Here is a 60948-nt window from a genome sequence, read left to right as displayed (position 1 = left end):
GAGAGATCGTTTTAGTTGCAACACTCACCAAAGCCAACGTATCCGTAAAACGTATGTAATGCCAAAAGCAAGCGCACATGTCATTGCTGATCGCACGATTCTGTTGCGACCGGAACTGGCTAAGGGCAGATTTAAATAATCTAAGTTTCTTTAAAGCAAAACCATTTAGTGAACAAACTGCCTGATGCATTTTTGTCTATATATCCATTCACGTTTAGCTCGATGCATAGAAAATTTAGTTAAAATTTTGACGCTGTGGACTCAAGTTTGACTCATTTTTCAACGAGCACTTCTCGCGATCTGACGACAGCTGAGATACTTCCCTTGTTTCATACGCATGCCGCCTTAGCCAGCGTTCACCGTAGCCACCAGCCCAGCCGAGACGACAGTTTCCTTCTGCCCCCGTCAAACCTGACTCACCCATCCGACTCCCGCCCTCCTTTCATCTCGCCGCGCGTCACTGCCGCGCGTCTTGCCGTTTCACGAGCGCCTCATTGATTTCCCCACCGTCCGGCGCGCCGTCGCCGCCCGCGGCTCGTTCGGCGGCGCGGGTCCCGCGGGGTTCGTGGCCGCGCCACAATCACCGGGGCTCGGCTGCCGGCCGCCGCGCTAGGCTCGTTCATTCCCCCCTCCATCTGTAGCCGATATGGATTGTCTGTAACGATCGGGGACCCATATGCGGGGATAAGGTGGATGCGTGCCGGGCTTCGGCCGGCGGGCGGGGAGGCCGCCTCGCGCGCGGCCAAACAGCCCCGGCTCCTCAAAACGAAGCTGGGGTAACGACGGCACGGAGCTCACTACACCGGTTCGTCCTGCAAAATAGATACCGCAATTTCGGATTGTGGGCTTTGTGTGGGCGTTTGACTAGACCTGACCGGGCTGATGGGCTACCAAAGCACGGACTTTCTGTTCTGCAGACGGCTTGCAGGTCACTTTATCAGCCCCAATCGAAGCCTATTGCGCAAGTAAGTGGGTTCAGCCATTCCCACTTTGGACACAGACAGGAATACTGTTCCTACCTGTTAACTTCATAGAAACAAATGGAGCACCTCATACGCGCCATCTTAAATGAGGCGGCAACAGCTGGCTGGGGTAGGCTGTCATGGAAACCCGGAAATTAAGCTCACATCCTAACATGCATGTTCTTAATCGTTTTCCAATTGTTGTCCTTCGGTGCGGTGTTCAGACGATTCGTCGGTTTCAGCATCATTTACAAAGGGCATACTGCACGGGCGCCTCTCAAGTACCATTATGAATGAGACAGCATAAGCTGGCTGCGATATTACGGGATGGCGTAGCATGACATGGCTATAAATTTATTCACGTATCAAATATACTGCGGATGACACTTAATGTGCGCGGTGTGTAAGTGCCCACAAGCCAGAAATGCGCATGAATGTATGAAGTAAATAGCTGATGTTTGGGGATTATTTGCAGCTACATCCCTTTTTACTTAGCACATTCCATCACCTCACTGTCATGGAAATGCCATGATGATTCTGCGGACTGGCTGCCCTCAGTCATTCAGTCCAGCCGGGCTGGTCTCATCTGCCCCCGACAACGTGCAATACCCGCCATCTTCCACAGCAGCCGTCATCTCACCACAGCAGCCGTGATGTCATCAACGCAGCCGTCATCTCATCAAAACATCCGCCATTTCACCCTAGCAGCCGTTATCGCCCCACAGCAGCCGTCATCTCGTCAGAAGATCCGCCATCTCACCCTAACAGCCGTCATCGCAACACAACAGCCGTCATCTCATTAACGCAGCCGTCATCTCATCACAACAGCCGTCATTGCACCACAGCAGCCGTCATCACATCCCAACAGCCGCTATCTCACCACAACAGCTGGCATCTCACCACAGCAGCCGTCACCTCACCACAACAGCCGTCATCTCATCACGACAGTCGCTATTTTATCACATCAACTGTCATCTCACCACGGCAGCCTTCAACTCGCCACAGCAGGCATCATCTCATCAGAAGATCCGCCATCTCACCCTAACAGCTTTCATCGCAACACAACAGCCGTTATCTAATTAACGCAGCCGTCATCCCATCACAACAGCCGTCATTGCACCACAGCTGCTGTCATCACATCCAAACAGCCGCTATCCCACCACAACAGCTGACATCTCACCACAGCAGCCGCTATCTAACCACAACAGTCGTCATCTCACCACAGCAGGCGTCATCTCACCACAGCAGCTGTCATCTCATCACAACAGCCGCTATTTTATCACATCTGTCATCTCACCACGGCAGTCGTCAGCTGGCCACAGCAGGCGTCATCTCATCACAACAGCCGTCATTTCATCGCAACAGCCGTCATTGCACCACAGCAGCCGTCATAACATCCCAACAGCCGCTCTCTCGCCACAACAGCTGACATCTCACCACAACAGCCGTCATCTCACCACAGCAGCCGTCCCCCCCCCCCCCCCCCCCCGGGCGGCAGCTGGCCGTCGCCGCGTGACTGTTGGCGCAGCCCAGCAGAGGGCGAACGCAGTCAGCGGAGCGAGGAGGATGGAGGACGGGGGGTCACGGTCGGCGGCGGCAGACGGCACCGGTCTCAGGCTCCGCTCGGCTGGGGTGCGTGTGCGTGGCTGGGTGTGCGTGTGGCGTGCGAGGGCCGGGACGCACCGTGACCGGGGAAGGGGAGAAGGACCGCGGGACTGCCCCGCACAGCCAACCGGCGACAATCGTTCCACAATGGAACGCTTGCCATGCGCTCTGCGCTCACGGGGTTCTCAAGTCATCGCGCAACGCCTCGATACCGGCCCCAGAAACTGAACCCCGAATGTCAGGAACAGAGACAGAGTTATGGCCGTGCACATACTGGAACTGATCTTTAGACGCTGCATCAATCAGTGTCTATCGCGCGTAAACCCGCCCATGATTGCACAGGCAACTTTTTAACCTGAGGATGACACTGGGATCCACCACCCCGTTGCGTTCAAGAGTCTAGGAAATGCAGTGCGATAGTAATCGGAGGGCATGCACACTCTAAGCAGTACTGCAGCTGCCTTCTCGGGGATTAATTAATGGAGCTGAGAGGTAAATGCCGAGGGCGCGTCAATGTCAAAGAGGAATGATGGAGTGCGGTGACGGCGTCAGTACATTATTGCGAGCTTCTTTTCTAAAATTGGCAAATGAAGAATAGGGAAACTTTTATGCGATGACGTGACTGATCCTGAAAGTGGAAAGTTTTCTAATGCATTTCCATTTTCATTGCTGTCTAAGAAAAAGGTACCGGCTAGTTCTAAAGAGTTGCCCCGATCGAAGGATATATGACCCATGATATGTCACGGCCCACAGGCGCGCATCAAGGCTTATATCCACGAAATATGACCGTCGTAATATCACGATGATGCCCCTGTTTTTTTCGCGATTAACTGACCATTGCACCTTAATTCACGAATATTGTGCGACATGTGGAGCGTTGCAAACTTCGGTAGAAAAACTGACAATAATATAACTAATAGCTACATTATATAAATAGCGACACGCGCGGATTTTTACACATAAAGATCTACATAGATATATAAATAGCGAGACAGTGCAAACTGTGATGTGTAGACAAAACGGCGACGAAGCATCAAGGATGATGGGTTTACGACTGGTACTTGTTTAAATGACCGTATAGCCAGGCTGCGCTTGTGGTGCGACTGGATGTAGGCACGGGTTGTTTCTATGTAGACCAAAGTAAGGGGCAGCTGACAGCCTTTTGCCTCATGTCAAACGCTACGCTACGGATTGCTCAAAAGCATGTGAGGTGTGTACGTGTTCATAGACCAGAAATGTGTGCTTGGGGGGTGAATGGTATCAGAGATAATTTGCAAACTGCCCAGCTATTACACAAATGAGGCTTCCTAGCTGATGACGCGACACACAGCCTTTCAAGCGTGCCGAAATAATCAGGATGGCATTGCTGTTCGGCAAAGACTGTTCAAGACAACACAATTTCCATTTTCAATATATATGCTTTTCAATTCGCCATTGCTTAATTGCACGATGTAACGTTTGTGTGACCGTGCAGTGCCGCCAAATTAGCCGTGCGAAATTGCTATCCTAGCACACCCATGAAATGCTTCAAATTCGCCGAGAGATGCCAGTGGTGGTGCTTGTAGTGTTCGCTGAGCCATACATCGTCATGTGCTCTTGTTTTGGCCCTTTTTAGGGGCACTCTTGCATATTTATCCGTGAGTTGAAGACGTTTACTTGCGTTCATTTACTCGGTTATGGCGCTTTCTGAAGCTGTTCTATTACAAGCCTGATTTCCGTGAGAAGTAACAATTATGCTTAACTATTCATATTATGTAGCACAAGGTGTGATTCGTGATTAAACATCCAACCCCCCTATTCTCTCTATTGCTTCACGCCACACCCTCGCGACGCCCCACTCGTCCGGGGTAGGCTACATGCGCCAGCCACGAGTCGGCCGAGAAGACCCCTAGAGTGAGACCCTGGCCGGCGCCCAGCGCATACCCCGCGCGGGGGGGGTCCCTGGGCGGGCTAAGGTTCGGTGGTTAAACCTGCAGGCGCGTGTTGTCCTGTCCCAATTATTCCCAATCCCAATCCCAATCCCAATCCCAAAAATCCCAATGCCCCAATTATCTATTCCCCGCCATCCCATTTCACTAAAATAATCGTTTCTGGTCGAGAGGGCTCTAATTCAAATATCCAATACACAATCGTGATTGGAATTGTACATATTGCTCTACACTGATTGAGAGCCAATTGGCGTCCACTTCATTTGGAAGCCGTGTTCACGAACGCCAGATCTGAAGGGCTCGACGACGATATTCCTTCCGGCCTTGAACGTCGCATAACCTATGGGGTGGCGGGATTTTAATGGCGTTGCTATTACGTCATGCATGACTGAATGGCCTTGAAATAGTCTGCACGAAATAGTCCGCATGGCTTCGCGGGCGTGTAGTTTGGAAGCCAGAGGATTTTAAGTCTTGAGAAGGGCGGGCTGTGAACTGCACCGAATGATCCTCAAAATGGCCATTTTGGCTCTAATGTACAAAGGTGTGGAACACTCCCTCCCCATACGAATGTGCGAAACACTTCCTTTAACTTGAACTGGAGACCCCAGGCCTTTTTGATGCGTCCATAATCGGGCAAAAACAGACATTAATGTGAAAAGCTTACTGTTGTGATGATAGTTTGAAATTTTGCACTAAACTCATCCAGCCAAAACGGAGAAAGTGTTACCGTTACTTGCCATACATTCAAACCAGAGTTTGGACTTGGCTGAGCTCTCTGCTATATGCGGTCAAGCCCGCGCAACCACACAGCTAGGAATGCCCGTGCATGTGTTTTCAGTTCAGGCCGGGCATCACCTACTTCAGCCGTGTCCGCTCTTATAAAAGCTCAAGTCGTACCACGGCTCAGTGCAGCTCGCCGCTGACTGGACAACTCCGTTCGCCTCGTCCGCCGACTTTGAACACCGCTTCCACTAAGCCCGGGCTCGTTTCAACAGTAAAACCACCGCGTCATCGGCCGCGCAGAAAACCTGATGTCATCTGCTGTGTTCCTGCCTCACGATCTCCCCGCCCTCGGGCAGAGGGCCGGGACCGAGCACGACCTGCACCCCTCCCTCTTGGAGCCCCCTCCCCCACGCTCTGCCGCCGTGCGCGCGACGCCCGCTCCGGGGACGGCGAGGCGGCAGCGCCAGACCTCGGGATGGTGATCGGCGCTCTGACAATGCCCCGTCACGGCCCAGATGGCGCCGCGTGACGCGCTGTCCGGCCGTCACGGCGGCGCGTGACCCTACCGACACGGCGTCACACGGCGACCTGGATTATCTGGCTGTGCGCGCACAATGCCCGCGTCTCCACCGTTATGGTGTTCAGAGGTGAACTCAGGGGCATTGCGAAGATTTTCAGGTGCCGACTGATTTCCAAAACATTGCAAGTACCACCTGGAAGTTGGACAGCGAAGGGAAGTTGTTTTGGGGGAAGAGGGAATGTCGGACAAGCGATGCAGTTTTGTCGTGTTCCGGATCGATAAGCATCTCAACTTATTTAATGCAGGCCATTTTCAGGATGATTTGATTGTTTAACATGGCAAGTCCTGGATAAAACACACCACGAAATATTATTTTTGAAACGTGGGATAAAAACCCTCATCGCGCACACTTCCACTTCTTCCTTAGACTGTGAGACTTATGAATTGTGATAGAATTGAGAACAGCAATTTCCCAACATTTACAGTTTTGACAAGTTTTGGAGGCCCGTTATACGGTTGCCACGTTTGTAAGAAGAAATACTAATTTTGCCAAGTTGAAATTTTTTGGACAACCTGATTTTGTTTGCACAGTTTCTATGAACAGCTGGTCCATCCTTGGACTTCGGAATGAAAAAGGACAAGGTCTTCTAGAAATGGCACATCTGGTGAGGATAGGTCTCCGTTTCTAGCTGTGTTTCAAATTTCTTTAATAGGTATTTTTCATTCGTTCCATCGACGGCGAATCCTTTGGCGGGATGGAGATGAGGGAATGTGATTTTGTCCGGTTTCTTTTCATGAAGCGTCATAATAATAGACGGGCGGTTGTCACCGCCTCACGCCGCTCCCCACATCCACTTCCACCCGCAATCAGCGCTCTCATGACTTCACGCTGCGCGTATTCTCGTTCCCGCACGCTGTTGTTTGCTCGTGACACCTCCACTGCGCAGAGTCAGTTCGGCAAACTTCGCCGTGTGTCCTGACGACAGCTGATTGTGTGTCGTGTCGGGGTCACGACCCTCGCGCCGTTCGCCGGCGCCTCAGTGTCCTGTTGATTCTCCGACGTCGCGGCACCCCTGCCAGCGGCGGGGGGGGGGGGGGGGGGTCAGCCGCCGGCCGTTTGATCCGGCAGGATGCGAGCCGTGTGCACTTTCTCTGTCAGCAAACGGGCGCTGATTCAGCAGGGCGCTGGCGCCGGACGGCGACCATGACTGAGCGACCGAGCCCTGAAAGGTGTGCCGACTCCGTGACCTTGCCCCGGTGCCGACACGTTCAGGCCGGCGGCTTCCGCGCTGCCGTCGGAAAGGCCTCCAAACGCTTGGCAGGGCGGAGGAATGCGAGTAACAGACGCACTTTGCGCCGCCCGAGACCGAACAATCACGAGCTAATGGAGAATTTCGGACGAGGTGATAGAAGGGCGTGTAGCAGATCTCCATCACACGACTCAAGCCTCGCCTCCAGCGCCCTCTGCTCGCCGCAGTCTTTTCACCGCGGCGCGGTGTCGCCGCGCAAACGCGGAAGTCGGCTGATCGTCACCGACCCTGCGGCACGGCGGCGTGCACCGCCGCCAGATTGGCTCCAATCGTCGCCCGGCAAGGGCTGACTTATGATGATTGCCGCCTCATCGCTGCGACAATGGGATGCGGCCGGCCGGCGTGGAAGGGTGACGGCTTGATCGCGGCGGAGCCTGCATGGGCGCCGAGCTGGCCGGCTCCAGCAGCCGGTGAAAGCTCGGAGGGAGAGAGAGAGGGAGGGAGAGAGGGAGAGAGAGAGGGAGAGAGAAAAGGAAAGAGAGAGAGAGAGAGAGAGAGAGAGAGAGAGAGAGAGAGAGAGAGAGAGAGAGAGAGAGAGAGAGAGAGAGAGAGAGAGAGAGAGAGAGAGAGAGAGAGAGAGAGAGAGAGAGAGAGAGAGAGAGAGAGAGAGAGAGAGAGAGAGAGGAGAGAGAGAGAGAGAGAGAGAGAGATGGTTAGTGGCTGTGAATGCATTTAAAGCGAGATCCTCACGGAAGGCCAGTAGCGTGCCGAGTCAGCGGTGTGCAAGGTCAGCAGATGAACGCCTTGTCAGCAATTCTGTGTCAGAACTGCAGCTCATTGTCAAACCAGCATTTCAATACTAGCTCGGTCGGGAACGGACAGTTTAGTCTCGGGCCAGCAGCGCAGTCTTTGATCAGCAGCTCAGCACCGGGTCAGCAGCTCAGTCAGAGGTCAACAGCTGAGCATTAGACCAACCACTCGGTCCCGGGTTAGCAGCTCAGGCCCGGGCCGCCCTCTCAAGCCCAGGTCACCACCCTAGCCCCAGGTTGCCACCTCAGGCCCAGGTCACCACCTCAGGCCCAGGTCATCACCTCAGCCCCGGGCCACCACCTTAGGCCCAGGTCACAAGTCAGTCCCAAGTCACCACCTCAGCCCCGGGCCACCACCTTAGGCCCAGGTCACAAGTCAGTCCCAAGTCACCACCTCAGCCCCGGGTCACCACCTTAGGCCCAGGTCATCACCTCAGCCGCAGGTCACCACCTCAGCCCGGGATCGGCCCATCGGTCCCAAGCGGGTCCGGCCGGCAGCCAATCATCGCTCCGGTCTGCCGTATGCCCGGCGGGCACGCGGCGCCGTCCGGCAGTCGTCCGTGAGTCACGGCCGGCCGGGGGCGCGAGGACTCAGCGCCGCACCTGCGCCAGGGCCGACACCGGGAGGACGGCGGAGACGGCGCAGGCACGAGTCAGCCGCGTCCCAACCTGGCTCTGCCGGCCGCGGCGCCGTCGTTTGCTGGAGGAAGTTGTTTGCTAGTGATCAGTGGGAGGAGAGACAGATGCCAGTCGCGCGGCGTTGATTAAGGTAAGAATCTGGAGCGCGCGATGCGAAGTGAGTCAAGGGGTGTATCTAGAGACCCTTTTCACAACGGACACATGGCCGTGTTGGGAAGTCCACGCTGCTTCTATACATGTGCTTGCAAGAAAGATCGCGCTGAGTTAAAATTAAAATGTGGGGCTCTGCCTCCCACCTTAATTCCAATGCAACACCCAATGCTTGTACTCACTGATGTGTTGACCCCACGTCAGCTCTGGCCGTTATGTCAAGGGCTGGCTTGTCCCGGCGAGGACTCGGGTGGGTCATCCATTTCCGTTTCCGTATGCATCATTTTGTTCGGTTTGCATGTGTGTAATAGATAAACAATATGGATGTTGCATTTTCTCCTTAAAAGGTCTCTGCGTTAAGACGGATATCATCCGAATAACGCAGGTGTCATGCGTTGTATTACCACGACCGATTTCAGGTCCGCAACTCGACACAGTTTCGGAAGATAACATGATGTAAAAACGACCTTGGGCATGATTCGCTGTTACCAAATTAACGATGTTCTGCATTTGCGCATCTGCAGGATTCCGCCAAACACCTGCATATTCATAATTGTATCACATGTTGCTGTCATGTTCATTTTATGAATTCTTTGCCGTGGACAAAGTTCAGGCTAACTAAGGATTGCAAGCCAAATGCTGGTGATCGCTGTTATTATAGATCGCTGCATATTGGCATATCGCCAGATGACCGGTCATCAGTGTCGTAATAACAGCCCTGTCTAAAGAAAGACGGGACTGTTTCCTTTCCCAAGACAGATGTGCATTTACGTTGGGTTAGTTCACCAACACTAGACGGTATTTGACAGCCCGAATGTCCGCCCCCGAGATGTCGACGCCGAGGGTTTCTCACAATTTGTATTACCATGCTCCAGTCACTTTAGCCGGGACAGCTGAGCTGTACCCGAAGCTGAAATTGCAACGTCAAGAGCTGCCGTTACGTTTGCTTTCGGATAGCTGTGTTCGTTACGATGAGTGTCATCACGTAACATATGTTTTGTTATTGAAACTAGCATCACATCCCAGATGTTCTACCTCTGACACCAGCTTTCCAACGTGCGGCTCATCCATCGTTCTGACGCATTGCTTGGGCAAGCAAGGTATTTCCCATCATCCAATTAACGTAACACAGCATTACTTACCGGGGGAGGAGGCCACCGGCACAAATACGGCGAAATACGCAATATAAGAAGATTTACCTCCTCGGAACAAGAGCAGGAAGGTAGCAAATATCTGCCCTCACATCACTACAGCAGCCACGTACTTCAAAGGCCGTTTGCGGTCTGGCTTCCAGCTCGGAGGGAATAAAACCGCTTGAGGTGGCGACCGTTTTGCATATAAATGAAATACGTGCCTGCAAACAGGCCCGGCGGCCGGCCGGCTGGCCACCGGGGCGACCGGCGCCGTCCACTCAACGTTATCGCTCGCCTGATCGCCAGACTGAGGGGCTTGACTAGTGCGAACCGACCCGTACACGACCAAACGACCGACGACCGACCGACAAACCGACAGACCTGACAGACCGACAGACCGACAGATCGACCGACCGACCGAAAGACAGACCGAAAGACGACAGACCGACCGACCGACAGACCGACAGACGACCGACAGACCCAGACCGACAGACCGACCGACCGGCAGAAGACAGACGGCAGACCAGCCAGACCGACGGACCGAACGGACCCGACCGACCGACCGACCGACCGTTGCTCTTACATCAAACTGGACATGCTGAAAATTGGTCCTCAAGTCAAGTGCGTTCAGCTTTGTGGCATGCTCTCCTCATTCGTGTGGCTCATCAGCACATGTTATTGGCGTGTTAAAAGCTTTCCATTTGTACTGTAATAATTATGTATAGTTTCGGATTTAGCTTGGAGGCTGGGGGTCGAGACGAGGGAGTACTAGCAGGGTGGGGATGTATTATGACATCATGACAATGATTTTGGTCGATAACGTTACTGCTGAACACCATGTACAATGCCGGCTTTCTCTCATGCATTTAGTGTGCGTAAGCGCCCGAATGCTGCCAGTCGAAATAATAACTTTCTGCTGGTTATAGAGATTAGAGTGTAAGAAAGCCGCTGTTGCAGACGTAATGATTTCAGCAGGACCGAAGACCGGCAGACATATGTGTTTCGTACATAGGCATAGGTGTATTTTATAGATATGTATATATATATATATATATATATATATATATATATATATATATAGGCATAGGCACAGGAGCGAGGACCTAGGACGGACCGGCGGGCCCCCTGTTGGCCATTCTCCACCAGCTTCCCCGGCCATCAGAGCACAGGTCGCTTACAATCCCACCTCACTGAGCTCAAGCGGGAGGCCGCCCGATGCAGATCAGGCAAACATGTCCAGACCAGAGCTAGAGCTTCCAATGGTCAGGGTAGATAAGATATCGTGTTTTCCCATAGTGCGGAGACGTTTCCAAGTAGCTGTAAATGTCTCATGGGTGGAAATGACGTCAGATGGCGAAGGCTCGATACCCTTGTAAATGTCGGTGGGCTTAGCGTCTCCAGATAATGGAGGTTTTGCCGCGATAAACGCGGCCAACGTTCTGCACGAAGTGGCCGGCTTTTGTCTGCTCACTGCTAAGCCCTGATCGAAGAGATGACGGCACTCCTAAGCTGACTTATTTGCTGATCTGGCTTCCGAGGGCGAGCTCTAAACAACGTCACCATCGGGCGTAAGAGTGCCCACGGATTTATGGACTATTGTTTGTTTCCTTGTCAGGCGCGTCGGCCTCTATCATATCCGGTTGCCGGTGCTCAAGGCGGCCGGTCTAAGATCGTGGCAAATAGATATCTGCGACACTCGTCAAATGGCAGGCTTAATTGAGCTTTAGCAAAAGCAACAAACGTCTCATAATTGTCAAGAATGTCACTTAGCACCGGCCATCAGATATATTAAAATGACACTGCTTATTCGTGTGCAGATGACGCGTCACTAGCATGTAATAGATTACGGTAATGTCCCCATTTGCTACGTGCATAGCTTTGCAAGTGCAGCGATTGTACGCCAGCGTGTAAGCGTTCTATAGTGACTCAATTACACCGCATTAGATTTAACTGGCCTAATCAAAGCCGCGCAAATGTGACCGAACTATCGGGGGTACGTCTTCACTGAAATGCCGCGCCTTAATTACAGCAATATGAATGCCGCTTTTCTTCCCTGTAATTCCGTGCAGTCACATTCATAAGGTTCATTACGTGGCCAGCGAGCTGCTGTGCCGGCAACCGGCTTGAAAATGAGGAAGTCATAAATTTGTTAGCACACGGTTCCCGGAGACGCACGACCATGAGTGGAGGCTTTGTATTTCTTGGGCGCCTCGGCCCACAATATTGTTTTGGCCCAGAACTTGCACCTTACATCACTGAAAAGGTGCTAAAGTGCAACAAAAACCGCGGGAACCTTCATGTGAGACAGCAATCTGATCGTCGCACCCAAGTGACATGATGTAACTCGACTCCAGCCCACCAACATCACGTTAAAGGGAGTGATCTACATTTGTATGAGGTTTTAACTGAAACAGCATCTTGGAGATCATACGGTACAATTCACAGCCCTACCTCTTGAAAGACTTAAAACCCTCTAGTTTTTTAGCAACGCGCTTTCGAAGATGTGCGGACTATTTCAAGATCACTCAGGCATCCATGCCCTCATATGAACGCCATTCAAAGCCTGCTTTTCCACTGGTCATGCGGCGTTCAAAGTCACGAAGAGTGTAGTTTTCGAAACGTTCATATCTGGCGTTCGTGTGCAGGATTTCCACATATAATGGCCGTCGACTTGTTCTCACTGCACGCTGTGCGAGCTATACGAGGGTTCAGCACGAATTGCGTTTAGTGTTAAATTATATAACAATTTCTACATTCTGCCTCGTTTTTACGGACACAAGACTTGTAATGGAATAACTCAAGAAAAGGGCTAGAACCGAGTATGTAAATGCAAGTGAGCATTTTAAACTTACTGCTAAATACGCAAGAACGCTACGAGAAAGGGCCAAAACACGCACACCTAGCGATATTTGGCTCAGAGCACGCTTCCAGCACGTGCTGCCATCTCTTGGGAGATCGAATATCTATAAGTGAGTGCTGTCATGCAAACATCCCATGACGCAACTAATGACGCATTAAAAAGCATATTTACTAAGTCATATCTGATCCGTGCTTCAACATCTTCAAACGTGGAACATTCCATTGCAGAATCATATGGTTATGCTGGGTTCCCAAGAGATACCAGTTTATGCATGGTTATAAGATGCCCGATCTTTTCACCTATGCATGCACGCATGGTTGTTGTGTGTCTGTGTTCTGTCAGGCGTTTTAACACTAATGGGAGCGATGGCTCCCACCGATGACGCTTCGAAAGGCCGTGTTTGAGTTCCCAGTCACTCATGTGAAGCATGTGCTCGCAGCTCTCTGCTAGCACATTTGCAATATTGTAACACGATGAAGCAGGGTGTCGATTTTATGTGGGGCTTCTCTCGATGTGGATTCGGGCTTAACAACGCCGGTTAGGGCAATCTAGTACTTCACTGCTGGTATATTACAAAACGATGAGACAAGAGCACAATTTTTACAAAGCCACACTGACATTGCTTCAGGCCTCCCAAATAAAGGTCGTTTGTAAAGCATGCATATTTTGTAAGGAAAGGCTGCGGTTTGTCGACATAAAGTGCACCAAATCCAGTGAAAAACACTCACTTGGGGAGAGGTGAGGTAGCTTGTCGGGGTCTCGGCTCAACCCCAAATCTTGTACACAAATCGATGCCCCTGCGCTGAAGGATGAAGATTGAAGACGCCCGAGTCTTCGATGCTCTGAAGAGGCGAAGGGATGAAAGCCACGCCAATCGCCAATGCCCACACATCCATCACGCTATCGGACCACCTTGAACGGAGCGCTCCATTACGGAGAAGTCTGCGACTCTGAGCCTGCGTCGGATCCGGATCCAGTGACATGGGGGCGATCTGTCTCACGGTGCCCGGACTGTCCCGCGGTCCCACCGAGCGGTCTCACCAGGCGGGACCCCATCCCTGCCCCGCCGCAGCAGCCCGCCGGCGAAGAAAGTCCGCTCCGATACCCGGCGCACTTTGTCAGAAGTTCAGAACTTGGTTTTATGCAGGAATTTCAGTCCAAACGTCAAGGACTTTGTTAAAAGGCTAAAAAGTCCGTTCCAAGGATCGACAATTTCGTTCGAAAGTCCGCCTCAGAGTATGACGGACTTCGGCGTGCAGGAAGACTGACGGACCCCGCGGATTTCGCTGGTCAGAAAGCCCATTTGGTGCACCGGCGGACGCCTTTAAAAAGCTCACTCTAGAGTACAGCGTACGCCGTTCACCCTTGAAGCCCACCTCGGCACCGGCCGGAGCCGTCCGCCAGAAGGTCCGCTGTAGACTGCGACTAACGTCTCCATCGGGCCCAGTGTCTCCGGCGGGTCCAGGGTCTCCAGCGTCTCCAGACCGCGACGAACGCCTCCAGAACGCCTGTGGGGCCCGGCTTCTCTAGCGTCTCCAGCGTATCCAGACCGCGACGAACGCCTCCAGAACGCCTCCGGGGCCCAGCTTCTCTAGCGTCTCCAGCGTATCCAGACCGCGACCAACGCCTCCAGAACGCCTCCGGGGCCCAGCTTCTCTAGCGTCTCCAGCGTATCCAGACCGCGACCAACGCATCCAGAACGCCTCCAGGGCCCAGCGTCTCTAGCGTCTCCAGCGTATCCAGACCGCGACCAACGCATCCAGAACGCCTCCAGGGCCCAGCGTCTCCAGCGTCTCCAGCGTATCCAGACCGCGACCAACGCATCCAGAACGCCTCTAGCGTCTCCAGCGTATCCAGACCGCGACCAACGCATCCAGAACGCCTCCAGGGCCCAGCTTCTCTAGCGTCTCCAGCGTATCCAGACCGCGACCAACGCATCCAGAACGTCTCCAGGGCCCAGCGTCTCCAGCGTCTCCAGCGTCTCCAGCGTCTCCATCGGGTCCAGCGGGGTGGACTAGCGCGGTCCGCTTGTCTGCGTCTCCGCCACGGACACGGGCCGCCCGGGCCTGCGCCCATATGGCGCACTGTCGGCCGACTGTCGGCGGCCTGCGCCGCCCCGACAGTCGCGCGACAGTGACAGATCGGCTGCACGATGGATGGCGGCCACGACCAAAGCGGCTGGCCTGGCGGCCGTGCAGCCCGGGGACCAGGAGACCCGGCGCCGCAGCCGCCCGCCGGTGCCGCTCCTCGCTCGCCGCTCACCGCTCACCGCGGGCCCGGCGCACCGGCCCGGCTTGCCGAGGTGGTGTGCCAGGGAGTGATAGCGAATGGGCTCGGCTGGACAGTGAATCTAGGTGCGAGCAGCGGTGCGAACGACGGCGATGTCTCGGGGATGTCCGTTGACAAAGTTCAGCCGAGGTTTTCACGCCGCGGCCCGCAGATCGCGCTGCTGCGTCTGTGGCGTGGCTTTGTTGAGGCGGAATCCCCACCCCCCATCCTCAGGGGCGTAGTTCCCAAAATGAGTTGAGGGCGGGGGGGGGGGAGGGGGCTGAGCAGTGAAATTGACTCAGCCTATTCCACACGCAAACAAACGGGGTTTACCCTGACTGGCTCAAATGCCGTCCAAAAATGGGAAGAGTCCATGTGTGGGGGGGGGGGGGGGGGCGGGTGGTTTGAAAGGCCCTTCTAACTGAGTAGGTAACTACAGCCCTGCTTTCCATATTTTCCGAGAGTTTTTGTCACTGGTACAGACGGCGTGCGGTACCACCGAGCTGGCGTCTCGTCGAGGTTTTCACCGCGTGGTATGCACACTGTGGATGCGTCTGAAAAATCCAGCGTTGTTTTTGGTCGCTACCGGTATTTAGGGAGCCCGGCCATAAATATTCCGTTGTGGCGAGTTGAGACACCCGGGTGGTGTATGTGTCCCCGGGAAGATTTACGGCGACCATAAATACACCCTCTGACATGGACCCGGCGGGCAGTGAGTGGACCGTGTCCCGGACTACATAAAACACACGGGGCGAGCTGAGAACCTCTGAAGCCACCCGACTCGAGCGACCCGTCGCGACTGCCGTCTCCGTCTAGTGCTCAGTGCACTGTCCAATCAGCAGTTCTGTGCCGCCTCTCGCTCCGTGGAAACAGTCGCTAGTGCACGGGTGCAGCGGACATCGCTCGTCGCAAAGGGTGAAATCTGATGTCAGCTTCGTGGGATCTGGATGTCGACTTCCAGGGATTCTAGATGTTAGCTAGATTCTGTCAAATTTGTCGAAGACCGTTTTGGTCAAGGTGGGCTGTTTTTCACTGTAATCAGTAATCATTTATTCGGAGTTTGACCATCAAATTATGCGAATCCTTCTTGGAAGAGGGTCAACATTTGCAGATGATTTGAAGGCCGGGACAGGGGCCTGACAGACCTCCCCCCCCCCCCCCGACACCCCCAAATGTGCGTTTCGCAGCTGGTAGTGACCAGCCGAGCCCTGCGAAAACCTGCGCTTCTCGAGCGTCCTCTGCGCATCGGTTACCGCTCCGTCCCCAACCGCTACATGTTGCTCGCACCGCGTGCCAGAAAGCCTGAGAAAACACTTGGCAGCGGCCGTGCCTGCTGCCAAGTCGACAATGTCGCGCTATCAAAGACGCCTGCGTGTGTTGCATATAGCTGTCATCAGCGAGCTACACGCATACGGTACCATCGGCGAACGTGGCCTTTGGTCACAACGCTTTGGCAGTTGATGTGAACTGGACGCTATAGCAGCTGATGTGAGCTGGACGTTATGGCAGTTGATGTGAGCTGGATGTTATGGTAGTTGATGTGAGCTGGACGCTATAGCAGTTGATGTGAGCTGAACGTTATGGCAGTTGATGTGAGCTGGACGCTATGGTAGTTAATGTGAGCCGGACGCTATAGCAGATGATGTGAGCTGGACGTTATGGTAGCTAATGTGAGCTGGACGCTATAGCAGTCGATGTGAGCTGGACGTTATGGCAGTTAATGTGAGCTGGACATTACGGCAGTTGATGTGAGCTGGACGTTATGGTAGTTAATGTGAACTGAACGTTATGGCAGTTGATGTGAGCTGGACATGACGGCAGTTGATGTGAGCTGGACATTACGGCAGTTGATGTGAACTGGACATTATGGCGGTTGATGTGAGCTGGACGTTATGGTAGTTAATGTGAGCTGGACGTTATGGTAGTTAATGTGAGCTGGACGCTATAGCAGTTGATGTGAACTGGACATTATGGCGGTTGATGTGACCTGGACGTTATGGTAGTTAATGTGAGCTGGATGGTGCAGATGTCCCACATAGGTGATTGAGCCGAGTTTCCTGAAATTCATCCGCTTCTAGTATTCAGTGGCCATGCAGTCCATAGCCATGCCATCGCATTGGTATGCTGACTTCGTCATCTGATTTGCAAACAATGTGGAATCGTCGCAGAGCCGGGCAATATTTCCTCATGAAAATATAGCGTAGCACGTCGTTTGAGTACATGATGCGTAGTAAACGCCACCATTTATTGGCAGCTCGAACTATCGGTAACAAATGCTCTTGCCCGCAATGGGCGCGATAAGACGGCTGTGCTGTCAGCCGCTGCAGTCTGCAGGTCACGCTGCGGTAGCTGGCCGTGGTGCCTATTGGCTGGATTGGGTGTATCATGTTTAATGCAGCTCTCTGCATAGATTGGAATTTATCGACTGAAGACGCCATCAGATATGTGCTTCGATTCACCAAGAACCGCGTTATCTGCGCTCGTGCTCTCATCGTGCCCTTCGTCAAAAATAACATGCAGGGCCATCCAGTCACTAGCACTGCGGGTGACACGACTTATGCCGCTGGAGGGTAGTTGCTCTGCTCTGGCTTCGAGCCCTTCTGGGGCAGGTAAAAATTAGCTGCTGGACCGAGAACCAAACTCCTCCACTTGCAAACGACTACGCGGCCAGGGGCATCTCTCAGCAGATTGCCCTCGTCCGGATTCATGATCTCGTGCTTTGTCGTCGGTCCGGGCGGCGACTGCCGCGTGACGTTGGATGCCGTCAGACCGTCGGCGACGCTCGGTGTGGAGCAGCGTCTGAATGCCCGGCCAGCTCCACAGCCAGCTCCGCTTCCATCGAGATCCTGCGGGACGCAGGTCTCCGATCCCGTGGCGATCCGAACAGCCCGCTCCGCTTCCATCGAAAGTGCGCGGGACGCAGGTCTCCGATCTCGTGGCGGTCTGAACAGCCAGCTCCGCTTCCATCGAAACTGCGCGGGATGCGGGTCTCCGATCTCGTGGCGGTCTGGACAGCCAGCTTTGCTTCCATCGAAACTGCGCGGGACGCAGGCCTCCGATCTCGTGGCGGTCTGAAGGGATCGAGGCACGGTCAAGCGACGAATGTCGGCTGCGTCGTTATTCTGGATCCTCTGAAAAGCGGCACTTCGATGTTGTGTTGCGAGCTCTTAGATATGTGCAAAACGCAGTTGTGTAAGCTATGTTCGATGCTTGCATGTCACAGGGGCTAAAAATAGACCTCGCGGAAGGGTGAAGTGGTAATACCGGCCCGCTGTTTTTTGCAGCAGCCAACGGACATTGCTGAGGTTTGCAGACATGAACATTCTGAAAAACCTCAGCTGAATTCCCGACTAATTGATCACTTTTCGGATGTCACGGTTGACATGGAAATTCTTGCGCACATGTTCTCAGCACATACGCTCAAACCGTCTTTGCTTTTTTCAGGGTACGTCACCACATCGGCTTCGACGGAACAAGCCGCTTACCGATGGAGACTGGAGAGATCGCCGTTTTGTTCAGCATTATTAGCTTGCTGATGCTGGTGCCAGCCGGCAATGCCCTCGTTCTCGGTGAGTGGATAGCGGCTTGGTCCTGCTTGAACCGAGGTTAGTTAATGATACCGTCCATTATACGACCTCCTGATTGGGTCATGCCAATCTGCGGTCAGAATGGCCCACCGGTCCTGGCCATGGTCTCTTATGACACCTGTCTCACATGTTTTTTTTTGTAGGCGACTCGTGTGACTTAAGATTATTGTATCTCGCTGTAACATTTGTTGGCATGACCTCACGTGACCGCAAATTAATGAGAGCGACCGCGATATCTGCGTGACCCGGTTTAATGAAACCGCCCGAGGCATAAGCCCAGGTCAACGTGACGGCCATGAATGTAATCCGGCGTGATCAAGCGTAACAGTGGTCCGGTGTGACGTCAGTTCAACGTGACCATCCGTGGCAGTGACCCTTCGTGACCCCAGGTCAGTGTGATCTTTACTGATGGTGACCGAATGATATCTCATCCCAGTGCGACCTCCGTAACGGTCCCCACGTGTGGCCGTGACCTCTTGACATTGTAACTGTCTGTGATCTGCCCATTGTGACCCCAGGACAGGGTGACCTTTCCTGACGGTAACCCGTTGTGACCTCAGGTCAGTGTGACCTCCCCTGACGGTAATCCGTGGTGTCCTCAGGTCAGTGTGACTTTTCCTGACGGTGGCCCGTTGAGACCTCAGGTCAGTGTGACCTCCCCTGACGATAATCCGTTGTGATCTCAGGCCAGTGTGACTTCCCCTGACGGTGACTCGTTGTGACCCCAGGTCAGTGTATCCTCTCCTAACGGTAACCCGTTGTGACCTCAGATCAGTGTGACCGGCCGCTGGGCATGGAGTCGGGTGAGATCGCCGACGGTCAGATCACAGCCAGCTCATCCCACAACGGCAACAGCGTGGGCCCGCACAGCGGCCGCATCCGAACCGAGCACCGCGGCGGCGCCTGGTGTCCCGCTGCCCGTCATCACGGCAGAGGTGCGCGAGTACCTGCAGGTCGACCTGGGTCGCGTCACGGTCGTCACGGCCGCCGAGACGCAGGGCCGCTTCGGCAACGGCCACGGCGTGGAGTGGGCCGAGCGGTACTCGCTGCAGTACTGGCGGCCCGGTACCGGTGGAGGACGTACCGCAACGCCTCGGGCCACACGCTGCTGGACGGCAACGTCAACTCATACCTGGCGCACAAGACGCCGCTCGATCCGCCGATGATGGCGTCCAAGGTGCGACTGGTGCCGCGCAGCGAGCACCCGCGCACCGTCTGCCTCAGGGCCGAGCTGCACGGCTGTCCGTACACAGGTACGTGGTGTACTGAGGTACACTGGGGTACGCACCGTCTGCCTCAGGGCCGAGCTGCACGGCTGTCCGTACACAGGTACGTGGTGTACTGAGGTACACTGGGGTACACGCCGTCTGCCTCAGGGCCGAGCTGCACGGCTGTCCGTACACAGGTACGTGGTGTACTGAGGTACACTGGGGTACACACCGTCGGCCTCAGGGCCGAGCTGCACGGCTGTCCGTACACAGGTACGTGATGTACACTGAGTACCCCAGTGTACGTGAGGTACACTGGGGTACGCACGGTCTGCCTCAGGGCCGAGCTGCACGGCTGTCCGTGCACAGGTACGTGGTGTACTGAGGTACACTGGGGTACGCGTCGACTGCCTCAGGGCCGAGCTGCACGGCTGTCCGTACACAGGTACATGGTGTAATGAGGTACACTGGGGTACGCGTCGGCTGACTCAGGGCCGGCTGCACGGCTGACTGTACAAAGGTACATACATACGGTGGCTTCTGACCGACTGAGGTATCCTATGCCACACCGAGGCGTACTGAGGTGGTAACCCTCTGTGGGAGACTGGTCCGTGTGAGACCGTAAACCAGTCCGCAAAGCTGCTAGCAGTCGGGTATAATGTTAGCGGGGATGTTTGGCAACGTCCGAAAGCTTTCGACTTGGAGCACATAGAGGCAAGAAAGTTGTTGGTGGGGTCATCTGTTATGACGCCGCACATGCTACAACATTGCATTACCCTGTAGAGACTATGGTCCTTATTTTCAGACGGCATTCAGAGCTACAGCATGGACCGGCCCGATCCAGATCGACCTGACCTGACCTATGACGGTGCAGCGTCGGCCGAGGTCATGGAGGGCGGCCTGGGTCAGCTGACGGACGGACGCCTGGCGGACAACGACATCACGAGTGAGTACCGCCAGCTCCGCCTTGTCCTCCCGCGAGGACACTGCGCGGCGTTCGTCCTGTCAGGCGTTTCCAAGGTACCCGTACCAAGAAGACGCAGGTCCAAGTTTACCCGCAGTTCCATGTCATTGCATTTTGATGCGCACACTATCGGACAAAACGCGACCCAAGGGATGTAGTTGGGCGAGCCCCCGTTAACCCCGTGTATTATGCATCGCACGCGGGCGAGCCTGAGCTGACGGTGAAGCCGGGAGGTGGGCGGCCGCTCGCTGCCTGCCGATTGAGCCAGACCGCCGGCAGCCGATTGAGGTGTCGCGGTGAGTGGTGCGACGATGCCCCGCTCCAGCGCCGCTATCTCCGGCGGCGCTGCATATTGCATGTCGGTGCAGCAGGTCGACCAGCCGCGGGTCGAGGGGAGGATGGCGCCGCGGGTCGTGCGGGTGCCGCCGGCACCGCTCAGCTGGCGACCACATGCAGCGTGTGTTAGCCCAGCGTCGCTGTGGTGGCTCGACAGGCCCTCCGGTGCCACTGAGCTGAGGAGCTGAGCTGAGGAGCTGAGCTGAGGAGCTGAGGTGAGGAGCTGAGCCCCTCTTTGGTGGGGTCAGATGGTGGGGCACCCCTCAAGCTCCCGCTCATGGCTCAGGGTCAAGATTAGTCTAGCGGTGCAGCCCCAAACCCCTTCTCATGGCTCCGGAGTGGGGTCAGTGTAGCGGTGCACCCCTGAAGCCCCCTCTCATGATTCAGGGTGTAGCGGTGCACTCCCGAAGCCCCTCTCATCACTCACGGTGAGAGAGCCTGTGGCTCGCAGGAGGTGGCTCACTGGCCCCGCTATACGCGGCACGGCGCCGGCCTGGAGCTGAGAGGACGGGATGGAGTACTGTGGCGCCGCTTCGTCGCCACAGTAGCGGGGGCCCGATGCTCGCCCCGCTTCTACGGCGCCCCGCGAGGCCCTGGCCGCAGCCGTCGTCAGTGATCGTGACTGGGCGTCGGACCTCGGGGGGACAAGTGCATGCACAAAACTAGACTTATGGACCACCGACCGTGGAGATGTGCGTTTAACAATTACGAAAAGAGGAGACCACAAACAAGGGAGGTGAAACGAAACAAAATTAAAGAGAAAAACGTAACAGAGATGAAAAGAGGTTGGGGGGTGGATAAGGGGAAGGGATGCAAAATTTCCGGCTCAGTGAACATACCTTCCTTTTCAGCACGTCCGCGTTCACGCAGCGCCACATCCCGCGCGCAATCACACACCATCGACGGGCCCGCAGAGCGCCCATACTTCACGCGCGATGCGGGGGCCGGTTAGCAGGCGACGTCAGACCATTAGACAAACCCGGTGCAAATTTGTGTGAGCGGGTCACGTGCCGACCGGCGCGCACCCGGAGCGCCTGCCGCTGCCCCGCATACATTTGCATGCGTGGGAGACGGACGCCGTGATCAATGCCCCTGTTCGGCGGTCCGCGCGGTGATTAACAGCTGCGCGCGAGCGCGACGCGCTCGAACATGATCAATGCGCTTGTTTTACTGCGAACGCGCCGATCATTCAAGTGTGCAAAAGGCAAATATTTATGCCTCTCGACTGCTTCTCCCTTTCTCTTTGCAGCGGGCCAGATCATTCATTCTGTTGTCTGGCACCCACAATCGGGATAGAGAGCCAAGAAAGGTTCGAATTACGCCGAGTTGACGGCAGCGGTCATACGTGGGTGCTGGTTCGCTGGCCCGCATTAATAACGGTGGTCTTATATTCTACAATAAGCAAGGGCCCCACCCGAACCGGGCAATTTTGGCCTCTGCATTCACAAAGCACGCGGATTAAACGCGCGGGGTGCCGCCCTTCCATTGGAACGCGCTGGAATTGCGATTCACGGCTGGGGCCTCAGTAATACCTTCTTCGCCTTGCCCATTAATCAGATAAAACTAGATTAAGCTCCGAGAATGATATGCATCATATAAATGACACTGTTGCCGACGCAGTCGGCTGGGTGCAGTTGTGAAAGCTATGGGATATCACAAGCATTCGATCACAAAACGCTGTCTTAAAAGCTTCCACTCAACGGTGACCAGCTGTGTCTTATTAGGTCTGCAGCAGACTTCACGCCATACATTTGGCAGCAAGGTATGATGGCTGCGGAGAAAATCTTGAAATGACTCAGACATACTTGTAGCTAGTGTATGAATGAGTTGCGTGCACATTTGAAACGCATCTAATTATTTTCCTTGGAGGACATTTAGCTTTTGCCGTTTTTCAGTAATTTGAATGTTAAAGGCTATTTGAGCTTTGAAAGCTTCCAGGCCTTGTATCATGACGGCTTTTGACTCAATGGCATGGCTACACGTTGCTAAGTGTGTGATTCGTCCACGTCCGGGAGACTGAAATGCGTTAATTGTTCTGGTCCGTGGTATTGTCTTTCGGAATTGGTTTATGTTAGGGCCGTTTTTAGCATATGCGGGGGATTGGACCATACAGTACACTGCTTCGAGTTCTGAGTCGATAATTTTTTGTCGATTTTTCTAAACGAACCCACATGTCGAGGCCACGTTGATACGCTTCTTCGCGTCCTCATCCTGCCACTGTCTTGGCAATATATCGAAATATATATGTATGAAAGCCTGTCTGCGGTCAATGGTCCAAAAATCTGGACGGTCTATTCATTGCTTTTCGTAAAAAATAAAGTATAAGCTAAATACAGTGCAAGAGCATAACCCGAGTATAAGATAAAGCATCCCACTATTTGTGTTTATGAACATAGCATATTGTTTATCGTCGGCCACGGAACATCTCCTGCCATGGACAGGCTGAGAGGTCGCACTCGAGTATTCCCGCGCGACGTGGCGTTGTCTGAGATCGTGACCGTTTCCGAGGGCGCGTCATGGCTCGGCGAAACCGATAAACGCGGTGACGCCATTCTGACGTCACCGCTGATGCTCCGACCATGTTCCTCGATAGATAGATGACGTCACCAGTGCCATGTGCGATACTGGTGACGTCATGAGCTGGTCCCCGTCCAGCTTTGCCATCCAGAGTCCAGCAGGGTGTTGCCTGCTTCCAGGCAGTGGCGATGTAAGTAACAGGGGCTGCAGCGTTCAGCTGCATCACGACTTCGACTGGTGTCAAGGTGGATTTGTCACCGTGATTAAGTTATTTCAGTAACCATTTCCGCTTCGAGCTGCGTTGTAGTCTTGCAATTACATGCAAATACTTCACTGCTCTAATTGTGGTGGGATTAGCATATGTGATTGATGATGATGGCATATGTGATTAGCATCAGATTAGGTTTTCCAGCCGTGTTGGGCGTTTTCCCACCCCACGGCTCGAACATCGTCAACATGGCAGGAGCATACGAAGTTCCAGCTTCGCGAGTCTGCTTACCTGCGCACCGACAACGCCTTCCTTTCTGCATGCTTCCGCCCCTGCCCGGGACCGGTGACGCCCTCCCTCCATGTGCGCCTCCGCCCCTGCCCGGGACCGGTGACGCCTCCCTCTCTGCACGCCTCCACCCCTGCCCGGGCCCGGTGACACCTCCCTTCTTGCACGCCTCCGCCCCTGTCCTGCCCGGGACCGGTAACATCTCTTTCTCTGCACGCCTCCACCGCTGCCCTGCCCGGGACCGGTGACGCCTCTCTCCGCAGGCCCCCGCCCCTGTCCGGGAACGGTGATGCCTCCCTCTCCGCACGCCTCCGCCCCTGTCCTACCTGGGACCGGTGACTCCTCCCCCTCTGCACACCTCCGCCGCTGAACTACCCGGGACCAGTGACGCCCTCCTCTCTGCACGCCTCCGTCCCTGCCCTGCCCGGGACCGATGACTTCTCTCCCTCTCTGCACGCCTCCGCCGCTGCCCGGGACCGGTGACGCCTCCCTCTCTGCACGCCTCCGTCCCTGCCCTGCCCGGGACCGATGACTTCTCTCCCTCTCTGCACGCCTCCGCCGCTGCCCTACCCGGGACCGGTGACGCCTCCCCTCTGCGCGCCTCCGCCGCTGTCCTACCCGGGACCGGTGACGCCTTCCTCTCTGCACGCCTCCGCCGCTGCCCTACCCGGGACCGGTGACGCCTCCCCTCTGCGCGCCTCCGCCGCTGCCCTACCCGGGACCGGTGACGCCTCCCCTCTGCACGCCTCCGCCGCTGCCCGGGTTTGCGATGCACGTCGAGCCGCCGACAAAGTGCTTCGGCGCTGTTACCGCGATGCGTCAGCGGTGTAGTCCGGTCCGACAAAACATCACAAAAAGTCCGCTCGCTTCCGGACGGGGTTGCTTGTACCGGCACTGTTCTTCGGAGTGGAGGCGGGGGGGGGGGGGGGGGAAGAGGTTCCGGTGTAAGACCGAGCTCTCATCCCCACCTGCAGAGCCGGAGTGGGTCGGCTGGCAGAGGCGGCCCGGGGAGCTGGTCACCATCACGTTCGAGTTTGATGGCGTCAGAGAGCTGGAGTCTGCTGCGTTCCACGTCAGCAATCACTTCACCAGCGGGGTGAAGGTAAATTGCTGGCCTGTTGTGAAGTGCTTTTACCTGTCTCAACAACTACTCCGACACTATGCGCAGTTGCTTAAGCCTGGCTGCCCTCCCTGCTTGCTTGTTCAAGCGATGATAATGTTGCGAGGGTGATTGCATCACAATTGCACTGAGTTTCAACGCATTGCAAATGACTGATCGCTCCGTCCGTCCTATCTGGTGTAGTCATAAACAAGGACAGGGCTATCAACAAGGTTTTGACAGCGCACCTGATGACCAGTGATATCAATAGCGAGGCCATCAACACCAGCTGGCGCCACCGTCAGATGTTCAGTCGGGCCAGCCTGTACTTCTCGGTGGACGGCAGCGCGTACACCAGCTCCGCGTTGACCCTGGAGCCGCCGGCTGACCGCATCTTCGAGGACGCGCGCCGCCTGGAGGTGCGGCTGTACCGCCAGGTGGGCCGCTATGTGCGGCTCGAGCTGACTGCCGCCGACCAGTGGCTCCTCATCTCAGAGATATCATTCGACAGTGGTGAGTGTGCTCGACACGAACGTGAGTGGAGTTCACAGTCGATAACACCCGGTCCGGGGGGAATACTATACCAGGACGCCGTTGTGTCGTATGCAACAGTTTATTTTAATATGTTCATTATCTTCTCACTTGACGTCAGTTGACGTCCCGGAAGCCAGTGTACTTCGATGTATTTATAATGGCCTTGAGTGCATCTTTCAAACGCAGCCCTCGAGTACAGCTCTAACGCTCTGTCCTCCCCCCGCAGCTCCATCGGCGCACAACGTGACGGACCTCGTGCTGTCCCGATCCGACGGCCCGGCCCAGCTGCCGGAGCCTTCCGAGTCAGAGTCGGAGTCGGAGCCGGTGTTAGAGGAGTCCGGGGAGTCAGAGTCGGCGGCGTCGCTAGCCGTGCTGCTGGGCGTGCTGGGCCTGGTGCTGTTGCTGCTCTCGGCGCTGGTCGGCTATGTGGTGCGGGCCGGCCGGCGGCGGCGCATTGCCGGCGGCTCGGGGCCGAGCCCGCTGCAGCTGCCGCTGGCACGCAACATGAAGGAGCTCAGGAGGAGCGTGCAGCTGACGCCGCGGCACGGCCATGCCCGGCCGCCGGCCGACCTCTACGGCCCGCTGGCCTGCGACGAGGACAAGATCGACCTGGCCGCCGAGCACCACCGCGTGGTGCGGCTCAACTCCGAGTACAACACGCTGGCGCAGCGGCAGCACGGCCGGCCAGCAGACGCCATGTACGACTACGCCGTGCCGGTGGACACGAGCCCGCCGTCGTGCTTGGACGGGCCGGCGGCCGGGCTGGCCGGCACGTCCCGCTCCTGGGACAACCCCAACTACCGGCAGTCGCCGCACAGCGGCGCCCAGTCCAGCAGCCAGCCGTCCGTGTGCAGCATCAGTGAGCTACTGCCGTCGCCCCCGCCGCTGCCGCCGCCGCCGTTGCAGCCGACCTGTGCCAGCTTCGGGCGGCGCCGACGGCTGCTGGCCGGCGGCGTGCAGGGCGTGACGGGCACGTGTGTTTGGGATAGCAGCGGCGCCGGGCCGCCGGCCGGCCGTGCTGCCGTCACCGAGATCAGCGACGAGCTCATCCAGCTAAGAGACAGGATCGGACAGGGACGGTATGGAGAGGTGAGGGACAGGGCTAGATAGGGATTTCATGGAAAGAGGAGGGCTGGAGAGGAAAGGGTGAGCAGAGGGGCGAGTAGCGTTTATTTAAAATATTTCCAAAAAAGTAATGGGCATTGTGATGAATGTGTGTAAGACTAACAACCTTTATGGTGGGAGGACATTCGTGGTGCTGAATTTTGGAGAAGGCATTCGTGTCTGTTGAAGCACGTTGTCAGACAACCGTATCCCTGCACCTTTGGCCTCGCGGACGACACCAACAAGCGAGCGTGCGTGTGCCGCAGATCCGCGTGTGCGAGGTGCACCAACGCTCGTCGACCGACAGTCCGTACCAGGCGCCCTCCCGGCTGGCCACGGCCCGCAGTCTGCGGCCGGGCGCCCCGGCCGAGGCCGCCGGCCGCCTCCGCCGGGAGGCCGAGCCCCTCTGTCGGGTCACCGACCCACACGTGACCCGGCTGCTGGGCCTCTGCACGCTGGAGCAGGCGCCCGGCCTGCTGGTCGAGTACCTGGAGAACGGCGACCTCAACGAGTTCCTGCGAAGGGCACCGCACGACCCGACCCGGGGTGACGGACCACTCGAGTGAGCAGTCCCGGCCGGCGTCTGGCGTTCTGGGGAGCGTAGTGGGCCCAAAACATCGTTGTACGGTATGTTTTTCGTGTTGTGATGCCCCCGGGGGTCAACGCTGAACGCAACGGAATCCGGGAATCACACAAGCAATCCGCGCGAAGTTGCTGCTCCGAACGCGGGCGAGTCGTCTCTCGCGCGGCGGTGGTCGAAATCGCAGGCCTTCGATCACCGCGTTTGTCGATATAGGCCCACTCGCTACCCGGCAAGCCACTCCCAATCTATCCGCAGGCGGTCATGCCCCAGATGTCTCCTATGGGCCCTCTCACGACCCGACAAGCCACTCCCAATCTATCCGCAGGCGGTCATGCCCCAAATGTCTCTGGCGGTCGTCTGACCACCACCTCCCGCAAGGCTCCTTTAAGAATTCTCCGCAATCGCAGCTCACCCGCGCCACCCGATCCACGGCTTTCTGTCGCGACGGTCCGACCCGGCCAAACTGAACCGGGGCAGGAGCACCCCAGAGCTCCTAAAGGTCACTGTGTGGCCGCGCACACGGAAAATTCGCTGTCAGGCGGCGCACCCCGGCAGTTTGTAGCTGCGCTGGCACTGGCGCCGTCCCGAAATGCCGTGGTCTGCGCTCAAACGAGACTTTAAAGTCTCCTCAAATGGGGTTCAGGATAATATAGCGTTTGAGTCACCTATAGGGCAATTGTGCGAGTTGTATGGCTATCTCCAATGACTTCATTTTCATCGCAGCTGGCGCTGCCACCGTGCATCCAGTTGTTACCTGCTTTGTCCGACCTGCTTGCATGTAACGCTACTACTGTCATTGCAGCCTGGGCTCTCTGGTCTACATTTCGGAGCAGATCGCGGCTGGCATGGAACACCTCGAGTCCCTCGCAATCGTCCACCGTGACCTGGCCGCTCGCAACTGTCTAGTGGGTCACCGGCTCAAGGTCAAGGTCGGTGACCTGGGGCCCAGCCGAGAGCAGTACGCCAGCGACTACGTGACCCTGCCGGATGGCCGGGTCATCCCGCTGCGGTGGAGAGCTCCCGAGGCCCTGTTCACGGTGAGTTCTGGTGTGACTGACCTGTGTAGTTTTGACCCGTGTGTTTAGGACATTTGTGAACGTTCTCGGGTCACCGAAGGCACCCACGTGATATAATTTGTTCTTTTTTAGGAGGAGGTGATTACCCACTCGGGCGTGTGGTCGTTCTCGGTGACCCTGTGGGAGATGCTGACCTGGTGTCTCTTGCTCTGTTTCAGGAGGAGATGAGCACCCGCTCGGACGTGTGGTCGTTCTCGGTGACGCTGTGGGAGTTGCTGACCTGGCGTCTCCTGCTCTGTTTCAGGAGGAGATGAGCACCCGCTCGGACGTGTGGTCGTTCTCGGTGACGCTGTGGAAGGTGCTGACCTGGTGTCTTCTGCTCTGTTTCAGGAGGAGATGAGTACCCGTTCGGACGTGTGGTCGTTCTCGGTGACGCTGTGGGAGGTGCTGACATGGTGTCGGCTGCAGCCGCTGGCGCACATGACGGACGCGGCCGTCACGGACCGGCTGGCCGGCTGCCGCGAGCCGGCCCCGGAGCCACACCTGCAGCAGCCCAACGCCTGTCCGGCCGACCTCTACCAGCTGATGATGCAGTGCTGGCGGCTCCGGCCGCACGAGCGGCCCTCCTTCAAGGAGATCAGAGCCATCCTGCAGCGCAAAAGTGCCGACTTCGAACATTCAGCGGAGGAACTGTGAGGGGTTTGTTGGCTTCCGCGAAGAGGTGACAATGCTCGAGCCTTGCGATCTGCTGGGTGCAGAGGTCACGTGATGTGCGGCCGTGTTATCAACCAATGCCAATGTCTCCCATTCTCATATCATCGGGCCTGTGCTAAGCCAGCGCATTGCTGTAAATCCTGGTATTTCGAAGCACATGTCGCATCTCGCGGTGCTATGTCCGGCGTTCAAGATGTGACGTGACATGCATCCGGACGTGCTCGCTCGGTAGGTAGGTATGTGATGCAGTAAAACGGTGTCCCGGTATGCCACACCTGCCATCGGATTAGACCCGAGGAAATGTCGCGGCGTCTCGCCTCGGCCAGGATCTCAGTCTCCGAAACACAGTTGCGAGGCCGCTACTGAATAACGCATTCTCTGCTCAGGAGCCGCATCTCAAGCATGGTGCTGGTCATCCATGAGGATCGTCTGAGTGATGGGGTACATGGGAGGAGTGCTAATTTAGGCGCATGTACCCTCACTTAATTGCTTGGTAAGACATCCACTTTGTTGAGGCCGGGATACGCGCGTTAAAGGTCACGACCATCGTTTCGATATTTGTTCGCAATACTTTTTCTGAGCCCCGTGTGTAGGTGCTTTCGAGAATTATGCGTTTGCTCGATGCGTTTTGACGAGGACGAGGACACTCGTGTGTGCATGGAAAGATATCCATGCAATTACCACCTTACCAGCCTGTTACCCAAAACCCTGTAAATATGTTCATACTACGTTTATTCACCTCGTTTTGCACTAAGTGAATCAGTTGGTATAAACTTAACCACGTGATGTTTTGATAGAACCTGAAGACGGTCGATGTGTTGTTTACTCTCACATGTTTATAGCTGTCGTCCATGGCCATCACTCAATGACCAATACAGCAGGGGAGAGCGGAGTGAGCTGCACCACATCCAGGCACTATCAGGGTGATTTATTCCGAACATATGCGACGGATTGACGTTCATGACGCTCAGCAGTTCACTCTTTTTCACTCACTTTCCTTTTCTTCACTTTTCACTTGTTTACTTTTACTTTTTTACTTTCTCACTCACCTTCAGTGTAGTTCCGGCTGGCCGCATAGGTACACTCGTCATGGAGCCTCGGCAAGTCTCTTTTTGCATATCGTTGAAAACTGTCGGGATTAGTGCAAATGTACGTTTAAGGATTTGAGGCAAAGTTAGACCAATCTGAATGGTACACTGGGTAGTGGAGAACCACATGTGTCGTACATACTGCAAAGCATTTCGCATCTAACTAAGGAGGATTTCAGAGTCGTGCGAACTTTCCTCCGAGGCACTGCATTATTGACATTATGACAGCGCGTTGGTATTTTTATTACCTATACAGATCCATGACCCATGATCTCCACCTGAGCAGCCGCAACTGACGTGACAGTAGTCGAAGAGAAGCTATGACCCGAAGAACAAACAACATGTCGAGACGCAATCACGAGAAACTACAGAAAGATACAGATGAATGAATGTGTTCGGTTTGCATGTAACAAATCCAGCTTGTTTTCATGGAACTTTCTTTATAATAAAAGTGAATAACAACAATTTCGCCACAACTTTCCCCAAGGTATGGCAAGAGGGAACTTTTAGTGCAAGAGGGAACTTTTACTGCTACAAGAGTCAAGGCTCATGCAACTCCATATATTCTTCCTTTTGCTATCAGGAACGGGCGCGACCAGCAGTATCCCATCACTTCAGAACGTTCATAATTTTTGTCAAGACAAAGCATAGTTCCAACATCGCGACGATGCTGCTAGACATCGCGAGGAAGATTGAAACTCTATATAGCCATTGCCAGCGCATCATTACAAGATAGTCATCTTCGGTTAACATGTTCGGTGCGGAAAAGTATTGCTTCATCTGCTCACTCCCACGCGGTTCAGCCTTTAAGCTGTGTGGGTCTGCAGCTATGCAGCTATAACGAATGCTTGCGGCTGGATCAGGAACATGGATACAGCAGCACGCAAGAGCTACCCATGCTTTCACTAGGTCGGTATTTGAGCACTCATGTAGCCCTGGTCCAGATCCAGCAGCTAGCATTCGTTATAGACACAGTTGCAGACCCACACAGCTGCGAAGCCGACTTGCATGGGAGTGAGCAAATGAAACAGTGTCTTCCCGAACTGAAATAGTCGTTTATAACATGCATACAAGGTCAGTAATGACATAGGTACAAGAGTAGTTCGTGTCGTATTTTAGGCAGTCTAGATTTTAAGACGCATCAAATATTTCATAATTGACGTAAACTGATGATCCGCCTTGGCCCAACCGCAAATTTAACTTAGCATACCCAGATACTTCTGTCCCTTCCAGCCTCCAAAAATACATGCCCCCCACAGTGTGGATGCGGGTGTCCCTGGACGCGATGTGCGCCGTGCCAGACCGAGAATCAAGTGTTTGCTACCACGGTCCCTGCTGCGCTCCACCCATGGTCCGTGTCACAAGGCCGGGCGCGGCGGACGACAAGGCTTTCATTGCTCCGCACACACCAGCGCCAATCGCAAACGAAAGGGAAAGAAGGCCTGACGGGAACCACACGGTCTCGGTGTCGATGCGGTACCTCAGCACGGCTCGCTGTTGGTGAGTCACCACTGTTGTCCTGCACACTGTTTTGAACCACACTGGAAGCAACACACTCGAGCAGAGCGCCTGGGTTTGAACCGGTGGCAATACCGAGGTACTGTGCTTTGCAGCAGCGATTTTTCTTTTCGCTCGGCCCGGATTGGAAGAGGGCTTTTCGCCTGCATTGCAAGACACTGATGGAACACGGAGGCATTTTGGCTTTGCTGAGTGTGCCTGTGACTGCATAGCAAAGGTGACCATCAAACGCGCGGCTTGCTTTGATGTTTGTTATCTAGGCATAATACGGATTCCCTACGAACAAAAATGCAAGCTATGCAAAATGGCGTGAGTAACGAAACGACTGTCAAAAATGCTAAAACATGCCCGTACCACTAATGCAAACGGGTTATATTTCAATCGCCACGCCCGAAGAATCCCTGTGTGACGTTGACGACCACCTGTGGTTACCATCAGGGTGAGAGATCTCGCAATTGTTACCAAGCGTGCACGACTAAGAGTGCCGCTTTAGGAACCGCATAAGGTACAGGCTATCCGATATATTTAGACCAATGCACCGCGCGTGGGGTCAGGAAATTCCACACCCACAAGTGTACGCCCCAAAAATGACAAAGCAAGCTCAAGATGTACTTGAGCTAAAGAAAAGCGTCCCCGTAAAATTACTTGCTGTTTTTAGACGTCGGACGTGGCTTTATTATCTTAGCAACCGGATACGTCGGCGTTTTCCTTCAGAAATGTTATAAATATTTATGAACAGTTAATAAAGGCACATTTGTATGGGGTTTTGAACTGAAATAGCCATCTTGACGACCTTCCGGTGCATTTCACAGCCCTGCCCTTCTAAGACCTAAATAGCCATCTTGACAACCTTCCGGTGCATTTCACAGCTTAAGACTTGCCCTTCTTAAGACCTAAATTCTTCCAGCTTCTGATCTACACGCCCGCAAAAAGGGAGAATTTTTCGGGGGAGGGGGAGTATTTTCAGGTCACCTTGGCATTCAAAACGTCATAATAACCGCATTCCAATTCTGCCATTTCATGAGCCATGCGGCAATCAAGACCGATGCAGGTATGATGGTTGAGTCGTTCATATCTGGCGTTCGTGAGCACGATTGCCAGATATATCGGCCGTCAATTTGCTCTCAATCACTGTTGTACAAGGTACGATGACGTCATCAAAAAATGGCGTATCGAGGAGCATATTTACTAAACAGAGAAACTGCGTTATCTAGAGCCGTCTTTTCCACTTGATGATGATGATTTGGGGTTTTAGGGCGCATGGACTGCTGAAGGTCATGCAGCGCCCATAACTACCAATTTATGCAGAGCCGTCAATCAGAGAACGTCTTTTCCACTTAAAAACATGCAAATGGTCATAAGTCAGCTTGTCTCTTCTTATCTGATGCTTGCTTCAATATCTTCAGATGTAAAACATTACTTTTAACATTCCTTCGGTGCATTGAAGAACACATACCGTTCTGCGTCGCTGATGGTGGATTGTCAGGAGATACGGCCCGTGGCTAGTCAGTGTTTCACGATCCTAATTGTCGTCTTAAAGTGCTTTGCCATGCATTTTAGCTTGTTTGCTCTACTCGCACCATTTAGCGAAATCCTCATCCTAGCAGCCTAAAAGTCGGGAGTACGTAACTATCCCATAACAACCAGAAAGCGTATTTTTAGTGCACGAGCCCTTCCAGCCGACCAAACGGCAGACGTGCAGCGCGTGCGTCACCATTACCTGTCACCCGGGCGGCGCTCGATGCAAGACATACGTCCGGAATCCGTCCTCCCCGCGCCTCTCAAACGAGCGCGGCCCCGGCGCTCTCACGGGGCCATCCATCCTGACCGGTGCCTCCCCCGCGCGGCGGCCGGGCGGGGGCGCGCGCCGCCCGCCCCGCTCCCGGAGACGGAGCGGGTCACGGCGCGGCGGGCTCCACTGTCCGTTTAGCGCGGCGGCGGTGCCATCCGTCAGCTCGGCGGGCAATAGCCGTCCGCCACGGCGCTGTCCCGCGCCGCTCCGGATAAGCATGGAGAGGTATGAGGTACACGCTGCGCCGACTCCGACAAACGAGCGCCCAAATTGCCGCACGGAGTGACGGCGGCAAACGGGGCGCGCGGCGGAACGGAGGCCGGCGACCGACGCGAGAGCCCCTGGTAACCGGGGGGCCCCACGTGGAACTGTGGAACGGGGGCTGGCGACCGACGCGGGGGCTCTGGGGGAGCGGACAGCGCTCAATGAAACTTTGGAATAGCGTGTGCTTGATGCCGACCAGAATAACAGCCCCGTGATGGTTGCGAATACTGCATCCCTCACCCCATCTGTTAGCCAGCACCACTGTCATCCTCAATGGTAATGAAAATATATGCGCGGAAATGCGCGATAACTCTTGATAAAGCGACGCATGCGAACGGCTATGTCGATTCCAGTCGAGGCTCCGGAACAGTAGCGGCGTCCGGTCTCCCGTAGTGGCGCAAAGCACGCGGCTGGTGCGCACTGCGGGGCAGACACAAGTCACAAGTGCGTGCTTCGAGGTAGGATTTGCCTAACCCTTTTGCGGTCTCCAGTATAGGGGCTCTCCAACCACTGGGTGTGCTGAAAGTTTATGTGCATCGGAACCCCGCGCGCCTCCATGACAGATGAACTCGCTGTAATGCAGTCAGCTGAGTCATCCCACCTGATACTCCACGAGGCTCTCCAAGATTTATGGCTGCGAGGCAGCAATTTCGCGTCCCTCGACTCGCCTGCCATATTGCTGCTGACGGCGACGGCGGCAGGCGGGGCACCGGCCTCGCCTCCTGCACCCACGCACTGCTCGTTTAACGATTTCGGCGGGGCGTACGCCTCCATACGCACACCCCGGTCCTGCCGTGGGGAGATTTACGGCGTGAGGGCAGGCCGGATACAGTCCACAAGCCGAGAGGCAGCAGTGTGTGTTGTAATAGCTCAGGTCCAACCCACAAGCGTGCTTGCTGCTTACCTCTGCTCTTGGGTCACTCGAGGGCGTTTTAATCGGTCCGGTGTAGCGTGAGCCATGGAAAGAATCGTGAATGATTTCTATCGCGGTGCGGCAAACGCAACGGAGCGCCGCGCATCGCCGACACGCTTGGCGCCGTAACGGGTGCGCGTGTAGAGGATGTCGGTCGACATGGCAATCCGAGCACGTAAACAGACCATCCGGCAGCGGCCGTCATATCGGCCCGTGAGCCCCCGGCGGATGTTTATTCGAGTGCAGCGGGTGTCTGATGACGATCCAGCGACGTCATGGGTACACACGGCGGTCGGCGCCTGAGCGCCGGCAGGAAATGAGGGCCGCTTCTGAGCATGTCGCTATTCGGAAGGTGCATCAGGTGACCACCGCTCGCTCCACCACCAGCGGACACGCACAGAACGATTGCCTTGCTACGTTTACGTCCAAAATGACTGGTGGCCGCACTGACAGGCGCAGGAACGCTCCACAAAGAAGCGATGTGTGCGTGGGGGGGGGGGGGGGAGGGATTGTCAACTTTGAAGTCGATTTGGCTGTCAAATCCGGTGTCGCTAAGAAAGGCAGCACACATTTTCTAGAAATAGCGGGGGGGGGGGCGGGTGGTCATCTAGCTCCCCTGTTCATATACATGTGCCTGCGTTTAACAAGGGTACGAATGTCATACAATTACATTTCTAATCTTGATCATGCCATCATGCTGTGCCACATGCATTCACATAAACAGTAAATGGGACTGATGTTTTAACTACTTTGCTCCTTGTTATAACTCAAGAACGTGAAGGCAAGAAGAAAAGTCGCAATAATACCATAATATCGGAGCAGTGACATTTTTAGAAAGACCCAAAACAGTCTGGGACCCAGGCAAACACGCAACCAACAACAGTCAATAGTCAACAGTCAAAGACCCAGGTCTGACATTTTTAGAAAGACCCAAACTCCTAACTATTACGGCGTGAGATGAGCGAGACAGCCACTGGAGTGGGCAATATCATCATGCATAAAATGCCAAGCATAAGGAAATGAGCCCATGCAATTGGGCTATTTCACTGCATTTAACTAGTCATCCGGCATTGATTTCGGTAGGCTGAGCCGCACTGATGTCGAGCGTTAGTGCGCAATCAAACTGGTGCCTTTACTTGAAGTTTGGCTTTGGCTTAACTTGAGACTGGCTCTGTGCCTGGCGAACCCCAGCGATTATTTCGACGAAATCGGCAAATATGCAGTGATTTATGTTTACAGTGATTGTGGCCAAGTATTTCGGGAAATGCAAATCCATTGGCTGTTGATTACACGCAAGAAACCGGACTATGCGCATTTGCAGATTGCATAACTATGATGGACAATCACAAGAGACAATCACGCGCCCGGCCCGGCGGCTGGCCGCACGTTCAGACCGTCACATTGGTCTGTCAAATCGTCGTTAGTGCGCTTCATTCGGAGACAAATTGGATTACGTCGTCAGATGGGTGACTCACGAGTCCTCGTGAGTAACCGGGAATACCTCGCTTTATGTTGCAACTTCATGCAGTCAAAGTCGGTTTCGCAAAAGTGTCATTGGTCACCTTCCGGTTGGTTATTGGAGCAGCTATGGGACAGGCTTTGTTGATTGCTCAGTGAGTTGAAGATCGGTTATTAGCCTGCACCGTGCGCTTGGTTTTACGTCTTTATCTGATCTATTTGCCGAAATTTGACAATTTAACACGCACGAAGATAATTGGAGTACAAAGATGATTTGAGCACGACTGCAAGTGAGCCTGCACTCATCGACACACACTTTCGCCGATACGATTGCCCTTTATTTCCCTCCGGAAAGCGCAGGTCCTGAACTTTTTGCAATTTAGAGATTCAATATTTCCAAGGTTAATCAAATGTGTAGATTGACTAGTGCCAATTTTGTAATTTTGCAGGAAACACCTCTTAATGCAGCAGCTCGCGTTTATGTGCCTTTAATGCATCCCCGCACAATGTGGAAAGAATTGTGCTGCTTGTTGCAAACTGGGTGGTAATTGATGTCATTGCAAAGATATAAGCCCGTGACAACGTTTTTAGCCAGACAGGATGGATCCGCCGACGCCATAGTATTCCGATTAGCTGACATTAAGAATCGCCCGGCTTGCGGTGTTGCTCTCAACTGACAGAAGATGCTAACTTAAAGGTAGTTGTTGGCCCCCAAAATTCGAATCCTCAGAAATTTGTCATTTGTAGCGGTTTTTCTTTGGTAGCGACCAGACTTGTGCCTGGTTCCCAGTTTTGATTCCAAGTTCCACTGGTTCCGGTCTCAAACAAAACCCTGGATCCTGGTTTCCACTGTTGTTTTTTTTTCACAAAACAAAACGCTGCATCCTGGTTCTTGCTAACTCTTTCGACAAATCAAGATTTTGAATCTTGGTTCTCATTGTTTTTTTCGACAAAACAAAACCATGGATTCTGGCTTCCATCGGTTCTCTCAATAAAAGAAATTCCGTATCCTTCCCTCTGCTGGAGACTTCGACAAGCCACGACTACTGGATCTTGAACTCACTGTTTTCTTCGGCAAGACAAAACCCTGGATCCTGGTTTACACTGGTTCCTTTGAAAAAAAACAAAGCCTGGGTGCTGGTTCTCATCGGTCGTTTTGAAAACATTGCGCCTTAAATATTACTTTCCACTGCTTTTGTATAAGTAAAAGACTCTGACTCATGGTTCCCAGCCTCAAGGTTATGGAGGTCACCCGGAACAATCCACATATTTTTGCTTTCACATTCATCTTAAGTCACACATCACAGGCAGATCAAACAATCAGCATGGTCTGATGCCACCATTGCTGCTGATAAAGCTGAATTGCTAGTTATAAACATTTTGCCTGCAGCTTAGAAGTGAGTATCTGACAGCTGAAACTATGACACATAAAAGCTCACAAATTTCTGCTCTTACACCACATAAAAGTCACACACAACAGGCAACTAAAACAGTTAGCATGCCAGTCACCATGCTCTAGTACCACCACTGCAACTGACAAAACTAACTGCTCGTTGAAGATCATTGCCTACCGCTCAGAAGTGAATGCTGACAGTTGAAACTGTCGCTCATGGTAGCTGACATACTTCTACTTTCACCCAAAATGAAAGCTATGCATCACAGGCAATCCAACCAGCGTGTCCTCATATCGCCATTGCAACCAACAAAGCTATACTGTTGGTTGAAGATCATTGCCCTGAACGTCAAAGTGAATGTCTGATACCTGAAACTATAACCTGGATGATCCACATATCTGCAGTAACACGCTTAAAAGTCACGCACCAGACATGTGGGATAGTCAGCATGTCCTGACACCAGCACTGCGGCTAATAAAGCTTTAATATCAGTTCAAGATGATCACCTAACATTTACATATGGGTGCCTGATAGCTGAAACATTATGATCATCATTGCACAAAGCAGGGATGTCAACTATTAACGGCACACTAATCAACCCATAAGGGTCTCCCCACACCCACTCGATTTCAAGATAATATGAATATTATTAAAATTCTAGCCGCACTATCATCAGGGTCTTCCTAAAATGCTGCCCACAGTTGCAGCGAAAAGATTGGCAGCAATTTTTCGGTGTAAAAAATTAGTACCTTCGTCTGACAGAAGTGTGACAATTTGGAGAGTCACAAGGGGTGAGACACCTCATTCTTCAAAAATTCAAAACATCTCTATACAGTCTGTTTATGTTGTGTCCATGTCCTTCTTGCTTGTCAAACTTAAAAACTTCTTTCAAATGGTGCCCTTGCTGATATCGAAATCAGGTGTTGTCAAATCCCGCGACTGTATGACAGATGAGATGGATGAAACACAGGTCAGAAATCAGATACTGACAGAACCAGAGTGGCGTTGCTACTAGGGTTGATCAGCTGATAATCGGCTCCACACCCAATGTCTACGAACCTACACGGCCCCAAAGCAAAAGTAAACAATTATAAGTAAATTTTCATTGCAGGTGGTCATACTTGCTTTTATACTGACAAATTCCGATGGGTACAAATTTTCAGGACTAAAAGGAACTATAAAATGGTTTGCCCCAAAAATGGTTCCTAGAAAAGCACCAGTTGGTTAACACGCGCTCGGGTGGCCAAGGGGGGGGGGTTCAAACTGACCCCCAAAGGTTTTTCCAGAATGGTTTCCGAATAGCGCGGCGTAACCGCGCCAAATTTTGCATAGCTGTTTACAATTAAATGGCGGATCGTTTGGTGTAAGAATTTAGATGTACCTTGTAAGGGCACCGAGCCTATGGCAGGTCAAAGTCAGCGCCATGATTTCAGCAAAGTCAACTTCAAGGGAATCGTTCAATCTGATGCAACAATGGAGTGTTGACGAAACTATACATCTCTGAGATGCTTTGTTAGGCAACACAAGCATTCAATGACCAAATCAAGTTGACCTATGGTCAGGTATGCAGTTCAGACCAAGGTAAAAACAAACCTGTTTTATTGCTCTAGGGCTTGCCGTATGGGGTATTTTCCGGTGCTCACTTTGAACTCACCGATAGCAGGAACCGCATAATGCATCTACAATTGACTTCTTAGAGGCCAGAATAGGTCATTGACCTAAGATAACTCAGGTCGACACTTTTTAAAGAACACGCTGCCAAACGTAATCTTTGTCCCTTATTCAAATGCAAAACTCAGGGCAGTCTTGTATGATTTTGGTCACCATGACCTTCAAAAGGTCAAGGAAGTTCACTGACCTTAAATGAGCTTGTGATCTTTTGCTTAGAAAAAGTTATCTAGGTTCTGGGAGCACTTTGGAGACTCACCTGAAATTTGACCTTGTTTGACCTTATTTGACCTGAAGGTCATGACCTAGTGACCTCAAAATTTGGCCTAAGTGATTTCAGGTACAGGTCCACACACCCTGCAAATTTGGTGTCTCCAGCTTTCTTAGTTCCCGAGATCTTAGGGGGGTCAAATTGACCCCCACCGGAGCGAAGGGTATCTAGCCAGGCAACCGGGCGCGTGTTAAGTTTTCCATTGGAGTCTGTGTTTTGGCTCGGTTTGGTGTTACCCAAATTCTACTACCTTACCTAAAATGGATAAGAGCAAACGGACAACGGAATGGATCAGTCCATGTTGGGTTAGATGCCTCCGTCATTCTATGTGTTAGGACACGTGCCCTCTGGTCCTGTTGCTAAGTTGCTGTCACGAAAGCTTGTGGTCAAGTGTGCTTGTGGCTGCTGAGCGTAAGACCGATAATACCTGAAGAAACGTCAGTAAGAAAGGACTTACACATGCTAAGGTATCAAAAGAAATGTTTCACATTGTGTAGGTTTTGAACTGAAATAACCATATTTAAGATCATTCGTTGCAGCTCACAGTCCTGCCACCTTGAGAACCAAACCTTTCCAGTTTCTGAGCTTCACGCTCACAAAGATTATAAACTATTACGGGGAGACTATTTCAAGGTCAACAACGTTTTATTTATGGTCTCAGGGTTTTATTTATGACGCCATAATGCCATTTGAATCCTGCCATTGCATTGGTCATACAGCGATCAAGGACAAAACAAATATAAAGTTCGAGTTGTTCATATCTGGCGTTCGTGAGCACAATTTTTGGATATATTGGTCGTCAATTGGCTGTCAGTTAAGGTTGTATAAGGTATGATGACACAATCAAACAACGACGCATTAAGGAGTATGTTTTCTCAACAGAGAAATTGTGTTGTCTAGAGCAGGCTTTTACACTTAAAGGTGCACCAGTGGTTATAAGTTAGCTTTTTCATCATGTCTGACGCTAGCTAAATGTCACCAAATGAGGAACATTCTCTTTGAAACAAGCGTCATGTGTAACAAAATAAGCCTACTCCTAACTTTCGGTAAGTCTTAACACGCGATCGCCGGGGGGGGGGCGAATTGGCCCACCCCCGGAAGATTTTTCCGGAATGGTTTCCGGACAGTGCGGAGAAGCACAGCCCAATTTTGCATAGTTGTCGACAATTGAAGAGCAGATCGTCTGGCATCAAACATTAAAATGTACTCTGTAAGGTAGATGACCTATGGTAGGTCAAAGTCAGGCCATGGTTTCAGCGTAGGCAATTTCTAGGCAGTCGTTCAATCTGATCCAACAGCGGAGTGTTTGACGAAGCCGTACATCTCTGAGATACTTTATTAGGTAACACAACAATTGAATAAATAGCGATACGACCAAGGTCAAAACCAATCTGTTTTATTACTTCAGGGCTTGTTGTGTAGGATATTTCCTGGTGCTCAGTTCAAATTTATTGGTAACTAGAACCGCATTATACACCTTCCATGGTCTTCTTAAAGATCAGATTAAGTCACTGACCCAAAATGGCCCTGTCAACATCCTGTTTTCAGGAGCATGCTGCCTAGCTTAATCTTTAAAGCTAATTCAAATGCAAAACCCAAAGCAGTCTCCTATGATTTTGGTCACCATAACCTTCGAAAGGTAAAAAAGGTCACTGATCTTAAATGAGCATGTCAACTTTTGATTGGAACGGGTATCTAGCTTCTGGGTCACTTAAGAGATCAACCTGGTAGTTAACCTGTTTTGACCTTATTTGACCCAAAGATCATTACCTAGGAACCTCAACCCTTGGCCTAAGTGAGTTTATCTACATTTCAACACACCATGTGAAGTTGGCTGTCTCTAGCTTTCTTAGTTCCTGAGATCTCAGAGGTCAAATTGACCCCCACCCAAGCGAAGGGTACTCAAACGGCCACGTGAGCGCTTGTTAAAGTGAAAAGACTACTGCATGCAAAAAAATCCAGCTAGTAAATGGTGTTCCTCATTACGTTATTGTTTGATTGTGTCATGGAGCGTTTGTTTGACAGCACTCACTTATAGTTCTTCAATCTCCCGAGAGGTGGTCTGCGGTGGTGCTGGATGTGTGTTGAACGAAATATCTTTAGGCGCTAGTATTTTGGCCTTCTCTCGTGGTGTTCTTGCATGTCTATCAATAAATTTGATGTCCTTAGTTGGATTTATATACTCGGTGATAGCGCTATTCATAAGTATTTCAACTTTAGGTTCTATTCCCTTAATACCTAGAGAGAATGTATTACTTCTTGCATTATGTAGGATGAAACGTAATTCGTGGTAGATCATCCGACACTGTTATCCTCTTTCTTGCTATATCCCGAATTCTCGCAACGCTCCACTTGTCCGGAACAGACTGCATTGCGACAGCCACGAGTGGGCCTAGAGGCCCTGGAGGGAGACCCCGACCGGGCGCCCAGCGCATACCCCGCAAAGGGTGCGCGGGCTTAAGCTCGGCGGTTGGGCCCCGAGGTGCATGTAGTCCTACCCTGCCGTTAGTCATTCGCCTTCATCCCATAGACCTTAAGTAATAATTTCTGGTCAAAAGGGCTCTAATCCAATTAACCACTCGCGTTAGAATATTGCATAGCTCGCACAACACTGGTTGGGACAAGCGACGGATGTTATATCTGGAATTCGTGTTCATGAACGCCACATATGGACAACCCGTGTAGTTCAGAAACTAGAGGGGTTTATGTATTTAAAAGGGCATGGCCGTGACTATTTCACTTGAAAACCCCATACAGATGTGGAGCATCTCCCCTAAGAAGGTTCGAGCTATGCATTGCACTGGATGGTCTTCAAAATGGCTTTCATTTTCACACACAAAATGGAATTCACTTCAGAACCTCATACAAATTTGGAACACTCCCTTTAAGAAAAGTGCCATGATCGTATATGTGAGTACAATATCGAGCAGTGGACGGACCCCAATCACGGATACTTTTTCAAGAACATCATGCGAAAGGGGCGAAGCACGAGCGCATAACGACATCTGGCGCAGTGAATACTTTCAGCGCCGTCCTGTCATTTCTCGGTGAGTTTGAAGCACTACGAGTGGGCGCAAGGGTTGCAGTTTCACATGACTGGGTTGGTAGCACCTCAATGTCGTACAAACTGCTCACGACGCAGTCATAGACCGCTGTATTGAGCGGCATATTTACTAGGGGCATTGTTTTGTCTAGAACAGTATTTTCAATTTAGAAGTATACCGACAGCTATAAGTAAGTCTATTTCATCATATCTGATGCCTGCTTTAATATCTTCAAATAAAGAACATTCGTTTGAACAGTGAAGTGAGGATTAAGTATTAAGTATTGGAAACGTCTAGGTGGCTGTAATATATGATATCGCCACTGTATGGTGTGCACTTCAAACATATCACGTGTTTCAGAGAGATCACTGGAAGCTGTCCCAGCGATACTTGGACGTTGCGTGGAGCGATGTCGTGCTGGAGGACGCAGATGCATCTCGGCCGCGCCTCTGCTTGGACGAGCCCCAGTAAAGTCTGTCTGTAGAAGGCGCTGATGTGTGTGAGAGACGAAGAGAAGGCGCTCCTCCTGTTCGTTCTGTCCCAACGCCTCTTCGCCCAAAAGTGCCCAGCAAAAGCACATTCGGTGGTCATGTCACAGTCAGAAAGCACAGTCAGTGAACAGACTGTATGTGGGATCCGTCAGTCTCCAAGTGGCCCGAAGTGAACCCAGAGGCTGATGGAAAGGCTCGTCTAGTGGACGAAGCATCTGATATGACAGGTAGGTTTACCGCGCAAGGAGTGCAGGCTAACGGATCTGGCTTGACACTGTCGGCGACCCACTGTACGACCCTTCGTATTTTTCCCGGGTGCCCGAACCGGTCGACCCAGGTCAGTTGTTACGTTTTCAGTTATTAATGTTTAAAGTCGCCTGTGGTCTGCACGGGCTGAGGATATCAAACAGTCTGTTGGATTGCCAGTTGATCTCGCAGTTCGGACGTTCCATGTGACCAGATCACTTCAGTCCATTTTTTGCCGAGCTTTCAGGGATGTCAGTCCTTGTCGAGGTGCTAGTGTTGCCAAGTTTTCAGTTGTGGTCAAGACCATCTGACCCTGTGGTCGACGCGGTCGGTGTGCTTATGCCTGGCAATTTGGTGAGGCGAGCGTGACCATGCGCCGGCTGATCTATTTTGCCGGGGTAATTTGAACCGTCGAAGCTGACCTGACTTTTAGCTGTCCATGGTTTGTGGTCTGGTACATGGCCATGTCTCTGGTCCATGTGCTTGTTAACTGATGCTGGGCAGTTGGGTCGGCTCATGATTTATGTCAAAATAAACCCTGATCTGCTCATATTGTGTGTATGTCTGATCAAAACACGTGCATGCTGCATGGCTCTGTCGGCCGGCTGCCCATATGCAAAGAATTCGAGGTGAACAAACGCAACCGCATCTTACAACGCGTTTCAATCTGTGTATCAATAGCAGGTCAAATGGAGACTCATCGTATAGTGGACGCTAAGAGACGCTCTGATGCTCCTCGCAAGGGGTATGACACCTAAAAAAGTAACCGTCTCTAAAAAGACGCCGTGCATGGACACGTCTTGGCCGACCCCGCACAGGGTCTTTAGGGGTGCTTCGTTCCGAGTGTACGAATTACCATACTGCGACGGAGGCTTTGACCATACTATGAACTTCCCTGGCAAAGTTTCCTCCTAACCCCCGGATTTTACGCCGTGAGGCTCTTTATTACACGTCGCAGGTACTCAAATGTACAAGAGCAAACAATAAACGTGCAATGATTACCATGCAAATCCATCATAAAAACAGGAATATCGCTAGTCAGAAATCTTCTTGCCAGAATTGGAACGCCGAATGATCTCACGTAATGCGATGCGCTACCTTTGACCGCCACTGATGATTCGACTTAACCTTTGACAAGCTTGTAGATGGGGTTGCGGCATAGGAGCCCACATCTGGTGCGACAGCACTTCTGCGCGCCGGGGCATTTGTAGTCGCTACCCCCACAGCTGATGCCCTTCTTGCAGCCCTTGAATGCCTTGCCGAGCGCGTACCCCGGCGGACAGAAACCGGGCTTCTGAGGTTTGACTGAGCCCTTGAGTGGTACAGCACATCTGGTGCCGCATGGGCTGGGGCAGCACTTCTGCGGGCCAGGGCAGTCGGCGTCAGTGCGAGCGCAGTAGTCTAGTGGCCCGACAAAGCCGCAGCCCGGGACGACTGGGATCTTCGGACACCTGCCCGGCTTAAAGCTCTTGATGGGCTCCGGCACGGGGTCACGACAAATCTTGCCGCAGGGGCCAACGCAGCATTTCTGAGCGCGCGGACATAGCGCATCGTTACTTCGGCAATGGTCCTTCGGGTTGAGCACCAGGCACACCCTGAGCTGCACTGGACAGCGTCCTGGCTTGACCACACGCTTCGGAGGGAACTTGCGACCTGCGCTGGAGAGCCCGGGCACAAGTGCCAGGCATAGCAACAGAGCTATTCCCCACACCTTCATGGTTAGCACCTCGGACTTGGAATGAAGTTGGGAGTGGTAGAGGAGGTCCGTTTATGTACGTTTGGCGTAGCAGTTGACATTTGTCGGGCCGGTCGGTGACCTTTCAGAAACTGCGTGGGATAACTGACAGGTTGATTGGGTCCCGGAATGATGGACCACAACGACTGCCTCGCCAAATGTTATTATGGCGGCTGAATTGCCAAAAACCTTTACACAACCTTTGTGAAAGCAATGGCGAGTAGCGAACATGGTGTCATTGTGTGGGAACGGTGCGTTGGTCGCCAGCTTTGCAAACATGATATATTCTGAAACGGCAGCCCTACATTCCGCTTGTTTTGTGCAGCTGAAGTGAGACGTTTTGGACCGGGTGGAAAGTTTACCCTTTGATGATGGAGGCATATCATATCAGGTCATGTGCTTACTACGCATCGTTCCATATGTAGGGCTTAATGTTTGATTCGGGTCAATGAGTTACAAGTTACACGATGAAAACGAAGATGCCGCGTTAATGAGAACACGTCGAGAACTTGAGAGAAGCCTACAAAGTCACAACAAAACCCCCTTTTTCACGTTGGTCAAGTTTAGATATGACCACAGCGTGGCTCTAGGAGGTCGTAACAAGGAGCGTCCATAGAGAAAGACCAAAAAGCACAACATCCATGAACAAAAAGTCTTCCAAATTGGGGGAGGGCACACTTATTGTTGATTTAAGGAATCATTAGTCGACGGGAAGTCCATCGATAGAGGGAAAGAGAGAACGGGGGGGGGGGGGGGGTGGAGGAGGTTGAGGACTTTGTCCGCTCTTCTCATACGGAATGTTCCACGTTTGAAGGTGATGAATTCTATCATATATGGTGCAATAAGCTCAGTTATGACTATAAGTATGCTTTTGAGCGGAAGCGACTGATCTAAACCACACAATTTCTCTTTTTAATAAATATGCTCCTCAATACGTCATTGCCAGATTACGTCACCCTGTCACCCTACATCGCAGAACACTGATTGACCGCTAATTGACGGGCGTTTTATCTGGAAATCGGGGTCAGGAACGCCAGATATGAATAATTCAACAATTATATTTTTATTGGCCTTGATCGCCGCATGTCCAGTGGAGTACCAGGATTTAAATGGCGTTATTATGGCGTCATGTAAGCCCTGAAATATATACCTTGAATAGTCTTGACCAGGATACCTTGAAACCGTTTTTGGAGTTTCGGTTGGTTGGGATGTGACGAGCAGGTTAGTCAGAATCCTGGATTCGAATCCGCGGCCCCATTTGATCTTAGTGTAACATGTGCCTAGATGTCGCCAACTACTTTCCAAGAGATCAGTGCTTATCGCAGGTGTAAGGGAAATCCCCGCGCAGGGAAACATTTTAAACCGAAACAATTTCAGAAGCCTCAAGTACTGTACCCCAAAATAAAGCGACAAAAGTCATTGGCCGGATTTTCTTATGCGAAAAAACAAAATCACTAAATTAAAGTTTTTCGTCGGCGTGTTCTCTAGCCGAGCCCTGCCCCCACCCGCCCTCGGCACCGTTTTGGTCCCGCTACTGCCCGTCAGCGGCGACCGCCGTCTGCATTACTGACTGCTTTGTGGCATGTTTGAGGATAGGCACCGCTACGTCATGTGTAAAGCAGGTGGGATGCCTGCTGCAGTACCGAATCTTCCACACTCCGAGTAAAAGCCTGCTTGGCTGATCAATGAGTTGGCATAACGGGCATTCATTTGTTCTTTCTCTAATGTAACCGGCTTGCTCCCCTTTTGTGCGTAAGATGACGGAAAATGTATGCTTTTCGGCCGTAGATGCTTGGTGCAAACATAAATTTTAGGAAATCAGCTAGGTGTTTCTTACAATGCCGGTGTTTCCAATGACGTTCGTAAAATCCCCATCATCACTCCATTGAACCAAATATTTATGTGGTGATTTCAAGTACTTACCAGGAGCCAGTCTCTCAAATCTGGAAGCCGCAGATTTTTGCCTTAAATCTTTATTTTCAACCTATTATCTTTAGTCCAGTTCCTCAAAGCAAAAATTTACGAGTTACGGCTACAAGTTACGACACTCGAACAAACCACAAATGTACAATATACGACGAAATGACGCGCAAACAATCTTGCCGCAGTTTCTGAAAACCAAACACTGATATTCACCAGAGCTTATCTTCGGGTAACCCTCAGTGAGTTTGGCAACACAATCTACGCAAAGACTTACGTGGTATATTATAATACCGGCTTTAGGCCCGTTTATTATTGAATGGTAAACCGCTGAGGTGACAGGCCTAAACAACATGTAATCGCTGCAAAAGGCATGAGAGGGCATAGCAAGAAATAGTGACTGGTCCAGTCATTTAAGCAAGAAGCCTTGGTTGGGGCATGCCAAGATCAAAAGACAAGGCAAAGCTGCCTGATTAAGCATCTTTCTTTCGCAAAAATATCACAGTAAAGCCACTTGAGACGTATGGTTATGTGGCTCATACAACACTTGCGATACTGTACTCAGTATTCATCCAAACAGGGGCGGCGCCACGGATTTCTAGTCAGGGAAGAAGGAGGGGGGGGGGGGGGGGGGCCGGAATTTCAAGGAAACCTCTCGCAAAAATGGGGCCTCCTCACAGGAGACCTCGTGGACACTGTCATATTCAAGGGGGAGGGTGCCAAAGGCATATGCTACTTTATCAAACTGCTGCAGTGCATCATATCTGAGTGAAGACATGCCGACAGTTAAACAAGCGGAATGGGAACCTTTTGGTTACCGGGTCTTGTTAAGGTAAAACAAAACTATGAGGACCTCCTGACGCATAGAGGGGCCTCCCAATCCAAAACGGTATGCTTGTGATTCACGAAGTGAGCCTCTACTACTTAGCTAAAGGGCCTCGCTTTTGCAACACAGGGCATTCTGATTCTGAACCGCCGCCATCCGGTGCATGGAAGGGACCTCCTGTTCCGAAAATGGGATCTCCTGAATGTGAAGGGTGCCTCCAAACCCGGAACAGGTCCCTTGGCTGAAACGGGGACCTCTCGAGCCAGCAAAGCGGCCTCCTTAACACGATATTGGGCCTCCTGATCTCGATCACGAGTTACCTTATTGAGAAAGGTGGCCTCATGATCTAGAAAACAAGCCCCTTGCTGCAGAAAAGAGCCCTCCGAACCCCATGCATTGCCCTCTAGCTAGTTCACAGGGTCTCTTTCATTTGAGCTTTATAATATAATCGTAGTTAAGATACCTTTTGGTAGGGAAAAGAGTCTCCCATTTTTTGACGAGGGGGTGCCAAAACACACTATTGCTCTCTGCCGCCCCCCCCCCCCCCCCTCCAACTGCGTCGCCCCTCCATGTTAGTTCATAAAAAACAGCTTCAAAGTGGGATTTGAGCAGTGTTATTGCCTCAGTGCCTACCCCAGGTGATAGCAGAGCGGTTTGCAATGAATGGTTGTAAAGTTGTTTTCAACGGAAAAATTCATACTCAACCTGTGCATCATTACGTCATAGGCGACATTCAGCCCACTTCCAAACCATATAAGTACAAACCTGCTTTCAATGATCAGTACATCAGGCGGCTCGCGGCTAGATCAGTGAATGACTGATTTCTCAGTGTTCAATGGCAGTTCATGTTCAGGCATTACGTTTCCTTAGATTCTGAAAGCGTTGATGATAGATTGCAAATAACTGAAATGATTGCGAACATTTATCACTTCCTCTTTTGTAACACTATGTGAATGCTCATCAAGAATGCATTAATGCAATGCTACCTAACTGTCATCAAACATATTGGTAGTGATGTAAATTCAATGTTAGCACTACGTCAATTGGTAGTGTTCTTGTTTGGCAGAACAGTGTGGCAGCAGCAGTTCGGCAGAGCATTGGGTAGTGTGGCAGAGCAGAGTGGCACGTGTTATGTTTCACAAGATCTTGTGTTGCGACCGCCCGACACCAGGTCTAGGCTGAAACTGCCCTTCCGCGTAGGGCTGAGCAAGAAACAAACGCAAACACAGGTACTAAGTCAGAGACTTAAAATAATAATTTCAGCGCTGACTCGATCGGTGTTGCAATGCAAATCAATCGACTGAACATAAACGATTGCCTAAAAAAACTTTGTAAGTATGAAAACAGTCGACTCTCAAATAAAGTGTCAATGCAACGGACCATCACCATAACACCCGACTACATATCGATCACATCGCAAATGGCATCAGCAAACAGCGGAGAAATCCTTTGCCTTGGCACACGTGGGAGAGATTTTGTCTTAAACTGAAAACGTAATGGACTAAGTCTATGAACACATTTGTTGATGGACTCTTTTGGACCGTCCTGAAGAAGAATACATTAGACTTTAAGAGGGTATTTTTACGGCATCACCAAACGTTTATTTGCCGTCAAAAGTCACCGCGTATCCAAAGTAAGGACGTATGTCGCTAAGGACGGGTGACAGACACCAACATGTATCCCCTTGCTAGATGTGTAGCAATAAAACTCCCGATTCCTTCGATTTGACAGCATTCGTAGACAGAGCTGTGATACCTAAGGCAGTACAGGTAAACGTGGGCCTTATGGAAGCCTATCATCAGCACAGAAGACCTTCACGACAGACCACTGTCAGCACTTCTGAAGCAGCCTGGTGTCAGTTTGGGTATACCAATCGCCGCTTTCGTCACCATATTGTCTACCAAACCTGTTCACAGCCTTAAGGACTGGAAGCTGGAAGTAATCGAAGAGCTGCGAGTGGCCTGCCTACGGTTACGATGTCTGACTTCCAACATGGGTACCTGGCAAGGTGCTTAACGCGAAACATACATCACGCATTACCACAGTGCGAGACGCACTGGTAGGATCCCCGTGCCATCATAAATCGTACTTATCGTGGCCAAACCTCGCGTCGATAAGCGAGTCACCGCTGATCTCCGCAGCACGCGCCCGCAACTTTTTCTCACGCGGCGTGACGGCGCCATTTGAAGCCGCATTCAGGATCAGCCGCGTTTGCATGGGATTACAGCTGGGTGATGCGTCATGATTACACAAAACGCGGCGTCGAAGATCTTTCCTGCCGACAAAGCTCGACTACTCACGATCCGCCACGATCGCTGCGAACGTGCCGCTGCAGCCGCAAGAGACAATCACGCGCGCCGCCGGGCCGCAGGCCCACATCCGAAACCGCCGCATTGCTCCCATAAATCATCATTAGTGCGTTTCATTCGCCGACAAACTGGATTATGCCGTCCAATGCGTGACTCACGAGTCTCTGACGAGCGGACGGAACGCGCCGATGTGGCTGTCGCCGACGACAAGTAAAAACACTGGGAAAGAGGCGGGCCGGGTCCAAACGTACCCGCGCCCGCGTGGACCTTGCCGTGCGACAAGATGAGTTGCTTTTTCGCGGCTCACGATTTTCAGGGTCTGGTCGCCTGACGGTTATTTCTGTCAGATTCAAGTGCTTAGTTGCCATGCGAATGGGCTCTCCAAGCTGTCAAATGACGATGCTATTTCTGCTTAGAATTGCGGGCCTGCGACGTCCAGGTTGCATTAAAATGAAATATCGCAGCAGCAGAACGACCCAGCATCCGTCACGCACCGGTCACGCGACATTTCTCGGCCAGCCACGAGGGACGGTACACTGAGAATGCCGGCAGATCCCCGGGCTGACCATTTTCACGGACGGTGGCGGTCTTGAACGGCGTTCACCATGCAGGGGAAACGTCGACAGCGACGTTTCCAGTGAAATCGAGTCGGCCTGTGGTAGATGCCGGCCAGGCCAGGAGGCCAGGATGTGGTAGATCCCTGTCAGGCCAGGAGGTCAGGATGTGGTAGATTCCGGTCAGGCCAGGAGGCCAGGATGTGGTAGATCTCGGTCAGGCCAGAAGGTCAGGATGTGGTAGATCCCGGTCAGGCCAGAAGGTCAGGATGTGGTAGATCCCGGGTCAGGCCAGTCGGTCGGCCCATGCGTCATCCAATCCCATCAATCTCGCCGCGCTGCCGACAGAGGTCGCCACTGACGCCGTCCCCCCTCACACGGGCCCGACACAGGCCAGCGGCCGCGTGAGCAGCGACTGTCGCCGCGCGTCACCACGCCAGCGCTTTACCGGACAATGGCCGACTAATCACCGCTGTCGGCGTTCACGGACGGCACCGGGGGCAGGCCATGACCCCGCGCTCATGTGACCCCTAGGCGCGCGGCTCTGTAATCCGATCGGGTCACGGACAGACGCACAGGCTGAAAGGCTTTGCTGCCGGTGGCTGAGTTTGCCAGGTCGCAGCGCATCGTCTGCCTTGAATTGTCCCTGCCCCCAGTGAAAGCTTCCCTGGCATAGCAGCACGTCGCAAAGCGAAGATAAAATGACCACCAGACCCCTTTCTTGCGTTCAATTTTACTTTCAGGCCCTCTGTTTTCCCTCTTGTCCCCTTGTTGAGTTATCTCCTCTTCCGTGACGAAAACAATAATGGACCTTCCGTAAGTTTGGGGTAAGAATAAATGCTCCAGCGGAAGAGCAAAGAATGGCACGCCCGTTGAAAGCCAAGTGCATAGAAGGTCTGCCAGAAAAGATTCGCTGTAACTAATATATTTGTTTATTTCCACCTCGCCGGCGTAAAAATTGCCTCCAATCCCATTCATAATCTGTCTTCGTGGGGACTTAATCAACGCTGATCGGATTACCTAAATTGCTTTATTTCAGACACAGCGCGGTAGCATCATGAACGTGTCTAATGTCATCAGTGTTATTATCTTTTCTCAGTGCCGTCGACAGAGCGCAAAAGGGTGGCCGGCGCACCAGCGTCGTTTGGGGCGGTGATATTGGTGCTAGTCACTCGTGAATGTCAACGAGGACTGAGCTTGATGTTCTACAAACATCATATATCACAATCCAGCACAACTGAGTCTGCCTGCGTTCCTAAAACCTTGTCTGTTTGCTCCCAAGCCATGCAGAAAATGCATGACGTTATTATGCCATGCAGTGAACGTAACGATGGGCAATACAATATTGGGGACGTGGCACATTTGTTAAACAGGAGCCTACTAAGGAAATAACCATGGCGAAGGAGTAGACACTTAATAAAGAAAACCACTAACTTGAAATGAGCATGGTAATGCGTTTACACCAAAGACATCTTCTTGTGCAGGGTTCACTCACCTGCAATCATTATGCATGCTTATATCTAAGAGACGGCGGCGCCAACGTGATGACAGCGCGAGATTTCTCGAGCGCGACAGTTGCTATTATGTAACGGGCCTTCCTTGCACTAACTTGGCTTTTCGGTCGAAAGATTATGCGGCCTTTGGTCGAAATACAGGAGGAGGGTGTTACTTCAGGCTATTGAAACAATTGGGGGAGCCTGATAAGTTCCATTACCGTTTGACCCCAATGGGATGCCAAAGCAGGAGATCTGTCAAATAGGGAAAACCACCGGATCACTCGGGCCGGTGCCCATCACTCGGACCGTTTAGTAGGTGGCTGCATCCCACGAACACCTCCAGATTATTGTACTCAGTGACGTGCTGTCGGTCGGATATATCTTTCCGGACTGTCGGGATTTATTTTCCACAGCATTTTGTTATCGCCTTTCTGTTCATGGCCCTGATGCGAGGTCTCAGTTTACGGATCGGTTTCGTATTAGACCCATCCAAGTTCACAAAGCACACATGTGAACTGTATCGCTCGTGAGTTTCATGCCGCAAACATGTGTGTTGGAAACTGTTCGATTTGAGATAGAAACTTAGCCGTTTCATTTTTTAAATTATTAATAAACTTGCCAGATCGGTGGAAAAGGACAGTCTACGGCTCCTACGGCAACACGGTGAGATCCCCAATTGATATTCGTTTTTGTTTGTTACTGCTTTAAATTGGCTTTCGTTCTGTGCCCTCAAGTACAACTATGCGAGCTGAGGGCCTATCAGAATGATGGCATCCATGGGAAATGGCGGATTGGACCAAGTTTGGCCGTGATACGGCAGGCTGCAGGCTACCAAAATTCGGCCGATACCACATTGCTCGCCTCTGAGCATCATTCATTGCCAAGCTCTTTCTCTGTTGAACAGCAGGGTTTTTTCCTCTCATCATCTGTTATATTTTGCTTGCCAGTTTTGTCACACTTGTGCACTACATTTGCGCACTAGTGGGGGTAATGGTCTTGTGCTTTGATTTCTCTAAACCATGGGGGTCGTTTCAGCCTTCTCCAACAGCTCGAAAAAATAAATGTTCTCGATTATGAAACTATAATACACAGCACTGCAACGTACAGCCCTATTTCCTTCCGTGATTTTTTTTTGCTCATTCTTTTGCACTGTAACAATTCTACACATGTTTTGCTCTACTATGGGCTCGGTGGCAGACGAGTTCGTGTTACCAGCTCTTTCGTTTATATGATTGTTTAGTCTTTAACGTTGCATCCGAATAAAAAGCGCAACAACCAATAATTCTCTCGTCCAGGATTCTTTGCATAATGAGCTACTTTCTTGAATAACAATACTGTTCTCATCGAAGTAGAGATACAAATGATTATGGACAAAGGATTATGTTGTGAACGCCCCATTTTAAGTTGCGTGAGTTATTAAGTGCATTTGCAAGGAACATTATGCAAATAATAAGATAGCATCAGTAGCCTTATTCATCGTAGAATAACTTGGAGAAAGGGAAGATGAATGGCTTAATATTTCAGCTACCTGCTAGTAGTAAATTGAGCAGTGACAATTTTTGTTTTGCTGCTGATATTCGTTTCGATAAAGACACGCTTCCGAAATACAAATGCACCTTTATCCATTCTCCTGGTTCTTCTGCGAAGAATAAGGCTATTTATACTGTCTTACATACAAAGCCCATTCTTTTATTTTTGTGGCGGCGCAGTACCGCAGGCAGGCTCATAGCTGGCTCCTTTCGGACCTGGCTACCTGCACAGTGCTGTGATATCCGCGTCACCAGTGGCGAAACACTGCTTTCCTGAACAGTGAGAAGATCAAATGGGTCTCTAAATGATACAAACTCCTCTCGGTAAGCCATGCCTAAGCGGACCGTTCACGCAACGTTTTGTACTTCTACATTAACACATAGGACAGTTTAACAAAACTATGCACCAACAACCTCCGGCAACGGACGGTCTTGCAATCGGTAGCGTACCTAAGACGAAATGTTTTAGCGTTTAAGCAGGACAAGCGAGGTATTTCTTAACATCCGATCAGGTTTGAGGGCTGCCCCCACCGACTCGTGAACCGTACGAGCTCCAGTGGAGCTACGCGCCGCTGGCAAGGCCGTTCGATACAGATGACTTCCCAGCGGGGGTTCAGAGCAGGACTGGGCGGAATGTGCTCGGAGCTGGAATACGGGCAGCCGCGGCCGTGAGGTGGCGGTGCTGCTGAACATAAAAGCGCACCACGGAAGTCACGAGCGCCAGAGACAAACAGCGCGGCTGAAAAGCACGACTGAAAACACGAATCAAGGTGGAAAGGTGGAAATTTAATACTCGGCCGGGCCATGAGAACCAACGGTTTCGTTCTGTGTAATCGATGGTGTTGTTTTGATGAACACTTGTCCAATTGGAATTGAGACTAACGGAGATTTGTTGTGGTACAAGGGACGAAAGGATTGCGAGGAATTGCCGAGAAATGCATTTCATAGCGCACCGGGGAACCGTATGAAAAACGCAATATTCCAAACATGTGACCACGAAGCAGTTTACATGGCAGTCATAATCGGATCATGTGGGCTTTCGTATGTCAGAACCATCGTGGTAGCAGTTGACCACATTAACCCTCCTTGGGCGAGGGAGGTGGTACAAGGTGCTCACCAAGCGGCATTTCTGGGACCACCGAAAAACTGAGTATCAGCGTAGTGAAATTGAACAAACCTTACGATACATTTGTCGCGATTGATGTGATCAAAAGCCACACGCTGTCAGGTTGCTGAGCCATGAGCTGGTCCCCGGAGACTTTCAGACGCATGTTGACGCCAGCAGTCGGTGTCTGCCTGAATATTGTCCTGGCAAAGGTAGCTCGGGGCACACGAACGGTATACCACGGTAATCCTCAAGCGCACAACCCTCGCCGAGCTGGTCAATAATCTGCGCTCTACCAAAGAAAGTTGTTAACCCACGCTGACGTTTTTTTTTCTTTCGTTTGGTCCCAGACCGCGGAGTTTGCACTGGCTCCAGTTCAAAGCACCATACGGGAAGATTGGATTAAAAAGACACCGTAATGTACTGCAGGAAACCACTGCATTTTCTATTTTTTATTTCCAAATACGTAAGTGTCCTGCCGGACCGGTTCACCTAAATGGTGAAAAACGTACTTGTGGTTTTATTTGATGGCAAGGTATGTACTGTCTCTTAATTCGTGACTCTAACTTGAAAAGGCACCGAATGCCAAGGGCTGTGCCTGCTCATCGGCTGACGTGTCTTATAATAAAATTGGATAATTAAATAGTTCGGCGCGCGCTGGAGAGAGACATTTTCGGCCAGAACATGCCACGAGGCCGCGACGCCCGCGCAAGCAGGGCTCCCGGCGGCACAACAGCGCTTCATGACCTACGGTCGAGTGCGGTATTACAAACGCATAAATGCCAGAGAATTAAGACACATTTCAATGGCCAGTCGACCTATTCCCTCGGCTCAGGGTCCAACGTCAACTCACTGGAAACAACTGGAAGTGTAACGTAATACACGCAAAGCTGTGAAGAGGTGGAATCTAACTCATTCGTGAAGTCTGTATCTCTTCAGCAATAAGGTACACCATTTATGCAACTAAAATCGAACTATTGATGCCCCAGGGTTTGAACAATCGGCTACCATGCGAGCGTGCGAAAAGTGCAGTACAGATTTAATTCTACACCCTTTAGCTCCGAACCCGACCGGCAACCGGCAGTTCTCACCCCGACCCTTTCTTCAGAGGAAGAGAAGGGGATCGACGAAGTGGCGAATGCCAGGGCCAACTAAGGTGAGATGTAGACATGCTTCCTTTTCGGGTTTGGTCTTAGGAAACTAGAGCTGTCCTTAGAACTTGGCTCCCTCCCAGATTACATTCTAGATCCTCACTTGGCTGGCCGTATGCTTTCCGAGAAGAGCTGGTGACAGTGATTCGGTGGTTTCGTGGGTGGTGGCCCCAAGAAAGCCGAACGAAAAGAATGCTCATCAATAGCAACGTAGTTCATAAACAGGGGAAAATACATACAAACGTCCCCAGGGAAACGCATTTCTTTGTAATAACAAAACTTGAAGTGCATATCGTACCCAACAGTAGCTTGCTCGGGCTGGTGATATGCTTTATACTGTTCGCTGACCAACTGGCTCTGAAACTTCGCACCTTAAAGTGGCCCAAACGACTGACACCGAGGGCTGAGATTCCCGCCCGTCAAGAGCAAAAACACTACACTTCCAATGTTTTGTGGGAAGCGCTGTAATAGGAATAACCCACAAAGTAATGCGTGTCATATCTGCAGGTGATGTTATGTGGAGACATGTACGTGCTATATTTGCGATGATAGTTATCACGGTAATATCACGATGTACCGCAATCATTTACCAGCATGGCAGCAACAGGCAGTTTATGTCAGAGCGGCACGATGCCGCCACCAGAGCAAAATTGACAAGTGACACTGTTTTTGTCGCTCTGCATTTGTCGATAATGAGAGACTGCTCTTTCGATCGAGTTTCTGGGTCGTTCAAGCAACAGTAAGCTCGGACTATTTTTCCGGTTCGTCCAACCCCTTTCAATCGGTATAATTTTGATCCATTCCACTGCAGAGTGCCCCAAGGCCTGGCAAGCACCTTGAGCAGCCTTTCTTTTGACATCACACACACACCGCTCTCGCAGAGACGTCATTTTGCCGCCACTGCGATAACGATTACATTTAGAGTTGAATAGCACCTTTGTCCCGAAAATGGAGATAAATAATCTGATTGCAAGCCAGGTTCTCACTTTCATATTTCGGGTAGCAGGAATCTGATTTTGAAGCGTCTACTGTATTGCGGCCCAGTAAAATTTCTTAAGAAGAAAGCCGCCCAAAAGTTTGTGATATGTTATCTTTATCTACACATATCTTGTAGGCGGGACGTACATATGCGATCTTACAATAGACGTTTTTGGCCTTATGCGGGACGTGCGAATGTTTAGCACCTCCGTGAGTCGATTCCTGTTTTCATGAAAGGAGCGTGGTATGAAAGTCGAAGTTTTACACAATTCTGTGTTCCTTTAACGTAGGCTTACGAATTGAAAACAAGGGTAAACAATAATTAGAAAGTAAGACTATCATTCCGCTTTTATCCCTTTTATTATGCTGTTCTTAGGCTTGTATCGGTCGATGACTTAACTGTGATTCAAAGTTAAGCAGATAACATTGACAGATGTAATCACCGACCCATGGGCTCTTACGAACGTTTTGAGGGTAGGCCTTCGTACCTCGAGCATCTCAATATGTTAGAAATTTTAACTTTAAGCGTTTGGCAGCGCGGTGAAAGAAACGACTAAACAAATGCTCCTTTCCTTATCCTGGAGACACACTCTCACGCCTTCCTCCCAGTGATGATGTGTTGTCGTCATGCACCGCGTTACTGAGTCACTGGCGCTAAAACATAACTGACTCGCGGTTACTTCTTACGCAGCCTTTCTTCATTGGCAAGGCTGCCGGAGAGCGGTGCGCTCTTTGATCGGTTTCAAAATAAACTTTTGACTATATATCATTGTATAAACATGCTTAGCAGAAAATTATGAAGAATGCTGCATATAACAGACGTTTGTTTCTAATTTAATGGCAAGCATGAGCCAAAAATAATTGACGTAGAGTGCATCAGTCAACTTAAATGTGGTATTGTGCTAGTTGGAGGCACAAAAATAAGCTGGAAATGGATCATTGCAAAAAGTTAATGTACATTACGTGTCAGGTATCGGGCCGGGCACTGTCACTGGAAATAAGCCAAAATGCAATGTCTCACGATTGCATATTCACCCATTGACTCATTCATCTACTCGAAGCGTGGGGTGACCACTCATCTATTTTGGATAACAGCTCGTTTTGAAATAATTTGTGTCGATGCATGAGTACAATCTCAGCAGCTGGTCAAGTTCGGCACCTCCCGCACCTGGGCCCAGAGCGCTATGGACGGGAAGCGCAAGTACAGGCAAGACCCCGATTAGATTCTCTTCACTGTGCCTCTCCTGTGGTAGAGCGCATCAGCGCGCGGCCCACAACAGCTACCCGACTCCCTGCCATCATGCCCCGAATAAGATACGGCATTTCACATCCTCCATTCAGTTCCATCCAGTACGTAACGGACGTTGGCAAATAACTATGGAACAAACAAACCATCATCAAACACAGACCGTGGCGTGGCCGGCCTGGCTACTCAGAAACAGCTGGCGAACGAACAGGTTACAGCCAGACACGGGCCGATGGTGTGTCTGACTTTATGACCTCTGACACCGTTGGCGGTTCTGCCGCTGCCTTGCTGGGTACAACCGGCGCCGACTCGCCGCCGTCCAGCTCTGTAACCTCCCGAACCGGCCTGGGCGCCGCCTCTGGAGCAGCCTCAGGAGTGACGTCTAGTCGGTCTCCCCAGACGCGGCCCGCAGAGCCGGCGCGGTCGCTGACTCTGGGCTGCACCTTCAGTAGGAGATCTCACGCCGTCCCAGCCGCGGGTCTCCGTCACCGTCTCCTCTGTGTTCTCCGACGGCAGCCGCGGGTCTCCGTCGCCGTCTTCTCTGTGTGCTCCGGCGGCAGCCGCGGGTCTCCGTCGCCGTCTTCTCTGTCTTCTTCGACGGTGGCCGCGGGTCTCCGTTGCCATCTTCTCTGTGTGCTCCGGTGACGGCCGCGTCCGCGGGCTTGACGTGCCGCCGCCCCGACCGAGATCACCCGCCTCTGGGTTGACTGGCTGACCGAGTACCGTCTCCTCAGCCGGCGCTCGTCCTTGGACGCGGTCGTGACGCTGGTTCCCTTTTCCGCTCGCTGTCGCTTTAGAAATACTTCATGAGAAGATTATCGCATTATTTGGTGAGGAAAATGGTTCAATTAAAGGATCGCGATGTCGTGTATGTCTTGAAACCGCCGCTTCACTTACCGTTCTTTTCTCGTGGAAAACAGTTGACAGCGTGAAAAATAAAACGCGGCTTTAACGCCAGCACGAGCGTAGTTGTAACCGCACCGTTGTGTTGCCGGGACTGTAAAAGGGACCTGAGGGTCCCACAGACATGCACGCGGAAAATTGGACTTGGGTCAGTTTTTGCATTAAAAATCTCGCCTTCTTACTGAAATCCATCCATCTCCTGATCACCTTATTTACTCTTCAGCTTATTACAACCTTTCCATTTGGGCGTGCAAAGCCCATTTATGGCAACGTCTGCGTCAAGCCTTTTACATATAAAGGTAGGTAATTTTCTCAAAGCTCCTACGAATGGCTTTGCTGCATACGTACCTATGCCCGATCCAACATTTTATTTAAAGGTACCCAAAATTTTGAGGGCAGCAAATTATATGGTGGAGTCCTTTGTACTTTACATCGCTTAGGAGGAAACGCTTAGTCTTTCCTTTGTAAATAATTACCGGACGGTAACAAACGAAAGGCACGTACACTGCACGCGGCAAGCATCTTTGCAGCTTGGCTAACTGTTTCCCTTTCCAGTTGGAAGAGACGGAACCACAAGGTACGAAGAATCTCCGGGTGTGCTAGCTCCAGACAAAAACTGCCATCTCTGATCTCTGATTTATGCCTTAAGAGGTGGGGTGCTCCGGCGCCGAAACCCTGAAATAAACTGCGGGTTTCCAATTACCGAGTGCCGGTACCGCCTGCGTAATAATTCCATTAAATCCCCCTTCCCGGCGCCGGGGCGGTTCGGCGCCGGCCACGCTCCGGTGGCTTCCCTGATTCGGTGCGCGTCGGCGGCTCCTCGGTACCGCCTCTCCAGTCTCGAGAGGCTCTCCGCGCGCTCAAGATTTCCGGCGGTCGGCGCGACCAATGGCTCGAGAATGACTGGACGACGCGCCCCTACAGCCGCCGGCGCGGCGGCAAAGAAAACGGCGCGGACACTATTCAGCCCTTTATTTCGCAGCGGGCGCCGCCCCATCACGGGCGCGCGGTGGAGGGGGCGCGGCGGTGTTGTCCCGCCTTGCGACCATCGTCGACAGGTCAGCCAGCTGAGTCAACGCTGACTCACCTCTCCGGAGACTCACAACACCAGTAATAGCTTCGACAAACACGGCGCCGTCGGTGTCCACCCAGCGGCGCCCACACGTCATCTCATTACACTAATGCACTCAGAGGAGTTAAGTCAATCGCCCAAGTTTGCGCAGGATGGCCCGCGGGCATACTTGGCGATGATCGATTTCGTCGCAAGAAAACGATAACGAGCGACACAGCAGCGATTTCAAGCCTTTTGAATGGCGCTCTCAGACCGGTGATCTAGCGCTGCAGAGCTGCTGGATAGAACGTGTCGCCACGGACATGGCTTGTGCACTCGCGGTTCTCGCAGCGTCTGTCCGCGGGAGAATTATGCGCTAGGAAGTTGGAGGAAGGATGGCAGCATCATCAGGTAGAAAACATGACCACTGGCCGCCATCCTCAGGTTTGAGCCATCTACAGAACCCGGTGTTCCAACACCGGTCTAACACCGGTCACATGGTCTAACTCCGTGTAAAACACGGAGTTAGACCATGCGATCTTCTCTTTCATGTACCGTCTTTCATCCTGCAGTTTGTAGCATACCTTGCAAACAATGCACAAAAATTGTGCCAACAGGCTGCATTCGCGCATGTCATCAGAGACCAGCTTACAATAACTGAACAACTGACAATGCACTTGTGTATACTTTTGAGAGTTCACTAGTCCCTCACATATGACTCCTTGTCCTCAATGAGAGAAGCATCTGTACCCGAGCGTTCGCACTTGTATGCCACTTTCGACCAAGCTGGCTGCGTGCTTATGCATGTTTGTCGAAAACGGTATGAGAATGATGATTACCATGGACATACTGCAATACCTGATGTCGAATAAAACGGGCGCCAGATGCCGCAATCGTAATTCAGGTTTAGGGCCTTTTTATATTTTCATATATATTTTTTCCTTCGACAGAGACCATTACCACAAGGTAAGGATGCTGCAACTTACAATACCC

At 52.0% G+C, this 60948-nt stretch overlaps 1 protein-coding gene and 1 pseudogene across 1 annotated transcript; both read left to right on the top strand.

Annotated features, from left to right (window-relative positions):
• Nucleotides 1–8367: 8367 nt before the first annotated feature.
• Nucleotides 8368–27036, top strand: LOC119103778 (discoidin domain-containing receptor A-like; annotated as a pseudogene).
• An 18-nt stretch (nucleotides 27037–27054) lies between these two features.
• On the top strand, nucleotides 27055–29958 carry LOC119103777 (discoidin domain-containing receptor 2; the record flags this gene model as incomplete). The annotated part of the gene is made up of 3 exons (XM_037227430.1): nucleotides 27055–27254; nucleotides 28078–28312; nucleotides 28682–29958. Coding segments are annotated over 3 exons (741 nt in total), but the record flags the coding sequence as incomplete, so codon positions are not given.
• Nucleotides 29959–60948: the final 30990 nt, after the last annotated feature.

The sequence above is a fragment of the Pollicipes pollicipes genome, unplaced genomic scaffold (genome assembly GCF_011947565.3).
Source record: "Pollicipes pollicipes isolate AB1234 unplaced genomic scaffold, Ppol_2.1 Scaffold_5724;HRSCAF=6776_pilon_pilon_pilon, whole genome shotgun sequence".
NCBI lineage: Eukaryota > Metazoa > Arthropoda > Thecostraca > Pollicipedomorpha > Pollicipedidae > Pollicipes > Pollicipes pollicipes.
Note: the sequence above shows the minus strand (reverse complement) of the source record. Positions and strands in the feature narration are given on the sequence as shown.